General features: G+C 37.7%; 3 protein-coding genes and 1 long non-coding RNA gene across 4 annotated transcripts in view; 1 reads left to right on the forward strand and 3 right to left on the reverse strand.

The window, feature by feature from the left end:
- Positions 1–621: 621 nt before the first annotated feature.
- On the forward strand, positions 622–8,245 carry LOC130234619 (UDP-glucuronic acid decarboxylase 1-like). Its single transcript, XM_056464861.1, has 4 exons — positions 622–702; positions 2,913–2,970; positions 3,056–3,159; positions 8,114–8,245. Exons 1-4 carry the CDS (start codon positions 670–672, stop codon positions 8,243–8,245), a joined length of 327 nt encoding a protein of 108 aa, XP_056320836.1. The 5' UTR covers positions 622–669.
- An 8,355-nt stretch (positions 8,246–16,600) lies between these two features.
- ecrg4a (ECRG4 augurin precursor a) lies at positions 16,601–23,993 on the reverse strand. The gene is made up of 4 exons (XM_056464908.1): positions 23,835–23,993; positions 20,974–21,018; positions 20,599–20,762; positions 16,601–17,000 (listed from the first exon to the last, which is right to left on the reverse strand). Exons 1-4 carry the CDS (start codon positions 23,902–23,904, stop codon positions 16,851–16,853), a joined length of 429 nt encoding a protein of 142 aa, XP_056320883.1. The 5' UTR covers positions 23,905–23,993; the 3' UTR covers positions 16,601–16,850.
- Positions 23,994–38,106: 14,113 nt separating this feature from the next.
- On the reverse strand, positions 38,107–43,589 carry LOC130234688 (uncharacterized). The gene is made up of 3 exons (XR_008838330.1): positions 43,414–43,589; positions 41,478–41,551; positions 38,107–38,637 (listed from the first exon to the last, which is right to left on the reverse strand). It is a non-coding gene; the product is annotated as an uncharacterized LOC130234688 (long non-coding RNA).
- Positions 43,590–50,170: 6,581 nt separating this feature from the next.
- Positions 50,171–72,089, reverse strand: part of nck2a (NCK adaptor protein 2a) — a 114,063-nt gene continuing 92,144 nt past the window's right edge. The window contains exons 3-4 of the mRNA XM_056465333.1: positions 56,401–57,191; positions 50,171–51,631 (exon numbers count right to left, since the gene is read on the reverse strand). Coding sequence (XP_056321308.1) covers positions 51,437–51,631; positions 56,401–57,191 — 986 coding nt within the window. The 3' untranslated portion in view covers positions 50,171–51,436. The remainder of the gene's footprint in view (positions 51,632–56,400; positions 57,192–72,089) is intronic.

Consider the following 72,089-nt stretch of genomic DNA (forward strand, 5'->3'; position numbering starts at 1 on the left):
TTATTAACTCCATAATTCAGTATTATTTGATTAAATTAAGTTTGAACAACAAAAAGATGGGGAAAAACTACACCTTTTGAATAAAACCAATTCCCCATGAGGCTTCTGCAGAATAATTAGCTTTTAAATAGAAGCGTTAATAATGTAAATCTTATTCTTTAGTGTAGATGACAGCATTCAAGACAGTTTTTAATGGTTTTTATCTTTGCTTAACTGCCAAGTCTGCAAATGTATGAACTGGATCTGTGCTGAAAATAATGCACTGATTGGAAAGTGTAATTCTGAACCTGATCGTGCTGGTGTGTTATTGAGATCTCGCTGCCCCACTGTGTTTGTGATCGCACGCGCACACACACACACACACACACACACACACACACACACACACACACAAACATACACTGAAGGAATTCACGTACCCTTGTCTGAAGATGAAATCAACTGTGACTGTGATTCATACCACCGTATCTGCATATTGCCAAAGGCCTTGTGTGTTTTTATGCAGTTTATTATTTTATTTTATGTTTGCTCATTTACACGTCTCTTCGGATTAAGTCATCATTTCTGCATCATTCCACTTCACTGTGCTGTTGTGATGCCACAAACACCAATTTAGCTGTCTGTTTGTTTTATCCCTGCAGTGACCTGGTGAATGGACTGGTGTCGCTGATGAACAGTAACATCAGTAGCCCTGTCAACCTGGTGAGTCATTTTTGAACTGTACTATAACATGATAAGTTGCATACTAGTGAGTAGTAGTGACAAATGTATTAATTTCTCAGTGAATATAGAAAATGTTTTGGTGCAGTTAAACAAAATCGCTTTATTAAACAGTTATATTCATTAAAATAAGAGTGTGGTCATATTTAGAAATAGAATGATAACTTCTCATAAACTTTCATTTCCTTTGCATTTGATGCGTTTGATCTCAACCACTCTCAGTGGCAGAGCAGATAAAAAACAAGACACTATAGTCCTTTTTTTTAATGGGAGGAGCTACTCTATGTCCCCCCTGTCTTCATGTTTCAGTTGAAATTGCGTCAAATATCAAATAAAAACTGCACACAGTAACCTGTTGGGTTTTATTATGTACACCTACCACAACCCTAACCCCTCACAGTAACCTGTTCGGTTTTATTAACATCTACACCTACCACAATCCTGACCCAACCTCACAGTAGCCTGTTGTGTTTTATTAACGTCTACACCTACACCAGCCCTAAACCCAACCTCACAGTAACCTGTTGTGTTTTATTAACATCTACACCTACGCCAGCCCCAAACCCAACCTCACAGTAACCTGATATGTTTTAATAGCGTCTACACCTACACCAGCCCTAAACCCAACCTCACAGTAACCTGATATGTTTTAATAGCGTCTACACCTACACCAGCCCTAAACCCAACCTCACAGTAACCTGTTGTGTTTTATTAACATCTACATCTACACCAGCCCTAAACCCAACCTCACAGTAACCTGTGTTTTTTAACATCTACATCTACACCAGCCCTAAACCCAACCTCACAGTAACCTGTTGTGTTTTATTAACATCTACACCTACGCCAGCCCTAAACCCAACCTCACAGTAACCTGATATGTTTTAATAGCGTCTACACCTACACCAGCCCTAAACCCAACCTCACAGTAACCTGTTGTGTTTTTTAACATCTACATCTACACCAGCCCTAAACCCAACCTCACAGTAACCTGTGTTTTTTAACATCTACATCTACACCAGCCCTAAACCCAACCTCACAGTAACCTGTTGTGTTTTATTAACATCTACACCTACACCAGCCCTAAACCCAACCTCACAGTAACCTGTTGTGTTTTATTAACATCTACACCTACACCAGCCCTAAACCCAACCTCACAGTAACCTGTTTTTTTTATTAACATCTACATCTACACCAGCCCTAAACCCAACCTCACAGTAACCTGTTATGTTTTATTAACATCTACACTTACACCAGCCCTGAACCCAACCTCACAGTAACCTGTTGTGTTTTTTTAACATCTACATCTACACCAGCCCTAAACCCAACCTCACAGTAACCTGTTGTGTATTACTAACGTCTACACCTACACCAGCCCTAAACCCAACCTCACAGTAACCTGTTGTGTTTTATTAACATCTACACCAACCCTAAACCCTGTTGTGTATTATTAACATCTACACCTACACCAGCCCTAAACCCAACCTCACAGTAACCTGATGTGTTTTAATAGCGTCTACACCTACCACAACCCTAATCCTAACCTCACAGTAACTTGTTGGGTTTTTTAACATCTACACCTACACCAGCCCTAAACCCAACCTCACAGTAACCTGTTGTGTTTTATTAGCATCCACATCAACACTAAACCCAACCTCACAGTAGCCTGTTGGGTTTTATTAACGTCTACACCATACCTGCCAACACTTGTTTTTCCTGGGACTCTCCCATATTTCAGACCCATCTCCCGCCCACCTCCCTTATTGCTCTGTCTCCCGGAACTTTGAAGCAGGTATGAAGATGGTTGTGCACCAAACCCACCGCACAACCATCTTCATACCTGCTTCCCAGTTTGCGCACACCTTCACCCTCGCTCTTCTGTTCGCGCGTTTTATTGTAGATGTGTTATTAACATCTACAACTACCACAATGCTAACCCAACCTCACAGTAATCTGTTGGTTTTTTTAACATCTACACTTACCACAACCCTAACCCCAACCTACTTGTTGTGTAACTCTCCCACTTGGAGGTCTCTTGTCTGCAGTGATACCTACTTTATTCCTGTGTGTTGCCTTAGTCTTGCATTTAATTAAACCATCAGCACTTCTCACTGGGCTGAACTACTTGGCCCAGTGTGCCCACTCTGTGTGCATCCCCTATGAATGTGGCAGTAAGACCTGCTGATCTCTTCCAGGGAAATCCAGAGGAACACACCATCTTGGAGTTTGCGCAGCTCATCAAGAGTCTAGTTGGTCAGTAGAAATATAATAAAATCAATGTGGTGGAGTCTTATAATGAATGATTAAATGAACACCACACTACTGCCTGTCTCCTCAGCGAGCCGCAGTCATATTCAGTTCCTTCCAGAAGCGCAGGATGATCCACAGAGGAGACGGCCAGACATCCGCAAGGCCAAACTGCTGCTGGGCTGGGAACCTGTGGTGGGTGATGATGATTATTATTGATGACTACTGAGCACAGTTTACTTATTTAACACATATGTGAGCTGTGGGAAAAAAAATAAAAGAACACTTGGAAATTCTGTTTTTGTGGATGTACAATTGACCCTTCGCTAAACCTCGCCCTCCTTAGTTACTGTTATTACACCTGTCAAGCTTTCGTGCCTGGCACGTCCATTAAATATGTATGCGCCAGGACACTGCCAGGGATATAATTAGTCATTTTTGGTGAAACAGGTGAGATATCAGAGAAAGCCAGATAAAAAAAACTGCAGTATGCATTTTCAGCGGTGTATTCAGGACATAATAGGCAACCGATTAGAAAATATTTTATCAAAATTGAAGCTAGCTTAGCCTAGCCACCTGATTCGCTGACCATTCAACAGCTTAGTTCATACACAGCAGGAGAGGAGAAATTTAAAAATAATCTAATAATAACTAATTAACTGTGATTTCTCTTTTTTTAGCCAAAAATAGCATTACTAACCACCGAGGAACACGCATGGACAGTGCCTCTATATAATTAATTCATAGAAAGAACAGCCAAAAGGGGAAATTGATGGATTTGTGCCAAAAATTAGCATCAATGACCCATAACAATCTACAGCAGGGGTGTCCAAACTCGGTCCTGGAGGGCCGGTGTCCTGCATAGTTTAGCTCCAACTTCCTTCAACACACCTGCCTGAAGTTTCTAGTATACCTAAAAACAGCTTGATTAGCTGGTCCAGGTGGTGTTCAATCGAGGTTGGAACTAAAATATGCAGGACACTGACCCTCCAGGACCGAGTTTGGACACCCCTGCTCTACAGTATCTGTTGACATGTAATCCAAATATTCGTAGCTTGAAACAGATGGAAATATAATTACTATTAGTATGACTACTATGGCGAGGGCTTAAATGGTGCAGTGCCCATAATATCGAGCAAAAAAAAAACAGCTGGGAAACATAACCTGCTTTGTATTTTTGCGGGAAACACCGTTAAAATCTTTTTACGGTAAGAGTGTGTGAGTATTTGCCGTCTATCACTGAATGTGTCAGGAATATCAAAACAAAAACCAACTAACCACGCTCTTTTAGCGCCCCTCACCAGAGCTTGATCCACGCTGGTGTTTCTCCCCTTGGGTTTTAGGTTTTGGAAAGGGAAAAAAATTCCCACCACCTGTCCAAACTTTTAGAATGCCGGGTATCAGATTTACACAGTCCAATAGGCACTATCCTTTGGCTTGTTTCCCTTGCTCGAAAGCTTGACAGAGCTCCTGCGCTTAGCTACGGTTGCTAAGCCACGATTGGTGTGTGGCGGTTTTTCGGGTGTGGCTTAGCGAAGGGTCAATTTAAAGTTATGCGTCTAAGTAAAATGTAACAAAAAGGTGCCATGTTTTAACTTCAGAAAAGTTCATTTTTAATGTTAAATGAAAGCATTTGTTATTCTGGGTCCATGCACAAAGCATATAATTGGTTTCCTCTTTTTTGCTTTCAAGACTAAATCTAACAAACGGTTCATCTGTATCAAATTTAAACCTTCTCACGAACAAAATTTTATTTTTTCCCATTGTTTATTTTTGTTTAGTCACATTTTGTTTTTACACACAATGAAATGCGATAAAAACCAAAAGGATAAACAGCTTTAAAATTTGTTTTCTGTTTTGACTGGAATTATACACGCTCCCTCTCAGCTGATTGGTCGACCAAACCGCTGTGCCATCATCAGCTGTTCCTCCATTTGTGCAGCAGAATAACATCTCAATTTATGGGCTTCTCATAACTTCGCCAACATGTGCTTGCATTAAAAATATTATTTTATATCATACTAAGCATCTTAGCATGTCATCTCTTTTATTTTGCGGGCAGCTCTCATAATCTGTGGTAAAACTGTGTCACATTGCACAGCATGGAGCGAATAAATTTGTAATGACCAGCAGACTCGACTTTAGTGTAGGCCTAATATATATGCAACAGCCATAAATTAAATAAGATGAGTAATGTTACATATCCGTAACATTTAGTATGATGATGTTATGTCATTCGCAATCTCAGTAGCAAATCTTAATGAATGAGTGATTGATTCAAACGAATCGGTTAAATAAACGAATCGTTTAGTAATACAATCACTTGCTGCCACCTGCTGCCATTTTCAGAATCCAACTATCATGTTGTCGATCACCTCTGTGATCAGAATATTATGTTTGAATTGAATTTTATTAAGTTTAATTTTGCGTTTATTATCTAGTTTAACTTTAGATGCAGATACTTTACCACTTACGCAGCACAATAATGCTATAGAAGTCACTTTTTTATTTGTTTTCAGCTTATATTATTCTGATTAAATGACTAACAAGAACATTATATTTAAAGCGAAATTTAGATTCATTGGAAAAAATCCAAACCTCATCAAAAACAAATTGACATTTGATACTATAAATACTGTAAAAATACTGTAAAAATACTAAAAATAATCTTTCTGACTCTATTATTCCAAGTGTTATTTCACATATTTTATCTGTTCTTAGCAACACTCTTCCTATTTTATGTTATAATGGCTATTAAAATTTACCCATTGGTTGGGCATGCTGTTGTTATCACTATTGTGAGTCATTTGGAGAGTACAAATGAGGTATCCAGTTTTTTACATCATGCCCATTTCATGTGACAATGTTTTTTTAATGGCATCACAAATGAGTACTTCTAATCACTAAAACAACAGCACTTTTAGCTTGGCGGTATATCTTGCATTTAAGAATAATAACCAAACGATACACACTATTGTATTAATAAAGTACATACAGTGCATCTAGAAAGTATTTATAGCGATTCACTTTTTTCCACATTTTTTTATGTTACAGCCTTATTCCAAAATAGAATAAATTCATTTATTTCCTCAAACTTCTACACACAATACCCCATAATGACAATGTGAAAAAAGATTTTAAAAATCAAAAACCTGAAAAATCACATGTACATTAGTATTCACAGCCTTTGCTCAATACTTTGTTGATGCACCTTTGGCAGCAATTACAGCTTCAAGTCTTTTTGAATATGATGCCACAACCTTGGCACAACTGTCTTTGGGAATTTGTGCCCAGTCCTCTTTGCAGTACCTCTCAAACTCTATCAGGTTGGATGGGAAGTGACAGTGCACAGCCATTTTTTTAGATCTCGCCAGCTGCTATTCAATAGGATTTAGGTCTGTGCTCTGGCTGGGCCGTTCAAGGACATTCACCAAGTTGTTGTGAAGCCACTCCATTGATATTTTGATGGTGTGCTTTGGGTCATTGTCCCTCTGGAAGATGAACCGTTGCCTCAGTCTGAGGTTAAGAGCACTCTGAAGCAGATTTTCATTCAGGATGTCTCTGTACATTACTGCATTCATGTTTCCCTCTATCCTGACTAGTCTTCCAGTTCCTGCTGCTGAAAAACATCTCCACAGCATGATGCTGCCACCACCATGCTTCATTGTAGGTATGGTATTTGCCTGGTGATGAGCGGTGCTTGGTTTTCTCCTAACGTAACGCCTGGCATTCACTCCATAGAGTTCAATTTTAGTCTCATCAGACCAGAGAAGTTTGTTTCTTATGGTCTGAGAGTCCTCCAGATGCCTTTTGATAAATTCCAGGAGAGGAGTGGCTTCTGTCTGGTTACTCTACCATACAGGCCTGATTAGTGGATGGATCGTTGATTGCTGCACAGATAGTTGTTCTTCTGTAAGGTTTTCTTCTCTCCACAGAAAAATGCTGGAGCTCAGACATAGTAACCATCGAGTTATTGATCACCACCCTGACTAAGGTCCTTCTCCCCCGGGCACTTAAATGGCCGGCCAGCTCTAGGAAGAGTCCTGGTGGTTCCAAACATCTTCCACTTACGGATGATGGAGGCCACTGTGCTCATTGGAACTTTCAGATCAGCAGAATTTTTTCTGTAACCTTCCCCAGCCTTGTGCCTCGAGACAATCCTGTCTCGGAGGTCTACAGACAATTCCTTTTTCTTCATGCTTGGTTTGTGCTTTGACATGCACCATCAACCCTGGGACCTTATATAGACAGGTGTATGCCTTTTTAAATAATGTCCAATGAACTGAATTTACTACAGGTGAACTCCAATTAAGCTGCTGAAACATCTCAAGAATGATCAGTGCAAACAGAATGTATCTGAGCTCAATTTAGCGCTTCACAGCAAGGCTGTGAATACTTGTTACATGTGATTTTTCAGGGTTTTTTTATTTTTAATAAATTTGCAACAATTTCAAAAAATCTTTTTTTCACATTTTCATTATGGGGTATTGTGTGTAGAATTTTGAGGAAATAAATAAATTTAATCCATTTTGCAATAAGGCTGTAAAATAAAAAAAAATGTGGAAAAAGTGAAGCGCTATGAATACTTTCCAGATGCACTGTAAGATGAACAACTACAGAAGAAAGACTTGTGCATCAGTGTCAGTTCCTTAATACTCCAAAAATTGATCACTTTTCTAGTTGTTAAAAGGTAACCTTGCAAAACTGAGGAACAGCTGATGATGGCACGGTTTGATGTTTCGTCAACCAATCAGCGGAGAGGGGACGTGTATAATTCCCGCCCACACAGAGAACAAATTTTGAAGCTGTTTATTCCTTTTGGTTTAATTGCATTTCCATTTTGTGTGTAAAAACAAAATGTGATGAAAATAAAAATAAATTATTGGAAAAACTAAATATTTTTGTTCGTGAGAAGGTTTAAATTTGGCATAAACAAGACGTTTATTTGTTTTTCCGTATTTAGTCAAGTAATCAAATTACTTATTAATAAGTTACTTTTTTATAAAAAGTAATTGGAACTTAATTTGTAATGATGTAAATTATGTAATTGGTAATTAATTACATTTTGAAGTAACTTACCCAACACTGGTGCTTGGATATAATATAACGATACAAACAATTCACTACGATGTCTTTTGTGTGTCTGGAGGTCCCACTGGAGGAAGGCTTGAACAAAACCATCCAGTACTTCAGCCGAGAGCTGGAGCATCAAGCCAACAATCAGTACATCCCCAAACCCCAAGCTGCCCGCATGAAGAAAGGAAGACCCAGACACAACTGAAGACACAGCTTCATCTCAGGGATGCTGGATACGGAGGACTTTAGACATCCGGCAGCCACTTTACCAACTCCCACTAACAGATACGTCTTTTTGGCAGAGGGGGGATAAGAGAAGTTTTTCTGATGTTTTTCAGTCGTATGTGCCTCAAAATTATCCAATTTACAGACTTTGCCTTGCACTTTGGTTTGTCAGTCGTCTGTCTGTCTGTGTGTGTGTCTGTTATTTAAAGCAAGCTTAGGTCTTCATGTGCGTTTTTTGTTATGTTTACATTCTCTGCTGTTTTAATTGATGTGATCAGTTTTTTTTTTCTAGGATCATCATCGAAGCTAAAGATGTTTTCGTTTTTTTTTTTAAAGGACACCTGTTGAAAATCTTGGAAGTCAGAGATTGAGAATTATTTAAAGTGTGTTTTGATGCCAGGAAACCTCAGTTCTGAGGACACGGATGAAAGAAAAGCTTTGGAAAATATTTCTTTCTGCTTTAATCTTTGTGACAACTTTGAGCAAAAATCTGTTGTTACCTTGTGAAACTTCATACTGAACTTTGATCTTATAATGGATTTCAGGTGAAAAGAATATTTTAATAAAATATTTACTGTGAGTTTTTACTGTATTCCCCTTTTAATCTTGTTTTTCTTAGCTTTTCCTTTGTAAAACTAAGAACACTTGGAAATTATGTTTTGAGTTTAAAAAAAAATACATTGTGTGTGTGTGTGTGTGTGTGCGTGTGTGTGTGTGTGTGTGTGTATATACAGTATATATATATATACACGGATGAAAGAGGAGGCATTAAAGATGAAGCCAAATTTTTTGATGATTTTTGGCATTCCTGCAAGAACGCTTTCTTTGCCATTCCAGATGACTTTATTAATAAGTTATTTGAGTCAGTGCACCGATGGATTGGATGCAGTCCTCCAAACTCATTGGAGTCATACACAATATTAATTCTGTTTCCACTGCACAATGACTTTATATTCTATACTGGACATTATTTCTGTTAAATGACAAGACTTTTGTCTAAGCATAGTCAGACCTTACTGTCCTAATTAAATAATTAAAAATCAAGGCATGATCATATTTTATTTTGATAAAATAATAGTAATTTAGAGGCCTTTGCCTTTCATATAAGCCACTTCTAATACCAAATGATCTACTAGAAGTCAAGTTATTATTTGTTGTTCCTAATACTTGAAGGCGACAAAACTTTTGTCAGGTATATGTATATATATGTAATGAACCTTATTGACATTTATGTCCGTCAGAAAAACACCACACACGCAATAATGTACAAAAGAAAAATACTTTATTTACTTTAAGAACAAGGGCCATTTAGATGCGGGTACCAGGGCGAGAAATACAGACGTCATAGACTACACGCGATTATCACGCCCCTTTCTTTACACACAGTGAGTTCACCACATCACTACAACAGTGTTTCAAATAGCACCCAACACCTCAATCTACACTGCACACAAAATTAAGGCGCATCCCCTATAATCATGTATCCCCCTCACCCGCCTCCCGCACTAATCGCCTTTCACGCACACAAACACAGTCCACGTACAACAGGAATAAACACAAATAAAGGTTTAAAACTACTTCCCTTCACACAGCCTTTGAGAACCAGCTAAGGAGAAAGGAACCAGCGTTATCCCACGGAGCAGGACAGGGCGCACGTCCACGATCACACAGGCCCGTTGTAAGATTCGTCCGTCCGCTGCTAGGAGGCGTGGCCAGGATGCTCAGTCGGTTCATTCATAAAATGTGGAGAAGGCGGGGCTAGACTCCACGGTTTACCCACCAACATAGGACTGGGTCAAAAGAGAGGCTTAAACCGAGGTAGTGGGCAGCTAAACATTTATTATCCCCCCCTAACTCAACTATCTCACATAGGAAGCCCTGTCTAGCTAACTATCTTCATCTTCGGAGGGCATATTGCCCCCTAGAGACAGCTCAGCAGAACCCACAACTCACCACCTCGGAGCTCGAGTCTTTTTCCCGCACACCTTTTTAAAGAGTCTCATCATAAGCGGTCCACAGGTGAATCCACTCAGTAAAGTCACATGGTCCTGCGATCTCAACATTCCACACTATTCCCTCCTTCTTCAGAAGAACTCGTCCTCGAGTGAAGATGATAATCTTTAGCCCATGCTGGTAATTTCTTCAGTCGCACAGGGCGAGCATTCTCTGCACTCGGCACTGCAGCCGCTCTCCCATCATCTCCACTATCATTTACTGGTACGCTTGTCAATTCCAACGAGGACTCAGTCTGTGACACCAACTGAAATGGTGAATTTGGTTGATGACCCACGTCAGCATTCCTCACAGAGATGCACTGTCCCTCTGTATTCGGTCCCCCCTCAGATACCTCCAGGGAGGGGTTAAGAAGGGTGGCTTGATCAACCAATGTTTGTAGTGGTGATTGTCCAGAGCCGTTAGCCTCCCCCAACCGCTCTGAAATAAATTGAGACACACATGGTTTTAAACGATTGTAATGAACCACTACCGTCGCACCCCCCTTTATTGGCTGAATTTGATACAACACATCAGACAGTCGCTCTATCACTTTAAAAGGGCCCTTATAATTACGCTGTAACTTAAAACACACACCCTTTTTCTTAGCCCTGTTCCGGACCCAAACAAGCTCCCCCACTGAATAATATTGTACTTGAGCCCTGAAATCAAACAGCTTTTTCTGCTGAGAAGAAGCCTGTAACTGATGTTGCTGTACTGCTTCTACAACTGTAGACAAAGTCTCTGCCATTCGTTGTACAAACTCATTAGGAGAATCAAACGCCTCTTCAAAATTCATGTTCAACATAATGTCAACAGGCAGTACCATTTCCCTCCCAAACACCACTTTATAAGGTGTAAATGCAGTGGTTGCATGAACACTGCTACGATAAGCCATCATGACATACGGCAGCAACAAATCCCAATTTTGTTGATTATTATCCACAAAAAGTGATAACATGGATAGCAAAGTCCTATTAAAACGCTCAATAAGTCCATCTGACTGAGGATGGTAAGGGGTCGTACGGGTTTTATTGATCTCCAATAACCTACAAACTTCCTGAAAAAGAAAAGACTCAAATTTCGCCCCTGGTCAGAATGAAGACTTCGAGGGACACCATAACGGCACACCCACTCCTCAACTAAGACTTTAGCTATAGACTGTGCTTCTTGATTTGGTAGAGGAAATTCTTCAGTCCATTTTGAAAAGTAATCGCCTACCACCAAAATATACCGATTTTTGTCCCTCGTTTCAGGGAGTGGTCCCAATATATCCAAAGCAATACGTTCATAAGGGCGAGAAGCAAATGAAGGACACAGTGGCGCTCGAGGACTACGAGATGGAAGCTTTCGTGAGGCACACTCTAAACACCCACTACGCCATCTTCTTACATCTGCAAACCAACCTGGCCAGTAAAAACGATCTTTAACTTTTCCTTGCAGTTTTTGTACTCCTAAATGGCCCCCAGTAGCTGTATTATGCAACATTGTAAGAACTTTTGGTACCAAACACTTCCGAAGCACCACCTGCACTTTACCAGCTGCATCTGAATTTTGTGGAGGAATACGAACCAATAATTGGTCCTGTACCTGAAGCTGATCCCACACTACTGCAAATTTTTGCACCTCTGCATGGTTTCTAAGTTGCCCACGATCTTCCAAAGTCGTTAGTAATTGCAACACCTGACTTAGCTCCTGGTCCTCCTTTTGTAACTTAATCAGGTCATCTTCCACACTTTCTGTAGACAGTGTTTCTGGAGTCAAACCAGTCACATGCACAATTCTAACAGGGCAAGACTCTGAACCCACCTTATCACCCTGATCCACCATCTCATCTGAAACAAAGTTCAAGGCTGGCAGCCTCGATAAGGCATCGGCATTTGCATGCTGCTTACCTGGATTATGAACAATCTTATATTGAAAATTTGCTAGCTGTTCCAACCACCGAGCAAGCTGTCCTTCGATTCCTTGAAAATTATGTAGCCATCTCAAAGAATTATGATCCGTACGCAACACAAACTCTGCACCTAAAAGATAATGTTTGAAATGTTTTGTAAATGTTACCATACTCAATAACTCCTTTTTTGTTGTTGCATATTTACGTTCTTGCTTTGTAAGGGACCGGCTTGCATAAGCTACTACTCGCTCTACCCCTCCGTCTGCTTGGGACAACACAGCCCCAATTCCCACCTCAGAAGCATCTGTATCCAATATAAATTGTTTTGCAGGATCTGGGTATGCTAAAACTGGTGCTGATATAAGGCATGACTTAAGGGCCACAAATGCTCGTTGACAGTCATCTCCCCAATGAAATTTTCGCCCTTTTTCGGTCAATTGATGGAGTGGACGAGCAATTTCAGCAAAACTCTTTATAAAGCGACGGTAGTATGAGGCTAAGCCCAAAAACGCACGCACCTCAGTCTGATTTCTTGGGACTGGCCACCCCCTAACTGCTTCAATCTTTGAAGGGTCCGCCTTAACCCCTTCAGATGAAATTATGTGCCCTAAATAAGACACCTGCTTTGCAAATAAATTGCATTTAGATGGTTTCACCTTTAAATTCGCCTCATGTAACTTCCTAAAACTTGTTCCAAACGCCCTAGATGTTCTTGGAATGTTTTTCCAAAGACAATAATATCATCCAGATATACCAAACAAGTGGTCCACTGAAGATCTGCTAAAACAAGATCCATTAATCTTTGGAAAGTAGAAGGAGAGTTACATAAGCCATAACTTAAAACATTAAATTCAAATAGGCCTTGTCGTGTTATAAAAGCTGTTTTTGGTTTATCCTTTGAATCGATCTCCACCTGCCAATAACCACTTGCTAAATCAAGTGTGGAAAACCATCTAGCCTTGGCTAGACTATCTAGGGCATCATCTATCCTAGGAAGGGGGTAAGCATCTTTCTGGGTTACCTCATTAAGCTTCCTATAGTCGATACAAAAACGTAGACTACCGTCTTTTTTTCTAACTGGTACCACTGGGGCAGCCCAGGGGCTACAGGAAGGCTGAATGATCCCATTATCTAACATCTGCGTTATATGGTCTGTCACTTCCTGCTGCAAATGAAGGGGAACACGACGGGGAGCAATCTTAATTGGTGGGGCAGCCCCTGTATCAATTTGGTGATTGACTAATTTTGTTCTACCCAAATCAGTATCCCCAGTGCTAAAAAGTTCTTTATAGCACTCTAATACCTCTCGAATTACATGCATCTGAACCGCACTGAACCCCCTTGTGTCCAATCCAAAATGGGAGATCAGGGCGCCCGCCGACCACGAAGCCCCAACATACTTTTCCTGCTCTACTTCTTCTGCCCCTTCCCCCACCTCAATATTTGTAGACAGGATCCCAATTTTCATACAGTCATGAAGAGTGTGGGCCTCTTCAGTTACGTTAATCACTCGAACTGGCATAATTGCAGCAGTCACTGAGCATACTACACATGCTACCAACACATCACAATGACGGGATAAAGAATGGCCGGGCTCCAACATACCTATTATTTTTCCTGATGGTGCTCCCTCAACTGAACCCTGAATTAATACTTCACTGCGTGGGGGTATCCGGGTATCTCCACGAACTACCACTGGCAGTGATGAGACTGCAAAATCCGCTTGTAACTGTAAAGAAATTTTTTTTCCCATCAAATAACAGCATAATTCATTCAGGTCTATTTTAGCCCCAAATTTTAATAAAAAATCACTCCCCAATAACACCTCTCCAGAACTAATATCTGCCACTACAAAATCAGTTACTACAGCCAAAGAGTCAAATTGACAGGTTGTTGTCCATCTGCCCACTACATCTTATCCCCATTGGCCACTGACAAACTGCCATTATACTGCTTTAAATCAGTTCCTCCACCTGTCGCTTCCACCCAGAACTGTTTGGGTACAATTGATACTTGTGCTCCTGTATCAATTAAAAGGCGTGTATGCACCCCCCCAACCTTGCCAACCAAATAAACCCCTGTTGTTCCCGACTGTGGCTCCTTTACCTCTCCCATCATAGACGCAGTACGAAGAGGGGCGGGCACTTGGTCTACCGCGCCCGCCCCTTCCCGTTTCCCGACACGTATGGACAATCTTTCTTAAAGTGACGAGTACAACCACACTCCCAGCAAGCCTCAGTCTTCTGCTGATCCCCTCGGGCATTGTCAGTTTTAAAGGTTCTCGTATCACGCCGATTAAATACGCTGTCACTCTGTGAAACTGGCCTAGAGGACTCAGTCAGTGTCAGATCTTGTAGCATTTTAACTGTGCTCTGCAGATTTTTAACTTCTTGTCGCAGCCCTTCTACCATAGTTACTAACGCTTGCATTTGCCCATCTCTTACAGTTCCCATACTTTCATTTATAACGCCACAAACTTTCGCATTCGGGGGGGCTGCGTTTCTTTCAAGGTCTCTAATTAACTCCAATTCGGACACCAGGTTAATTGCGCCCTCTAAAGTGGCTGGCTTAACACTGCGCAAATGAATTCGTGTATCAGCGCTGTCTATGTTGGCGATAAAATGATCTCGAGCCAATAAATCTCTCGTAGTGCTATCTACAGAGGGGTATGCTTTCATAATTAGGCGTCTTAGGGAGTTACCAAACTCCCGTGCCGTTTCAGTCGGCTGCCTCTTACGAGAAGAAAAGCTTACTCGATTCCAATCAGCACTTTCACACGGCTCTAAGCATTTGCTCATTGCTGACTTTAATTGTGAAAAATTTCGCCGAGCTTCATCAGGCAACCCACAATAAAGATCTCGCGCACGACCGGAAAGCAACAGGGACATAAACTTTAATTTAAGTTCATCATCCCACCCATTTATCCCCGCAGCCATCTCAAACTGATCTGCCCAATCTGACCATTCGCGCCCTGTCCCTGTGAATGTCTCGGGCATAAAAACAGGACGGGGTGCAGCATTCATCTGCACGGGAATGTCACCATTTAATACAGGCACGGTGTTACTGCCGCTCGCACCTTCCGACTGTGGTTCTGACATCCTGACGGACACTGAACAAAAATGTCAATAAGTTTTCAAATAATCAATTTACTGCTTATCCCCACCGCTGCCGCCAGTGTAATGAACCTTATTGACATTTATGTCCGTCAGAAAAACACCACACACGCAATAATGTACAAAAGAGAAATACTTTATTTACTTTAAGAACAAGGGCCATTTAGATGCGGGTACCAGGGCGAGAAATACAGACGTCATAGACTACACGCGATTATCACGCCCCTTTCTTTACACACAGTGAGTTCACCACATCACTACAACAGTGTTTCAAATAGCACCCAACACCTCAATCTACACTGCACACAAAATTAAGGCGCATCCCCTATAATCATGTATCCCCCTCACCCGCCTCCCGCACTAATCGCCTTTCATGCACACAAACACAGTCCACGTACAACAGGAATAAACACAAATAAAGGTTTAAAACTACTTCCCTTCACACAGCCTTTGAGACCCAGCCAAGGAGAAAGGAACCAGCGTTATCCCACGGAGCAGGACAGGGCGCACGTCCACGATCACACAGGCCCGTTGTAAGATTCGTCCGTCCGCTGCTAGGAGGCGTGGCCAGGATACTCAGTCGGTTCATTCATAAAATGTGGAGAAGGCGGGGCTAGACTCCACGGTTTACCCACCAACATAGGACTGGGTCAAAAGAGAGGCTTAAACCGAGGTAGTGGGCAGCTAAACATTTATTATCCCCCCCTAACTCAACTATCTCACATAGGAAGCCCTGTCTAGCTAACTATCTTCATCTCCGGAGGGCATATTGCCCCCTAGAGACAGCTCAGCAGAACCCACAACTCACCACCTCGGAGCTCGAGTCTTTTTCCCGCACACCTTTTTTAAAGAGTCTCATCATAAGCGGTCCACAGGTGAATCCACTCAGTAAAGTCACATGGTCCTGCGATCTCAACATTCCACATATATATAACTATATGTATATAATTATATTAATTTTATTTATTTAAAGTATTATAAAGGCTGCATTTTTTTTTTATCAAAATACAGTATTTATTTAATAAGCTGACTTGGCCCTCAAGAAACATTTCTACTTTTACAGTCATTTTAGTTTGTAGTTTAAAAAAAAAAGATTAATTTACTTTAAAAACAATCTGTTTTTTACACGTTATTATAAAACAGGTAGCACTTAAAGTTAAACATATTTAAACTTGAAGTTATAAAACAAGGTACAGAATTGTTTCATCATCCTGCCATTCTTTCAGTATAAAGAAAGTCTATGAATACCAAAGCTGTTGAGCTCTTAAATCTATAGCGGAGAACCAGATTAACTATAATGACTGATAATTTCATGCTTTTCATCACACAAAGGTATGAATGAGTCACGTTTATTACATTTTTTTTCTAGGAATTGCAATTTATTTTATTACGTAAATGATGAAGATGTGAATCCTTAACTGTTCCATTAAAAATACATGTCCCCCTTTTATTTCCATTTACAAAAGGAAGCACAAACTAAAGAGGAAGAAAGAAAGAAGCAAGCTGAGATCACTGTGCAGTAAATCAGAGCAGAGAATCATCTTGTTGGCATCAGTGACGTGTTTCTGGTTGAATGGACCGTTCTAGTAGTAGTCATAGTTGACATTTGCCCCGTGTCTGTATGAAGCAGCTCCCCGAGGCCCCAGTGCAGCGTTTTCATCATAGTGATGCTGGCGACCCTGATCACTGGAGCGGTGCTGATCCATCCAGTACGCCAGATCTGTCTCCAGTCTCTGAGGGAAATGGAGAAAAGGAGCTTCATGCATTAAAGGTACTGTGTGTAAGAATTTTCATGTATTAGTCAGCTTTTTTCATTTCAATAGCCACAGTGACGGAAGTAAGTATTGAACACGTCACCATTGATGAGAAAACACATTTCTAAAGGTGCTATTGACTTGATATTTTCACTAGATGTTGGTAACAACCAAATAAATCCACATATGCAAGGAAAACAAAGCTAATTAGTTTACAAATGAAGTTATGTGTATAAAAATAAAATTATGCAGGGAAAAGTATTGAACACATGAAGAAAGAGAGGTGTAGAAAGGCAGTGAAAGCCCAGACAGCAGCTCAAATCTCTCAGTAGTTATTCAGCAACCCTCTACCCTTCGTCATTAAATACATTTCAGTACATTATCCTTGTGTCATTCCATTATTACACATAACTAATTTTTCATTTTTTTTTTATCTTTGTTTATGTTTGTATTGTTTGGGTTATGACCAAAATCTGTTTCAACTCCCTGTCAACAGATCCTTTAGAAATATTATTCAAGAGAAAATCATGACGTGTTCAATACTTATTTCCCCCACTGTATAGGTTATCCACATATTTTTATGCAAATTCTGGAATATCACATTAAACTGCTTAATGGAAACGCCAAGATGAACCTGAGTTTTGAAATTGTGCATAAAAATTGTATGAGTAGGATAAACTTTTTATCTTATAAGAAAAAATGTGCATAAACTACAATAGAAACACATTAAAATCAAGCATGCGCATCAACAAAAGTCATGTGATTTGTGTTCTAACAGATCACATGATAACGAAAAGTGGCTCAGCGCGACGACATTAATGGACAAAACAGCAGGTCGACTACATTGTAAAACATCTAAAATGTTGTTTAGGTCATTCTAAAATTCTTTAGCCAAAAAGTCCGTCATTCAAATGGTTCGGTTTTATTACCTCCAGAGATGAATACTGACACATTATAAATAACCAGAGCTTTTCACTCCAGTCATCTTCATCTTGAAGAATCCTCCCTTCCACCCCTACTCCTCTTCTCTGATAGGGCGGCCCAGTGGTAAGCACTGTTGCCTCACAGCAAGAACGCCGCTGGTTCGGCCCCTTACCGAGCCGGTGGGCGGTTCAGTTTGCATGTTCTTCCCATGTTCACGTGGGTTTTTCCTGGGTTTCCCGGTTTCATCCCACCGTCTAAAGACATACACCATAAGTAAATTGACTACTCCAAAATAGCATCTTAAGACAACTCTTAGCCAGATATATCTCAGCATGTTCACAAGCAGGGGAGTTCTCGAGACCTACCTGAGCTCAAACTCTCTTCTCGCCTTCAAACGGGAGGGAGCCCCAGGCTCAAGGATATTCTGAGCTCAGGGCTCTCTCCCGGGACTTCATTATATCACAAAAAATGCCCACATTTGCTTCTCCTACCGCAACAAATAGCATTTTAATTTTTGGTTCCAGTGAACCTGAAAGTCTAGATTTTGTTCTCTTTGACTCATTGGATGCGCAACGGTGCTTTATTCACAAATGTTTTATGTGATATTCCAGTTTCTTTTGATGGAAACATAGCTAATGCGTGAACAAAAATGAAAATTAAACAAGGATAACACAACTTGGTGGCAAAGTTTGAAGACAAACTTTGATGTTGGCTTTAGAAAGCCTAGCATAAAAGTTTGAAGTAGCTTTAAGAAAAGCTTGACCTTCGAAATAAGTCTGCATATATGAATATATCTTGGTTGTTGCTAAAATGAGTAGATTCTAGGGGGTTTCTAGGGTACTTCAAGTCAGGGGTTCTCAACTTCTTTCACTTCGAGGCCCACCTCCTTCCAAAACATCAAACCCTCCAGACAGAGGACTGAAAAATCAAAGCTTACAGCAATTTTCACAAACACTATTTCAAAAACAAACCGAGAAACAAACAGAAACAACATTGCATAAAGCATCCAATCATTGTCCCCTTATGGAAATTGACACAATTTAAAATTATTATAATTAACATTATAGTATTATGGCGCAGTGGGTAGCACGTTCGCCTCACAGCATGAAGGTCACTGGTTCGAGTCTTAGCTGGGTCAGTTGGCATTTCTGTGTGGAGTTTGCATGTTCTCCCTATCTTGGCGTGGGTTTCTTCCGGGTGCTCCGGTTTCCCCCACAAGTCCAAATACATGCGGTACAGGTGAATTGGGTATGCTAAATTGTTCGTAGTGTAAATGTGTGGATGAGTGTCTGTATGGATGTTTCCCAGTGATGGGTTGCAGCTGGAAGGGCATCCGCTGCGTAAAACATGTGCTTGATAAGTTGGCGGTTCATTCCGCTGATTAATTAAGGCACTAAGCCGAAAAAGAAAATTAATGAATGAATGAATTTTAGTAATACAGTATATAATAATTATTAGTACTCGAGTTATATATTTATCGAGTTATATATTTATTATACATTATATAATAGTATAGTCCATCTGATTGCATTGATTGTTAAACCATCTATAAAATATGGTTTACTCATGCATATTACCACTGATAAACAAAGTGTGAACATCATACTAAAATACTGATATTTCATAAACATTGCTGAAAGAATGACTTATATTAAGCACTATCCAAAACAAATCTGGGCATTACTATTCTATTTTAACTATTTGTGAAAATGAATGATTCAAACTGCTTTGACAGACTTTAAAGAACCATAATGAACCATTTGCAAACTGGATATTGCTATGACCAATCAGCTCTTCCTCAAACAGATTTTTCTTTTGGTAATTTTTGTAAACATTGTTGTTTGATTGATGGATTCATTGTTTGTTTGTTTGTATTTTGGAATTTCTTTAATAACGAAAAGAAGTGAGTTTTTGAAAGTTATTTTCATATTTTTTCCAGGGAGGTTATTTTAAAACCCCCTGAAAGTAATGTATACAGAAAACATAAATCAATGCTTCCTAAACACTGCAAGGTGGTTATCTTTGTATAAGCTAAAGTCAACAAATTTCAAAACTGTACTTATGTAGCAACATATCTGTATGTTCTTTAACACCTCTAGGTTTATTCATTCATTTTCTTTTCGGCTTAGTCCCTTTATTAATCTGGGGTCGCCACAGCGGAATGAACCGCCAACTTATCCAGCACATGTTTTATGCAGCGGATGCCCTTCCAGCCGCAATCCATCTCTGGGAAACATCCATACACACTCACTCATACAGTACATACACTACGGACACTCATACACTACGAACAATTTAGCCTACCCAATTCACCTGTACTGTCTTTGGACTGTGGGGGAAACCGGAGCACCCGGAGGAAACCCACACGAACGCAGGGAGAACATGCAAACTCCACACAGAAACACCAACTGACCCAGCCGAGTCTCGAACCAGCGACCTTCTTGCTGTAAGGCGACAGCACTACCTACTGCGCCACTGCGTCACCCACTTCTAGGTTTACGATTCTGCAATATGTTTCCCTTATCTTTTTTTTTATTAAAGTGTTGTTAGTAGCTTTCTGATCCTCAAATTATTTGGAACCCTTTAGTATCTTATGTTCAGAACAGACTGGTTTCTTTCAGTTCAGTTTTCAAGAGCTGACACAAACACTTACAGCTTCATCAAAGCCCATGTACATGAACTGCTGGATCCACTGCTGGACGTCCGGCCGGCTGCGGTCCCAAAGGTTTCTTTTAGGCCTTTTCAGGGAGGTCAGGAACTGTTTGGCTTTGGAGGGAGAAACGGCCACCACTGCAGCCGGCTTTACATCCCTGTCCACTAGTGGAAGACAGAGTCAATGTACACAGCACGTCTATTAACATCAGAAGCACAGTAAGTAATCTTCAAAAATAAACATATGTTAACCTTTTTTTTCTATTGAATTGAGATGTTGTCAGATGATTTGTGGAAAATTTAAGTGTATTTTAACTGTGAATTCTTGTGATAAAAACAGACACGCACTTCAAAAGTTAATGGAAAAGAAAGTTACCTCGTTTCATCAAAAGTTTTTCCAGCTTGCTCTCACTTGCGACATCTAAAAAAATGTTTGAAAAATAATAATTAGACCCACTCACTGGCCACTTTTCTGTTCAACGTACTTATCTTTGTGACTAATCAAATGGATATATGGAAATAGATTAGGGCCAAGCGATAATTGAAGAAAAAAATATATTACAGCTAAGCAATAGTACAAAAATAAATAAATAAACGTTGAGAATAGGCATTCAATTCATAAAAAAAATTATGAATATTTTGAGAATAAAGTCTGTATGTTTTGAGAAAAAAAAACAGATTAAATTTTGAGAATCGAGTCATTATTTATCAAGGATTTTTTTTCAAGATTTTAAAGGTCCAATTAAATTAAATCTACAAGATAATATGCTCTAAAACAGTGACAAAATTCATGTTTAGAAGATATAAAACTGATACCAACATCTGAAGCTTGTAGTTTGCTTCTTCCGCCTAAATGGATCAACGGTTTTATTCACGTCACCTCACACTACAATTTCTCATCAAATCATAACCAATCAAATGCTCTCTAGTATCTGACATGCCCCGCCCCCTTCAAGATATTTCTCATTTGCTTTTCATTTGATGCACTTGAGCTCTCATTTGCAGAACAGTGATAAAACACGACACTATTGGCTGTTATAAAAAAGGAGGAGGAGCTACACTATGTCCCACCCTCTCTTCGTGTTTTCATTGAGATTCAAACATGACAGTCAAACATCAAATAAAACTCACATTTCAAAGCACTTCACGGGACCTTTAAGATACATCAAACGACTGGAAGCTTGCGTTCAATATACTCATCTAGGTTGTGGGTGAGGCAGTTAAAATTGGATCCAATTTTATAAAAGTGGTTATCAATACATTTTATAAAAGCACACTGTACAACAGTTTTCTGTATTCTGTGATGTATGTTTTTATTTTATTTTCCCCCCATTTATTTATGCTTTTAAATTGCATTATGGGACCTTGATCTTTCTTCCAACAACTTTTAACCTTGTTAAAAGTGACTTTTATAACAATTTTAAAATGTTTAAAGTAATATAATATTCTGAGTTGGAATTGTATATTATGGAACAATAACCTTGTATAAACTGCCAGTACATTTTCTGTTATTTAACAAACTTAAACAATACATTAAAATAGTACATTATATTATTTCAAACAGCTAAAAAGTCAACAAAAGTCACTTTGTTAAACTGTTGAGTTGATTTCTCAACATCAAAAGTCGACAATGCACAGATCAACATCACATAGTGCATATACAACCAGATATAAACAGAAAACACTTGTGAATAACAGAATACAGAAACGGTTAATTAGTTAGCTTTCTGCAACTCTCACATGGTCGCCCAATGCCCAAGTACCCTAACCTGCCTAGTTAACCTAATTAACCTAGTTAGGCCTTTAAATGTCACTTTAAGCTGTATAGAAGTGTCTTGAAAAATATCTAGTCAAATATTATTTACTGTCATCATTTGATGCCCTTGAGCTCTCATTAGCAGAACAGTGATAAAACACGATACTATTGGCTGTTATTAAAAAGGAGGAGGAGCTACACTATGTCCCACCTTCTCTTCGTGTTTCCGTTGAGATTCAAACATGACAGTCAAACATCAAATAAAAACTCAAATTTCAAAGCACTTCACGGGACCTTTAAGATACATCAAGCGACTGGAAGCTTGCGTTCAATATACTCATCTAGGTTGTGGGTGAGGCAGTTAAAATTGGAACCAATTTTATAAAAGGGGTTATCAATACATTTTATAAAAGCACACTGTACAACAGTTTTCTGTATTCTGTGATGTATGTTTTTATTTTATTTTCCCCCCATTTATTTATGCTTTTAAATTGCATTATGGGACCTTGATCTTTCTTCTTACAACTTTTAACCTTGTTAAAAGTGACTTTTATTACAATTTTAAAAGGTTTAAAGTAATATAATATTCTGAGTTGGAATTGTATATTATGGAACAAAAACCTTGTATAAACTGCCAGTACATTTTCTGTTATTTAACAAACTTAAACAATACATTAAAATAGTACATTATATTATTTCAAACAGCTAAAAAGTCAACAAAAGTCACTTTGTTAAACTGTTGAGTTGATTTCTCAACATCAAAAGTCGACAATGCACAGATCAACATCACATAGTGCAATTCACAACCAGATATAAACAGAAAACACTTGTGAATAACAAAATATAGAAACGGTTAATTAGTTAGCTTAATTAGTTAGCTTTCTGCAACTCTCACATGGTCGCCTAATGCCTAAGTACACTAACCTGCCTAGTTGACCTAATTAACCTAGTTAAGCCTTTAAATGTCACTTTAAGCTGTATAGAAGTGTCTTGAAAAATATCTAGTAAAATATTATTTACTGTCATCATGGCAAAGATCAAATAAATCAGTTATTAGAGATGAGTTACTAAAACTATTATGTTTAGAAAAAAATCTTCTCTCCGTTAAACAGAAATTGGGGGAAAAATAAAAAGGGGGCTAATAATTCAGGGGGGCTAATAATTCTCACTTCAACTGTATATTAAGGAAACGTACTTTAATCACGTTATGGTATTTTTACTGTAGCGTTTTTGCAATTTAAAATCACAGCCATTTTTACAGTGTATACAAAGGTGATAAACAAAGGGTTGTAGGCGTCTCTTTCAGGAGGCGTTGTTTGCAATGATTCCATAACTAATTTCTGCTGATGTTACAATTACTGTCTTCTCCCACCTTTAATTCTTGCCCATTCATACTTCAGACAGCTGGAGCACAAGTTATCCAAATACCTTTGAAAGAAAAACAGAGCAAAAGAAGAATGAGAAAAAGAAAGACAAATTACCTGTGAAAGCCAGTGCTGTCAGTAAGGTCAAAAGTGTGAGCAGACGCAGGTAAAACTTCTCAGAAAGCATGATTTCTGCTCTTCTACTTCTTCTCTGTCGATTTGCACAAAGCCGTTGATCTGCAAGCAGACGTGCAGAGAGGAGGAGAGAGCCCGAGGGAAGCCCACGCAAACATTCTCAACGGAAACTGCAGCTGGCAAATTACTGTAAACCAAGTCGGCTAACAGAAAGAGTCTGTCTGCTTGTATATTTAAGCGAACGCACATGTGCGACGAGAGTACTTTTCCACATTCAGCAGACTTGCATTTCTTAATACTGAAACTGGATTCATTTTATCCTCCAAAAAAAGTTTGAAAAGAAAAGTGAAAATGAACTGCTAGAAAGAACTTTAAATGACCACACTTGAGCTTTCTCTAGCTTTTAGGATTAGAAGATAAGCTGCAGTGAGAAAATAATTGGTGGTTAAGAGATCTCTTTGAAAACAGTCCTCAAAGGGAGATGGAAAAATCAGAAAAGGAAGAAAGTAATAGATTGTATTACTTTTACATATGCATTCTCCCAACAAATGTCTTTTTTTCCAGCCTGATCTCGTGAGGAAACATAACTATTTTAATTTTTGTTAGTTCAGTCATACAAAAATGTAAGATTTTTAACAGGAGGCACCCAACCCTGCCCCTAAACCCCTAAACCCCAACCCTGCCCCTAAAGCCCCTAAACCCAACCGTCATTGGGTGATAAGCATTGTACAAATTCATACAGATTAGCCACTAAATCAAAAAAGTTACGAATTGCTGTGAGATTTTGTTGTTGTTTCCCATGGTATAACCCAGGGGTGTCCAAACTTGCTCCTGGAGGTCCGGTGTCCTGCAGATTTTAGCTCCAACTTGCCTCAACACACCAGCAAGGATGTTTCTAGAAAGCCTAGTAAAAGCTTGATTAGCTAGCCCAGGTGTGTCTGATTGGGGTTGGAACTAAACTTTGCCGGACACCGACCCTCCAGGACCGAGATTGGACACCTCTGGTATAACCATTTGTTTACTAGATATACATTGTCTTTAAATAATCATTAAAATGTCAAGCTTTAAAGCTTCTGCACAATGTCTTCAGTCTTCTGTAGCTTTAAATAGTGCAAATCCTTTATATTTCAATGGGTTTTTACAGGCTGTCAAAGTTTTATCACTTATTAGATAAAAAATACAGTTTTTCTCAGTGGCTTTGGTGCATTTCTCACAATACTACAATGCATTTCTCAAAACAATTAGTACAAACTGCAAAACCTAGTTGATAACCTGCAAAAGTGTGTCAATTGCTCAAAATGGATAGCTCATTCTTCAAAACCAAGTATTCATATCAATGAAAGTGTCAAGATGAAAAGTCCTGACACCATTGTTTATGAACAAGATAGTCAAATGGTTTTGTCAAGTTTTCATTATGACAGTTTACTCTATAAATGTTTTTCAATGCAAAAAAGTCAGATTTTGTTGACACTTCCTGAAAGTGCTCAAGACAGCACTATATACTATTTGCACAGCCATTTGAAAACTACAGTAAAGATAGACATCACTGCATTTAGTGAGGTATCTGGAGTACAAGACACTGAATATGTATGTTTCACATTATTACTGCATTTGCTCTTTGCAATGCTAATTTATTCACAGCATTGTGCAAAAGAATAAATACACCCTTATTTACAACAAACATACACTTCCTTTGGGTAGAGCTGTGCACAACTGTAAACAATAGTGCAGTACATATTGGAACTGAACCTACAACATACATAGGTCTGTAAATCATTCATGAAACTGTTCAATTTAGAAGACATTTTCAGGGGGAAAAAAGGATTTAAATAGTTTTTATAAAATTAGCTTGACGGATTTTGACAACTAGTTCAACATTTTTGTATGTAATGACTCAAGTAATGAAATGAAGACTATTAGTTTTATATGGAATGACTATTCAGCATTCACAAGTTCAGTTAATTTTGACATATTACATAAGCGAATGACAATGTTCTAACCCTAACAGCAGAGAGTTGTATGAAAGCAGGTGATGCATGTCCAAAAGCATTTACAATTTGTTAGAAAGAATGAGAAACTGCTACTATCATGTGCACAAATGACTAATTGTTTTGAGAAATGCATTAACTGTTGTGCAAATGTAAATCGTGTTGTGAGAAATGCACCAAAGCCACTGAGAAAAACTAAATCATTCTAAAAGTGAACCTGGCTGTATAATTTCTCAACACCTTTACAGTTAGCACCTACTCACACTATGCTATCCGAACCATGCCCAGGCCCATTTCCCGGATCATTTGATAAGTGTGAGTGCTCTGAATCTGGCTTAGGCACGGTTCAATTGGCCGGCCCTGGCCCGGTTGGAAGAGGTGTGCCAGAGCCCGGTTCACTGAAAGCGAGACGTGACTTTTAAGGAACTGTTTCATATGCATTTATAAATCGTTCTTACTGTTCAATGAATGCAAACTGTCGTAGTTTATTGAAGACGCAAACTCCTCACTGCACGTAAGCTCCTAATACCTGCAGCACGAGTACTTTATGATTGTTTATGAGCGTCAAAAGTGGCTGATCTGTTCTGTGAAATATTTGACTTTGTGTCACTGCATATAAAATGGCTTAAACAACGATATAACTAAAGAAATCTCCACTGTGCTAAGTGAGAGCGCTTCTGACCAGTGCATCATCGATGACGTAAGCGTGCCCAGGCCCGAATGTAATGTGAGTGCGGGCCGTCGGGGGAGACGGGAGGGAGGACAAGCATGCTTTGGCCCGGTTCAAGGCAACTGTACATAGTGTGAGTACACCCTTACAGCTGTGGTTTGATCTCTGCTGTTGTTTTACATTCAGAACGATTATTAGACCTTTAGTGTTATCTTTAGTTCTCTTCAAAATCTTTCATTTACAACTTCGGAAAACATTTCTAACACATTGAAAACATTATTGGTTATTACTGTTGGTTATTTCTGCAACAGCTCATGCATACTGATGTATGCTCCATGTGTTGCTGGAGCTTTTTGTTTTTCAATGTGAAAGTGAAGTTGGCCCTTCTCGACAAGTGGACCCCATGGGGCAAGAAGCCTGGAAACAGGCAATGGCAATTTGTGGTCAGGAGGCTACGTTTACAGGCCCAGAGGGTGAAGGAGGAGAAGTACAAGCCCAGAGTAATTTGCTGGCCAACAAATTAGTTGGTTGTTAGCCATGTCTGAGGTATTGCAGGAGATCTTGCTGGGGCTTGTTAGAGTCTTTTCCTGACAACAGTATTACATCGGTTTGTTCGAGCAGTGGTAACAACTGAGGAAAGTTCCAACTCATGACTCATCCCATCTAAGAAACTCACTATTACAGTGGTCCCCAACCCCCTGGATCAATTGATACTGGGTCGCACAAGAAATAATAAATGATTTATTTGAGTCTGAACTATCTTTTATTTTAAAAAATGATTGTATTCTCTCAGTTACATCTCGATCACTTGAGCGGCAAAATTTAACGCACAAGCTAGCAAAATGAGTAAAGAAACAGACATCTTTGAAAAGTTTCATTGCAAAGGCAAAAAGGCGGAGTGAAGGACTCTCAAACTGCCAAGGAATGGATCTGCAACCCATTTCATAACAAATCAGATGAGTCCAGGTGATGTCTATGCAAGAAGAAAATCAACTGTAGATCGCAAATGACGGCGGTCTTTCATATATCGCGTTTTTTCCAAGTTTGTTATTTCCAATGGTGGCAAGTGGCTTGGGTCCCAAATTGGGACCATCAAAATAAAGTGATACCAATATTTGGTCACACTTCATTTTAATTTTTAATGTGCAATTCGCACTATTTACAAACCTAGACTTTTTGCTTAATAAGCTGCTAATTAGCTGCTTATTGATAGTTAGTACGGTGGTAGTTGGGTTTAGGTATTGGGAATGTATAATAAGGTTATACTTTGTAAGTGCTTATAAACAGTTGATATCTTAATGACAGTCAGGTAGTAGTTAATAGGCCAGTAGTAAATGGTGTGAACTATTACTTAAACTAAAGTTTTACACAATAGTTTTGTTTCAACAAGTTGAATTTTAATTCAACTAAATCAAATTGCAATGAAGTTTTACAGCTCTAACTATTCGACATAAGCTACTGTACTATACTACTGTACTTTATGTAGCTTATAAAATCTCACATATCTTGAGTTCCAGAAAGTGTTATTACACTAATTAATTTTTAGACCTGACCTGTTTAGAACCTATTTATAATTAATACTTTTTTTGTTTAATGCAAATAACCTTTTATATGACGTTTTCAAGCATAGAGGTTCTTAGAGGAACAGTTGATCGCAACACAACCTTTATTTTTACATTTGTCTTTGATTTGCTCTACTGGAGTTTTTCATGAACCCTCTGCAGCTTCATCTATTGTTTTAGTGGGGAGAAAGAATTGGACTGTTTAAGTTATTGTATCTAATCTTGGACACTGGTAAACAATGTAAAAGATGAGCTGAATTTTGTGAAAAGTGATATATTTATTCAGCTCTGATTCCTAGTGATTTTGTTGCAGTGAAGTGTTTTTGTTCATATTTGCATGAGACTAAATGGGAATTGATGCTTCGCTTGCTTTAAATGTGTTCAGATTAATGATACGCGTGGATTTGTAGAGTTTATTGTCTATTTGATGAAGCGTGGTTACTAATTTCCTCACAACGTTCCTTTAATTAAAGATACAAACGACTGAGTTTTAGATTGTGATAATTGTCTGGAGTATTTTACATCTCAAATCAAATGATCGCCTAAACTTTTTATTTTTTGGACTTTGCACTGATGTTTGTATAATATCGCAGGATTAATACTTTTAGAAGTACAACTTTGTGCATTGTATTGTACTTTTTTGTTTGAGAAACTGAAAAAAGATATTGTGTAAAGTTCTGTAAATGAGCAGAGTATTCGATTTAGACTGACTGGCAGATGCTACTTATTATTCCGGTCGGAAAGATTTGAACTTTGCATAAGAGAATGTTTGGCTCACAGTCAGTTATCCTCAAAATGTAAATAGTTTAAATCCTCTTGTTTATTCATTTCTTAGTTACTTCAAGAACTGCGTAAAAACAGTGAAAGACCATTCACATGTAGGATTTGCTGTTATTTGAATCTGGACAGAGTAGCATTTTAGGCAGAAGGAAAAGTAATGACTTTTATATCACAGATTGAATTTCCTGACGTTCACAGAGTGGATCATGTTCCTGGAGATTTTCATTCCTCTCTGGTGCGCTAGGTTGACTTATTTCACATCAACGTTTGAAGAAAATTGCTTTAGTGCCGACATTTCTGTAAAAATCCTTTTTGTCAGTATTTACCAAAGGTTGGATTTGGCTGTTACATGATTGAATGCTGGAAAAGAGTCACTCAGAAGTGGAGGAAAAAATAAACTGTAAAAGCGCCACACCGTCTATGTTTACATTGTTCCAGGACTGCATAATAAATAGGGAAACGGGAAAGTATTTTAATACAAAGTATAAAAATACAGCCAAGGAGGCATTTTTATAGATTAATCTATAAAGTGTCCAACATGCCATACTCTCAAGCTCAATTCCTGGAGGGCTGCAGCTCTGCATAGTTTAGCTCCACCCACCTTCAACTCACACCTGCTTAATAGTCACTAGTAGTCTTGAACACCTTGATTAGCTGGATCAGCTGTGTTTGATTAGGGTTGGAACAAAACCGTGCAGAGTTGTGGCCCTCCAGGAATTGAGTTTGAGACCTATGCTTTAAGGGGTGTTCATAAGACTGTTGTGAAACCTATATAATCGTGACATGATGCATGAGATTGTAGTCATGCTTACGACAACTGTCGTTAGGTGTCATTTTCTCAGTTGTCATTTTAAATGACAATCAGATTTACGACAAATGATGTTTTCTTGATAATGTCAAGTCGTGACAAAGACAGGTTGTAATGTATTTGTTTGTCAAGTTGTCATAATAAAGACATCTCAAACAATGTCATGTTTGCATTTTAAAATGAAATAACTGAGCTAACGGCATTTAATGACAGTTGTCATAAGCATGCATAAAATGTAATTAATATTGATTGGCATGTTCCACGTCATCGTGATTATAACGGTTTCATGATGGTCATATGATTGTATCCTTCATGTAAATTGTTACTCTTTTTCATTCCAGTTAATTAAGCGCTCTATCTTGATATGGTGACAATGATAGATACTATGTTTTACATCAAGGGGATGATGTCACTGATGATCATGCATATGCGTATTATGTATTGCTAATATTAGCCACACTGCTCCACTTTATAAACTGGTAGAGCTTTTATTCCAGCCACTAATGACTGATTGACACATACCCTCAGTACAGTATATCTTACTTAAACATTATCCTATACTCAAAAATCACTGGTGTAAAGTAACTAATTACAAATACTCAAACTACTGTGAGCAGCTTTTCTCAGGAATTGTAATTTACTAAGCAAGTTTAAAAATGTGTACTTTTACTTTCCCTTGAGGACATTTTTAGTGCAGTATTGGTACTCTTCACCACCCTTACCTTTAACTTTCAATCACTACTTTACTTTTTCTTGTCTATGGGGATTAGAAAAATCAGTCCTGTGATCCCTGTCTAATCAAATCGCACACAGAAGGTAAATGGCATCATAATGAATTACCTCAAGACATGGGTGATTTACAATTGCAGCAAACTGTCTGGAAGCATTAAAAGTGTCCAAAATTTTTACACTCATTAACCCAGAGACTGTTTAGATGCATGTCACTGTACCCCAAAGTTACCCAAACGTTGTCGGGACATTGTACTTTGTTTGGAAATGAAAATCAAGTCAACCAAATATCAACGTCTTGTGATGTTACAGCTTGACATTGTGTGGATGTTACCACTATGACGTCTATCAGATGTTGGATTTTGGTTGCCATACCTGATGAATAAATGTCAGTATTTGACATCAATATGATGCTGGTTTAAGATGTTGGCTCAACATTTGATTCTGGTCACTTTCCACACCTAAAATCAACCAAATATTAACGTCATTTGATGTTGTTATTGGACATCAAAATAACGTTGTCCTTTGATGCTGGATAGACATTGAGGGCCCTATCATACACCCGACACAATAAGGCGCAAGACGTGTTTCCCCGATGTGTTGCTATTTTCAGATCAACGCAACCTTAATTTTCCCTTTTTCCGCCACGTTGTTTAAATAGCAAATCCATTATCTCCGCTTTGTAGACTCATGGGTGTTTCGGCCTGGAAAAGAGGTGTGTTAAGGCGCACTGTTAGCACGTTGCTATTTTGAGGATCTAAAATTGATTTTGCAATAGACCAGCTGAAAGCAGGTCTAAAGTCAGTTGTGCGCCTCGCTTACACGTTGCTGAAAGCAGGATGTACAGCAATACGCAAATATCTTTACAAATGAAAAAGAATTAAAGGATTAAAATGATACAAAAATGATTATTTTCTATATAAATATAAAAACCACTGCCTCCATGCCTTCATCTCGGGGGCTTTTTTAGTTTGTTCGTGACAATTTGCTTTTGTATAATGTTATTATTATTAGCAGTATTATTTATTATATGCATATTTATATTTGTTTTAATAAAAACAAGCTTAGATTTGTCCACCTGTCAGGCTTTGGACCATATGGGGCATAGCATATTTGGATATAACTCCATATAACTTGAATATAACTAATTTTGACCACACTTTGTTATTATTGTTCAAGAACTGAATTTAGAAATAGTTTTGAAAAAAATCTTTGTGATTAACAAATGAAATAAATTATCTATAGGCTACAGGATGTCTGTGCGTACAACACATTTCCTTATCCACGAAAGAGAGAAGTGAAAGTAAAGGCCGATTGGAGGAGGCTCATTCTCGCGCTGCAGATGCTCTGTTTAACTGTTTTATCACTAGTGAAGGGTTCAGTTTTTCCACTTACAAAGTCCACCATGTAAATAGCTAATGCACCATGGCACGACGCAACTGACTCTTAAAGGGAATGTGAGATGAGAGTCTGATTGGTTTATTCTCAAAACACACCTATAACTTATTAAGTGAATAAGCTCAACCCTGTTAGACCTTGAGCTGCAGCACAGAATGTATTTTCCCATCCTTAAATTAGCAAAAGTGGATTCGGACATGCCCTTAATGCTTTTGCACCCTGCGCTTTGGACTTTGCACCTAGATCATTAAAATAGAGCCTTGAATTTTGGTCACCTGACATCACATCCTAAATCTAACCTAATATTAACATCTTATGACGTTATGTGCCTGCTGGGCAATGACTAAATGCACTATGAATTTTACGCAGAATGTTACGTTTACACACATCCACAAATTACATGTAAATGCATCAGCTTTTTACAATGCAATGCTCACTTCTCACTTCTCTTGAGTGCTTTTGAAAGGTCTACTTTTTACTCATACTTTGAGTAATATTTACAACAGATAATTTTACTTGCACTACATTTTCAGGCAAGTGATGGTACTTTTACTTAAGTATGATTTTTCAGTACTCTTTCTACCACTGTCACACATAAACATGGTTGAGAAAATGACTATTAGTCAGGGGGTAGTATTCTGTAGCACATTAGAAACTTTATCTGAACAGATTGGAAAAAAAGATAACATGGAAAAGTACTGTAAAACGGTAAAACTCATGCTCTCAAGAGAAACCTTAAGTACAAACGGAAAAAAAACTGACTTTTAGGTAAGACATATGAGTGTATCGCTGCGCACTCAGAGAAAAACCTAAACAAATGAAGGTTTTTATATCGTAGAGATGAACAAATAATTAGACACCACCTTATTTAATATTAATAACTTTATTAACTTTTTCATTTAAATAATTTGAAATAAATTTATAAAGAAAAAGTCACTTTGGTTGTGTCTTAAGATCTATTCCCAATAATGTCCTCCAAAAATAATTTGCACGACTTTAGGACAAGAACTAAATATACTTGCCTCTAAATCTTAACGTTCATTAGATATATTTCCTAAAATTATTTATCCAGCCCATGGTACTGTCACGATCCGGTTGTTTACCTGTCATGTGGTCCACGTGCTCTCTTATTGTCATGTGATTCCTTTGTTCCGTTTTCCCGCCATTCATTAGTTTCATTAGTTCCACCTGTGTAATACCCCTGTATGTATTCAGTTTAGTAATTTCTTGTCTATTTATACGCACAAGTTTCATTAGTTATTTGTCCAGTATTATATTGCCATCCTGTTTCTTCTTGTGTTCCTGGCCTGTGAGTGTTTTTGTAAATAAATATACGTTTTTGATCATTTCTGGTGTCATGGTGGTGCAGTGGGTAGCACGACTGCCTCACTGCAAGAAGGTCGTTGGTTCAGTTGGCATTTCTGTGTGGAATTTGCATGTTCGCGTGGGTTTCCTTTGGGTGCTCCTGTTTCCCCCACAGTCCAAAGATATGCACTATAGGTGAATTGAATAAACTAAATTGGCCGTAGTGTATGGGTGTTTACCAGTGTTGGGTTGCAGCTGGAAGAATATCCGCTTTTTAAAACATATGTTGGATAAGTTAGTTGTTCACAATGAATAAATGATAATTCCTGTGACCTGTGCCAAATCGTGACAGCTACAAAAAAAAAAGCAGTTTATTGTGAAGTGCCACAAAGATCTGACTTCTGCCCTCTTCTGTTTTCAATATATATACTGTACTGCCCCACTGAGTTACAGCTGATGGTGCTCCGCTATATATTTCAGACCAGAAGAGTAAAGAAAATTTTAAAAAAGAATTATGTAACTTTAGGTCATGTATTTCACCAGTTTTCGTTTCTACAAACAATCACGCTATTTATGGTCACAAAACCCAGGACTTCGGGTACCTAGAGTAGCAAAGTCCTCCAAAGCAGGTAAAGTATTTCCACGCTCAGCTCCAAAGCTTGCAATAGTTTTAATAAAGATGTTCAAAGTCTAAATCTAGATTAAAGATGTTTCTTTCTAGCCAAGCTTGCAAACTATATCTCATGACTTTTTAATTAATCTAAAAAAAAATTAAGAAGCCTACATGAAGGCAAACCTTTGAGGAATGGTTCACTCGAAAGGGAGAACATTGTCATCATTTCCACACCCTCAGACCTTTGAAACCACAGGAAAATTTGATTAAGATGATGACATTTTGCTGTTGATAATTGAATTATTTTTGGTGAGAAAGATATCGGATGCTGACTCAGTGAATGCTCAAAGCCTTTGAACCGTGTGTTCAAAACAGATAACGGAGCCTGATGAGAACCTGAAGACAGCTGTACTGGAGGCCATAAAATAAGATGACACATAACTCAGTCAGCAAAACAGCACCAATGCCATTCTCTGCAGCTGAGCTCTTCCCTGTGAGTAAATCACAATTTCAGACTAAAGGCTTGTGAAAGACAATTTAGTAGCACAGCCGTGTTGGCAAATCATCGAAAGAAGTCTTGCCCAAATCTTGCCCTTGAAGTGCAACATCCTTGTCATTTAAATAGCTATAGAACAAAACAACAACAAAAAAAGCAGGGAATACAATTTTCAAAAAGAAATTGTCGGAAAAGGAAATGGCAAGTGACACTAAATCATTCCTCAAAGTACTAAATTCCATATTGAGTGTAAACAGACCTATTAATGTGCGCGTGAACTACCGTAGATGGGCGTGTTCAGAACAATGCCGGCAGTCTAGTTTGCTTTCTCCTGGTTTAGGTAAGTGGTAAACGTGCGTGCACGACTGTAAGTTGATTTATGTTCCCTTATAATGTTACAGTAATCCTGTTTATCCTGTTAAAGTAATCATGTTGCGGCTATAGAACGTGAAGGGGTGACTCACGGCTGTTTCCCACGTCTATATTTAGCGCCTATCGCGTCATAATTTATATTCACGTCATTTTAAAATGTATGCTGAAATGAATATTTGTGTTACTGTATACAGCTAGAGCTTGATAGTGTATTTGTTTATTTCAGATTAAAACACACCTATTACCAACTCTGTTAATTTGAGAACTGTGAAATACTATGTAAATGTTATGTAAATGAGGATGTAAAGTGCCACATTCTGAAGAGATAAAACATAAAACAATCATCTGTCTCCTTTCACGCATGGGGCTCCATGGTGGACTTGCACTCTACGCAGATAAAAAGAGTATTACGATCCTTTACACTCAAATTTGAAGTAGAAAGACTGAAAGACCTGTTTTATCAACATCTTAGTTTTTTTTGTTAGAAACATACTAACATAAATGCTAAAACATGTCAGAATTGATAGCAATCTATGCTATGACATTGTTTCCCAACCCTGTTCCTGGAAGCACACCAACAGTACATATTTTGTCTCCCTTATCTGACCCATTAACTTCAGGTTTTAGAGTCGCTTCTAATGTTCTGATGAGTTGATTCAGGTGTGTTTGATTGGGAAGAGGTTGAAAATGTGTACTGCTGGTGTGCCTTCAGGAACAGGGTTGGGAAACACTGGTTTATGCTAGCAAGATGATACATTAGAAAAATATAACAGCATGTTAAAATATGCTAGAAATGTGCTTGCAACCTGTAGGTAGTCAAAGTATAAAACATGCTAGATACCTTCTTAAAATAGAGATGTTAAAAGCAACACAACCTATGCTACTTCTAAAAACAAACCCTGTGTGGTAAATTAAGGATAACACACTTTGATACTTTTAACTCAACCAGTGTGTTAGTTTTAACACAGACGGTGTGTTGAATATTTTAATTTATTAAGTGGAACTGAAAATTGATGAGCATGTGCAATGATGTAGAAGTAGTGAAATGATTTATAATGCACAGAATGAGGTGTCTTTTTCATTTTTACTACTGGATAAACATAAGCAATGCAGCACAAAGCTTTACATGCCAGTTAAAATAGATCAATACTTATATACTTAATAATCAGCATATGGATCTTAACAACGGTGAGGTATTTTTGCTCCAGTGCCATTGTTGAGATTCATACACTAATTTGTAATGTCTGTGTTTAATTAAGAGGTTGAGATGTTGTAAGTGCTTAAAATACTTTAAACGTACAGACATCAAGAACTACTATGTGGATCTCAACAATGGTGAGGTTTTTTTCGCTACAGTGTTAAAATACCTCACCATTGTTGAGATTCATACACTAATTTGTAATGTCTGTGTTTTCTTAAGAGAATTTGATGTGATTCTTCTGATTAATAGACTTATAAGCGAAAGAACTAATATATTTAACAGTTTGGGGAAAAAAAAACATCACCATCATAGACTATATACACATGCAGGATCAGGATATTAAAATTATGTAATAATTTTTTTTATCTGATTCTATTTCTCTTATCACAACACATAATTGCAAAAGCTAAAGAGTAACTAACATGGAAAATTAAGTCAAAAAGACCAAGTAATGCAAACCCTGCTCACATCATGGTAATGTTTAACACAATTAATATTTTCAGGATATCCCACAATGGACTTTTTTTGTATGTAAGGGAGAAATAAAGTTAAACAGTTTAGTAATAGCTGAAGCTGCTGATGCTGTTTTTCCAAATCCTCTGCTTAGGGATGGCTGACGTGAAACTGACGTTTCGACACAGTTTCGAGATCCCGAAGCGCAAGTGTCTGAAACACTGCATCGAAGCATGATCCGAAACACCCAGGTCACATAACTAAAGTGTTTCAAAACACCTGGTCACATGACTAAAGCGATTCAATGCATTGATTAGTTCAGAAGCGTTTCGAGACCTGGAGAATCTGCATTTGACTGACAGGGTTAAAAGAACCTTCTGTCTCATATAGTGGACCGTGCGTGTACACGTTGTTTCTGTGCTTCTGGGCATTTGGATTCAAATCCAGACTAGTACAAATACTCCGAAATCATGATTTTATGTATTTTAATAATGTTACTGTTTTATGGTGTAGTCTAGATAGGATACAGCTGCGGATACGGCATCAATTTAGCATCATTTTTGTAACACTGTATAACAATAATTAATATTTTTACAGTACTGTGATGGTTGGGTTTAGGTTTTGGGTAAAATACAAAAAATGGGAAAGGTAATGAATAATATAAATAACTCTTGTTAACTTCCAACCATAACCGTGTCTGATCTAGCAACAACCCTGTTTTATGACCAAAACAAGACATATTTATACACAAAGTGTTTATTCAGATGTCAGACCAATGTTGAAACAAAACGATACAAGAACAAAGCATTTCAAACTGATGTTAAGCATTTCAAAATAGCTGTGCCAGCGTGGATTCCAACCCACTATCACTGCATGGAGGTCAAGAACCCTAATCGCTTCACAAAACTACTTGAAGATTCAAGTCTACAAAGCACGTTTTTGCTGAACTGTTTCTGCGCAGAAGTTGTTCCAGTGCAATACATAAAAAAAATGACCACTAGGTGTCACTTTAGAGTGGGGTTTTGAAACGGTTCGAAGCTTCGACACATTTGCTTCGACTGTTTCAGTGTTTCATTAAGCCTCACTTTGCCTCTGCTGAGATTTTGAGAGATTTGACTTGTTTTAGTTTAGTTACGTGAAGTCAGTCAGTAGTTTTGTGTTTCTCTTTAGCGTTTCAGGTTGTTAACAGCAAGTGTTCATCACTAATGGTCAATCCACATTTTTACATTTGACCTGAAGAGTTGACATACACTGTAAAGTTATTTGTTAAGTAGAATATCTGGTAGGGAGCCATCAAAATAAAATATAGGCAAAAATTTGTATGAGTGTTCATGTTTGGTTATATTTGGTTAAACGATAATCTGAAGGTTTAAACCAGCTTGTTTGAAGTTATTTACCGCCATTTTCAGATCAGTGATGTCATGCATGACTAATTTCTCTTGTTAAACAATCATAACACTTTCATTCATTCATTTTCCTTCAGCTTAATCCCTTTATTCATCAGGGGTCGCCACAGCGGAATGAACCGCCAACTTATCCAGCATATGTTTTACACAGAGGATGCCCTTCCAGCTGCAATCCAGTACTGGGAAACATCCATACACACTCATTCACACTCACATACACTACGCCCAATTTAGCTTATTCAATTCACCTATAGCGCATGTCTTTGGACTTGTGGGGGAAACCGGAGCACCCGGAGGAAACCCACACGAACACAGGTAGAACATGCAAACTCCACACAGAAATGCCAACTAACCCAGCCGAGGCTTGAACCGGTGACCTTCTTGCTGTGAGGCAATCGTGCTACCCACTGCACCACCGTGCTGCCCCCACAAGACATTAATAATGTAATTATGAAACAGCTTGAGCTCTAAAAGTCTTTCATAGAATGCATTTATTGTTGCACTTACATTTCGAAAATTGGTAACAAAACTGGTTTGCTTAATGTTGCACTGACAACAAACATTTCTGAATTACACGGATCATTTGCGCGGACAGTTATTTTGCAAGAATAAAAAGCTGAGTGAAACTAAACCTGTGGAAAGGATTCCCAGATGGCAAAAAACCCACAAGAGAATGCACCATAAGGAAAAGACATGCGCAGTATTAGATAAAATCCAGACAGCTAGCGAAGGGGTACATAGAGGAAGCCCAGTGGGAAGGACATTGCGATGTTATTTTAAATCTTCAACTTCCAGTTCTGGACCGTCTGTTTGGCCTGGGGTGCTTCCGTAACCTAGAAAACCTGCAACGGGATAGTGAGCCCAGTAGTTCCTTGCCAAGTCCAGAAGTGTGTCGTATCCGCTCTGAGAACGCAGCACGTCCACCCAACCATAGAAGTCAGATGACCACAGGTTCCAGTATGGGACGCTCCTCTTCGCCCTGATCTCCCTGTGAGCTGGAACACCTGACAGACAAAGCACAGTGGGTAACAATGGAATTTCTCCAACTACAGGTATTAGTAAGCAGGGTGCAATGGAATTTCTTCTATTACAGGTATCTGTCTCAGACATTTAATCTGACGTGGACTGCATTTCCCAAAACCTTCTTAAGGCTATGCCATTCTTAGTTGTACCTTAGGTGTACCTTATCATTAATATGTGTTTTTGGCAATGTTCTTAATTAAGTATAATGGTTGGTCTGGACCAGTCTTAGATAAACCCTATCACTGCTTCTTTTCATTTCAATAAGTAGACGTACATATGAAGAGTTCAGATGCAAAACCCTCTAAATCCATCAGACCTCTTTTCTTGTAAATGAACATTTTCTATCAGACTCGTAATTAGGCTCAGGGGTTTTAGTTAATAGATAATGATAAGGTTATTAGCTAGTGAATAAAATAACTTTTTTCAAAAATGTAAAAATGTTAGACAATTCTTTGGTTTTTAACAGAGTAGATTTTTTGTTTGCGTTAAAATCGGCTAAATCCACTTGTGCTTTTTTTGCACACCTCTAAACCCCACATATGGGGACAAGACAGTGCATTTAAAAAGCACTAAAGATGCTATTAGAAATTATTTTACCAAACATAAAACACATTACACAAACCACCTGAAATTAAAAATACATCTGTCAAGTAAGTCCATAAATCAATAACATTAATTAAATCTTAACAATCTGTTGCCATTTCTGATATTTGGGATTTGGATTTAAAATGTAAACATTGCAAACATTATAAACTGAGCTTATTAGATTCAAATAATGTGGTGTAAAAACATTGTGAAACATCAATATCTGTGCCTTAATATAAATAAATATAAATATATTGTAATATAAAAAGCTTATCAGATGTATAGGTATTGTGAAGTAATATAAATAATGTATAGTTTTATACATTTTATTTATCTTTTAAAAATAGCTTAAATTAGCAAATAAAACACAAGGTAGAAATACTGGGCAAAAGGGGATGTCTCTCAGACACCTTTAGAAGCTGTCATTCGTTCATTCATTCATTCATTCATTCATTCATTTTCACTATACTCAAGGTCTCTTTTTCGTCTCTTGTTTATCCTCATAGCATCCATGTAGGACAAAAGAAAGGCATCTTAACTTCGTCTTTCGTAAAATGGAGTTGCTGTTTAATGTATATCGTAAATCGGACTCATTCAAAGTAGCGCCACTGCGCTAAAAAAAATTATGGGTGCATGGTACACTTTCGACTGTACAGTGTGTTTCTCAAAGTTTTGAGGTACGGGACGTTTTCAGTTGCTATTCACTGACAGTCGGACAGGCTCATCCAGTTCATCAAACTCTTTAAAATTTAAATCGGAAGCGGAATGAAATGCTCTCATAAAAGTTAGCGTACCAGCGCGCCGTTACATTGAAAAAATGATTCTATTTGCACCTTCTGATTGGTTCTCGGGTTATAGCCAAAGGCAAGAGGCGTTTAGTGGCGTTTGCCAACAAACTGTTTCTGAATAGGCCGACACAGTGATTTAGATGATTTGAAGCAAATCTATTTGTTGGACATGTACTAGGTGCCTAAAGCATTAGCTCAATGTCATTAGCTCATTTTTGACGGAAGTGTGGCCTTAAACTCATATTTTACAATGTTATGTACATTTTATTTTACATGTTCCTTGTCCTTAACATTTAAAGCAGCTTTACCACAAACAGAATGCAAAATATTAAAACTTTAAGAAATTAAATCAAATTAAATGTGCATGATGTTAAAATCCCTTCATTCACTATGACGACTTAAGAAAGCAAGATTTTTAAAGAAGCTGGGAGGGAGTCTGATTTCACTGATGACATTGTTAAAACTATTTAGAATAAAAACCAACACTTCAACTCTCCTTTTCGACTGATTGGCTCTCTTTCGAGCAGTTGCGGACTAGCGGACCATTGATGCTCTATTGGCAACTTTGGAAATTGCAAGCACAGAATGAGGAAATGAGAGTGGATAGAGAAAAGATCAAAAAAAAAAAAAACCCCACACACACACAAAATGTAAACAAGTGAGAAAACTAATTGTGTTTGTAGTTAATAAAACTTTGAATTAAGCTTTTAGTTTTATGCAATATATTTTCAAATATTTTCACTTTTTTAAGTCACGTTTATTATTGTCGTGATCAGTGACTGCATTGGATCTAATTCTGGATAGCTGTGTATTTAATTTAAATATTTTTATGTTACAATTTTTGTATTTTATTTACACTTATTGTGGTTATCTGTGACCATCAGTACTTTTGGTGGATATTTGATCCCAATGCAACCCTTACCCTCCTTAATGAATAATACATTTAGATAAATAAATAAATAAATATTAAATATTTAATACTCTTCTTTTATTAGCTCTCAGGAACACACACAAAATATGAGAGGAGACGTTTGAGAATTTCAAATATTTAAGACCCTTGGAAAGCAGATCAATAAAATCCACAGGAATAACCTTCATCTGAAGAAAGATATGTTCCCTATTTCTATACCAAGTAGACAACAAGAAGACTGCAAGACAAAGAACACATTCATACAGCCTTTTTACATAACATTTAATAAGTTTCTCAATTCATTTTGAATATCTTTATTGACGAAAGACCGGTGTAATTACCTCCCATAATGCTATGCTGAGCCAGACTCGCTGGACAAATGTTTGGACAGTTTAGTCCGATGGGGTTTATGAATGTTTTTGTCAGTGTCCGGTGGTGCTAAAGCTGAAACATACCAGCACACAGGCCAGAAACAATAATAGAGTAAATACTTGAGTAGATCTAATCAGCTGACGGGTGAATGGAGATGTTAGAGTACCTGCTGCACAGAAGAAGATCAGCAGGAACGTGCAGAGAAGCAGAAACACACGGATATGAGACATCATCTGCACCCTGTAAGAGGAACAAAGGAGAGAATCATAGATTTTTTTTTTTTTTGTCTCGCAAGTAATATATTGAAAGCATGACGTAAAATAAGCGAATATTTATTTATAAAAATAGCATTTAATACAGCTTTGCAAGCATATGCTGTGTTTTGTCAATATATGGTATACACACTTTCATTCAAAATCCATTTATACAGTTGACAAAGGTATCAGACCAGTTGTGAAATTTTAATTTACAGAACAAACCACTGTTGGCAAATACATTGCCTAATTAAGCTAACTTGGCTAGTTAAACTAATTAACCTAGTTAAGTTTTTAAATTGCACTTTAAGCTGAATAATAGTGTCCTGTAAAATATTATGTTGTGTCATCATAGCAAAGATAAAGCAAACTAGTTATTAGAAACTGGTTATTAAAACAGCTAAAATGTTCTCTATTAAACAGCACTTGTAATATACTTAATATTCTAAAAAATAATTGTAATTTCACAGGAAGGCTTCTGATTTACTTCAAATGTATATTGTGTTAAATAATCAAATGCTAATTTTGTCATTGCAAAATACAGGTATCTGGAAAAGAGGGCGGTACTCTGTGATGAATTTAATAAGAAAAAATGCTCACCGTTTTAACACTTTTATAATAAGAATATGTTTAACAAAGATATCCAAGTCACATTAAGCTCCTTCAACAGAAAACAAAGTGTAAGCAAAATGATATGATTTCTGTCGTTATAAATTATATGTACTAATAAATCACTTATGAACAATTAATGTGACTAACCCCTTACAAAAATCGAATTCTAACATAACGCTAAAATAAACAACCATAAACTACTAGCTATTAAGTTTACTGTGATGAATTAATTTGAAGTTTAGCAGAAACTGTCACAACTGATTTCTCAAACATCTTGAAGGACCTTTCCAGCATTTATTTGAAAGGATTTATGTTATAAACATCAATTCAGTAAATATTCACTGCCTTGAAATGACTTTGCTAAAGGTTTGTTAATTTTCATGTTTTCTTATTCCATGGTGTGTTGAAATTGTTGATTCCGATTGTCTGATTGCTCCATTTTGATTACAGTTTCAAATAAATGCGGTACAGAAAACCGTTGATTATAACTTATTTAAAGGTTAAATGTAGTCAACAATAAATCTGACAGGGTCTTAAAGGGCTAGCTCACCCCAAATTAAAATGTATTCCCTATTTACTCACCCTCAAGTGGTTATAAACTTTTATGAGTTCATTTCTTCTGCTGAACACACACAAAGACATTTTGAAAAAAACAGAAATCCTGGAACCATTGACATCCATAGGAAAAACAAACACTATGGAAGTCAGGTTGCCAGCTTTCTTCAAAATATCTTCTTCTGTGTTCAACAGAAGAAAGAAACTCTACAGGTTTTGAACAAGTGACTGATGAGTAAATGTTTACAGCCTTTTCGTTTTAGGGTGAATAAGTCAGCATTTAAAGTGGATCAAATGTTCTTTTTTTTTTGTTTTTTTTTGTTATAACATGTCCTAAGACAAGAATAGGTGTTGTTGAATAGATTTAGGAAAACTTTGAATAAACTTTATAATCCACTTTGTCTGTTGACTGCTGTATCACTTTAATTACAATAATGGATGTTGACATGTCAGCCTTGTCTCAATTTGACCTTGTTCTAAAATCAAGCTTGAAAATATTTTAATACTGAACATTTCTTAGGGTCTTATGTCATGAAAGATACTTGCTCTCCATATCATTACACTTCAAATCTGCAAAGAATGCAGAAATGACTTTACAATTTAAAATGTGAATCAATAATGAATCAAAGTAGCCTACTAATGTCTAAAATAATGCTGTTAGTTCAAAGAGAAGCAACTTACCTAGAAGCTTAGAAGCAGAGGAAAACTCTGAAGTCTGGGCTTGTGTGTGTCCTCTTCAGTCTGAACAGCAAATAACAACAAGAGTACTTCACTTTTTACCAGAAAAGGTGCAGATAGATTGTCTCTTCAAGCCAGACTTGACACGTCCATGTTACTTCAGAGGGTTTTTTGATTACAGACAGGTAGAAAAGCAGAAGAAAAGGGCCCTGTTGAACATTTGCTGGTCACAATGTCATTGGAGTTTATATAAGTTTGTATTGACATGGCAGATTTCAGGAGTGGGAGTGAAAATGGTCAGAGACAGACACCTTTGCAATCATCAGCATAATGTTCATTCTGTCTGACAAATGGACCAAAGAGAACATCACACTTCTGTACAAGCATTATTGGGGAGAACCTTGATCAACCACAAACACTCAGAGGAACACAAGAGACCTTTCAGAAATGGTGGATGACAAGCTGGCCTCAAAACGGGGTTGCCAGACCTGCTGTATTGGCAGACATTCGCATTTTTGCACAAAATGTTTATTCTTAGGACAGAACATCTGCTGTCCTCTAGGTCAGGGGTGTTCAGCCTCTTATATTGGAAAACCAGCCTGATCTCACGAGAAAACGTAAGTATTTTACGTTTTGTCAGTTTAGTGGATAACCTAATTAGATCGTACAAATTCATACGAATTAGCCACTAAATCAAAAAGTTACGAATTGCCATGAGATTGTGTTGTGGAAAACACACAATTTGTATAGTGCAATTTTTAAAAAAATAAATAAATGAATAAAAATCAAACACACGCACACATATGTATTGTATATAGTTGAAGTCAGAATTATTAGCCCGTTTTTTTTGTCCCCAATTTCTGTTTAACAGAGAGAAGATTTTTTTCAACACATTTCTACATATAATAGCTATAATAACTCATTTCTAATAACTGATTTATTTTATCTTTGCCAGCCGACAGTAAAAAATATTTGACTAGATATTTTTCAAGACACTTCTATACAGCTTAAAGTGACATTTAAAGGCTTAACTAGGTTAATTAGGTTAACTAGGCAGGTTATTGAATAACGATGGTTTGTTCTGTAGACTATCAAAAAAAGCATAGCTTAAAATGTAAAAAAAAAAAATTTAAAAATTAAAAACTGCTTTTATTCTAGCTGAAATAAAACAAATAAGACGTTTTCCAGAGGAAAAAATATTATCAGACATACTGTGGAAAATTTCCTTGCTCTGTTAAACATCATCTGGGAAATATAAAAAGAAAAAAAGAAAAAGAAAATCAAAGGGGGGTTAATTCTGACTTCAACTGTATATATAAATACAAATAAATAAAAAGTAATCTAAATAAATAAAAGACAGACAGACAGACAGACAGACAGACAGACAGACAGACAGACAGACAGACAGACAGATAGATAGATAGATAGATAGATAGATAGATAGATAGATAGATAGATAGATAGATAGACAGACAATTTTAATCTGAATGTATTTGAATTGGTGTTTTTCTACTAAGTGTTTTATTAGTTATTAAATCATTAATTGAAATATTTATCCATTTGTAATTTATTATTATTGCATGTTTATCCCGTGTTCATGTGGGTTTCCTCCGGGTGCTCCAGTTTTACTCACAAGACCAAAGACATGCGGTACAGGTGAATTAGGTAGGCTAAATTGGCCATAGTATATGTGCGTGAATGAGAGTCTTTTTTATTTTTACAATACTTTTACATTTCTACATTACATGGTTACTTATTTTAATATTGTTATTTTTTTGCTGAATTACATTAACGATTATGATAAATTTGACATAATGCTTAAATTGATAATGATGGTAATAATTGTACTGGTTGTAGTGGAAACATTAATGGTATACCTACTGGTATGTGGCCTTCTATTGGTGGCATATGAAAACCACCAATTCCTAATGGAGGTCCAAAAACAAACTAAAAACCATGGTGAATAGTTATTGGTTTGTAGTGTTTTCTTCTTTTCAAAAATGTCCCTAAAATAAGATATAATAATATGTATCTGAAGTCTCTCTCTGAACTATCTAGAATAGATAAATGCTGCCATCTTGAGTTTCAAAAAGGTTACTGAAAATGTAATTGCAGGACGTTTTGAAGAGAAAATCTTGCAGGCTGGAAAACTACTGAATTTACAAAGCTTGAAAACTGAAAGACCAATGTGTTGTTTACTCAGTTAAAATCGTTAAAAATACCCCAACATATAACCCAACTATAGGTTACTAGCACCTTCCCATTGGGTTATTTTGACTAAATGATAATTTATCCATTCTGGTATTACTATTACTACTAATACTAGTAATTCATCCATCCTGTAAACAAACCTACATAGTACACACACTGTAACATTGCAAATAGATGGGTGATTTTATAATTGCAGGTTGGCTACATTTGGCATTTCAAAAGGAAAAAAAAAAACGTTTTATATACAATAACTTAAGTACAGGACTTGATTGAAAGTGGCTATGTGATTGAAACAGAATGTTTTAATAATCCAGTGCTTGCCAAACACTTTTTTTTGTTTACTTTTAGGGAAAAACTGAAAACTTTTTTATAGGCGATTATTTGTCAAGTCTTATGGACAAATACTTCAAAGACAGATAACACTAAGGAAATCAGTGTTACAATATTTTTAAACCGACCAATATATGATCGTTGAAATTGTTGTAACACAGTGTTGACAGTTAACAAAATAACTGTAAAATATTTCCTCAGAGAGAGAGAGAGAGAGAGAGAGAGAGAGAGAGAGAGAGAGAGAGAGAGAGAGAGAGAGAGAGAGAGAGAGAGAGAGAGAGAGAGAGAGAGAGAGAGAGAGAGAGAGAGAGAGAGAGAGAGAGAGAGAGAGAGAGAGACCACACCTTTCAATGCTTCACATCTTATCACGGAGGGATATTATCCATGTTTTACACAGCTGTGAGAGTGAATTCTACCAACTTAAAGGCAAAGTATTATATGGTAACAGAAATTACAATTTACGGACACAATTTTTGTTAGATAAGAGTTATTTTTTAAAGAATTAGAAATAAAAAAAGAATATTTAAAGGTTTTTTAAATGCAAAATAAATATTGCCAAAAGAATCAAACATTTTGATTGCATGGTGGAAGAAACACACAGACTACAAGAAATCAGGATTTTGGTAATATGAAGTGAAGTGAGTATTAATATGATTTTTTTTATTTACAGAAACTAGTTTATAGTTATGACATGTAACATCATGTGATTTATAAAAATAAGTGACACATTTTTATAAATGATTAAAAATGTAACCACTGAATATTGTTATTAAGAAGAGGTGCAAAGAAATTTCCATCAATAAAGACCATACCATAAAAGCCAGCATTATGCTGTTTTAAAATCCACTAGTCAATAACAACATAAGCCACAGGACCACCAACAATCGCTATGATAATTAGCAGCCTTTTTAATTATTTCTCTGTATTTCAATATATCTGACACAAAATGTTAAAGGTGCAGTAGGTAAATTTGACACCCAGTGGTTGAACCCAGTGGTCATTCCTGGATCAAAACACATGCACAAGTGGGTTGCCAGAATGACGACCAACAGGAGCAAGCCTGACTATCCAGCCTAAAGATTGATTTAAATTGTGTTCTAAAGCGACAGCATGCGATAGAGGGAATATTTTGAACATTTTAAGGAGTTTTTGTCCTACCCCAGATCTGAAATTGATATTTTAGAAACGGCTTCTACATCCTGCAGCAGAACAACAGAAAACTTGACAACATGATCACCTCAGGAAGGGGCGTAGATTTAGCATAGACAAAGGGGAGCCAGGTTTTTAAAAGGGGTGCTTACTTGTTTTCTGAAAAACTGATCCTTTTTGCAGTTATTCGTCTGATTTTCTATTTAATTATGAGGCATAAATATTGCATTTTAGTGACATTTTAAGAACAATTTTTTGCTGGATTATCTTGTTGGATGGTTATCATAACCAAAGTTTTTGATGTACCAAAAAATATTTCCAACCAGTTTGTCATATTGCATGTGAATTTAATATGTTTTATATTAAAGTATTATAAAATAATACACATTTATAATAAAGAAATATACAAATATGCTTAATTTTAAAATGCAAATTTATTATCATAGATCATCAACATTTTCTTTTAGAAATCTGTTAAAACTTGTTTTAAATTAAAAACCAAATCCTACAGGCAAATAACAAAGCGGCCAGCACATTCAACTTTCCTCAGTCAGAATTTGGCCATTTGAGTAAATAGAAAATTTCAAACATAATATTAATAATAATCCAATTTTTGGTCTTTAGAACCACACGAACACCTCTTGATTAATTAATTTAACTTAATAAATTGTATGAAGAGAGAATTCATTAATTAATAATATATTTAACTAGCAGTTAAATAATTAGCAGAAACACATAAATAGCAGCTATATATATATATATATATATATATATATATATATATATATATATATATATATATATATATATATATATATATATATATATATATATATGTACATATACGATATTCATTCTTGGGGGGTGGGGGCTGGGAGTTGTTTGATTCACCCGTTCTCACCAATGTCAAGTGCAAACCTACGCCGTCCTTGACCCCAGGTACACCTCATGTGCTTTATTCAGTGTTAAAGAGCCCATATTATGGGTTTTTGAAAATGCCCTTCCATGTAGTGTGTAACACAGCTCTAAGTGAAGTGAAATATCCAGCTAAGGCTTAAATCTGTAAGTGTACAGTGTTTAAAATGATTGATTCATCTATAAAAGAGTCGACTCATAGTGCTTCAAACGAGTCGTCTTCATAACGAGTCATTAGGTGTTTCGCGATGACGCGGCTACGAAACACAAGCCTCGCCAGTAGTTATGCGCGCAAACCCGGGAGATTTGAAACCTGCGGCCCCGCCCACTAACACAGAAAAAAGGCTAGACACACACACACAGACGCCGCCGGTCCAATGAAGTCACGCTGTGCTCAGATGGATAATATTGACAGTCTCTACCCAAAGATGAGTTGTGAACTGTGAAGAGTCAGTGGTTGAGGTTTATTCACTAGTGTAAGTAAGTGCGATTAAAATTGTTGCCTCGTTTACTCTAGCTTGCAAATTATGTATTTATTGTGTTTTGTTACTTGTTAACCTGGTACAGTTATATTCTCTTATCGCATGTAAGCCACTTTGAAAACGCGACGCGTGCCGCTTTGTTTACGGATTTAACGTTAAATGCTTTTGTGAGCTCGCGTTCCACTGCCGTTCGTTGTTGCTATGGCCATCGTAAGCTAGGAGACGGGAGAGGTGTCGATCTCCCTAGTTCTGAGGAGGAGCGTGATGTGCGTGTGTTTGTGTTTGTGTGTGTGTGACGGCTAGGAGACAGGAGACTCGCGTCGCTCTCCCTAGTTCTTCTGAGGAGCGTTGTGTGTGTGTGTGTGTGTGTGAGAGAGAGAGATAGAGAGAAAAAGAGCAGGTAGAGTGTGTGACGGTTCACTCTGTCTCACGCTGAAGCCTGTCACTGTCGACCAATCGCAGCAGGCTGTCATTGGTCCAATCAGCGCAGATTAGCTTCGCACTGAGGAAGGGTTTGGGAACAAATGAATCGCTGAACGATTCATATGGGAGTCGCTGGGATAATTAGGTATAAATAAATGCAGATTATAAGACCATCAAAGTGTTTTTTGACCTTGCATGCATATTAGACTGTTGTTGGAGACCCTTACAACCTAAATATGACCCTATTTCATGGATAATATGGGCTCTTTAAATGCTAATAATGTGAGCTTAATTATCATTTTAAGTGACATTTATTGCCATACTACTGAAAGCAGCAGCAGATAGTTCACCTCAGATCTTGAAAACAAAATAAACCGTTTGAAATTTTAAACCTTACCATTTAGTGAGTTAGTGCATATCCTGTACTTCTGAATTTCTGTTGTGTTTTGTCTGGTGCAAACAGCCAAATTGCTTATCACTGAAAATCTTGTCATGTAGCATGTTGTTAGGACACATGGTTACAATGTAACCTGCTCAACTAATGTTTATGTTTGTAATATTTATTTTATTTGCTAATTAATAATCACCTCATGTGGAACTTTGAATCTGCGTCTCATTTTGGGGCTGTTGCTGTCCACCGGAGGTCGCATTTCGGTCACGGAAGCACACTTTGAGATGCTTTCTGACTGAATGAATGGAATGCGCGGTTTTCCAACAACTAACCTGTCTTGCTGAAATATAATTAGCTGAAGTGGCAGTGGGCAGGTTAAAAAACAAACAACGACAGACAGGCAAGATAAACAAGAATGTTCACTTGTCATGTTTCTTAAATATCTGCAAACATATTAAGGTATTTTTATGCTTCAGCAGAGTCAAAAGCCGACATACAGCACCTTTAATTGCCTTTGCTTATTACAGTTGGTAAATATCAGAGGTAATTTAGGAAAACAAATGGTGGTTGACGTTAGCATAGAATGAAAGATACATTCAAATGGGTCTAAAGGTTAAAAAGAAAGAAAGAAAACGCGTTTGGTAAGGTTTACTTCACTTGTAATTTCTTCTTTCTCCAGAGCTGTCCGTTAGCGACATCTATTGGTTAACGGCACACATGACAGATAAAAATGTGATACTTTTTTTAAACATCTCTCAGCAGGTTTTGTGATGTAAGTATACATACATTCTTTCTCCGCACAACAGAAATCTGGTCTGCTAAAAAAACAATAAGAAAAGACAGGCCACAACACAGAAGGTCCTTTTAACTTATTCTGCAAAACTTTTATTGAACAAAAGTATTTCAATTCTCACCACACTGTCCTCAATACAGTACCATAATGCTGGATCTAAACGATTCATATATATGCACCATATCTTTTATCTTTAATATAATATATATATGTACATACAGTGGAAAGAGGAATTAAATAACATTGCTCAATAACATTCAGACAAATAGACTTAAAAAAAATCTGAAGACCCCTTGACCAACACGCTTATTGGTAAACAGAGTAACTAACATAACGTAAAGAAATAAAATCATTTGTTTTTATTACTCGTGAATTAGTGTTCACAATCAACGATGTGTTACTGAGAGCAGAGTTGGTGAGGTGCAATAAGACATCAATAGTAGCAGAACTGGAAGTGGGGTGGCACATTTGGTTGAAAGGACACACATTCAAAACTCTGAAACTGCTCTCTCTCTCTCTCTTTCTCTCTCTCTTTTACAAGCTACAGTCTCTCTCTTTATCCCCGTCTCTGCAGCATTGATCTCCCTTTATGAAGTACCCTGATTCTGAAGAAACCCTGAAGTGACTCGGATCCAAGAGAAATACCTGGAAAGTTGTGAAGGTAAGTCCAAACACTTACTTCATTAATGCTGGACGGACTGTAGATGCAAAAAACAGTCTAAAGGCTCAGAGAATGGGACAGCACCGATTTAATACAGGATGAAATCTGACTGTTATCCTACATATTACTTTGGGTTCGGATTAAGACAGTGTAAACACACTGAAATGTTTGGGTGATCTTCAGACGAACTCCTCTGTGAATGGAAACGACCAATCCGTTGGGAACCAAATCACTCCTTGTTCTTTTCCAGGCCGTCAGTTTCATGAATCAAGACACGCAGATGAATCCATTCAGAACAGGAGCTACAAATGTACATACTGCGATTCTCTTTGGGGCAGAAGAATGTAAACTAATGTAATGTGGCTTGAGGTTGCGGATTAACCAGCAAGAAAGCAGGAAGAGCTGAAGAACAGCTTTGAAAACGGCATTGTCTTTACATTATTTACCTATAAACCTTCAAATTTGGACACAGTTATCAAGGACGGACATCTTTGTTTAAAGTTGCTACTGCTCCCTACAAGAGTGGAGGCAATGTAGGGATCTGAAATGTCAATGCTTGGGAAAGCATCCTATGTTCGTGTAAAGTCCGAGGAGTGTGCAGGAAGAGAAAAAAAAAAAAAACAGGAAACAGGAAAAGAGGTAATGTCTGTTGAAGAAAAAAAAGGTCAGATTCAGCCAAGGGCCTTGACAAGGTAGAGTTTGTCTCCTTGCTCACTGGTAAAGATGGGCGCTTTCTTGTAGTGCTCTACAAGCTCATCCATACTGCTAAAACGCCGCTGACCGATGCAGTACACCCCATCCTGATGCTGCACCTTGAAGTGCTTGTTCTTTCCCACAGCTTTCAGAGAAATGGAGAAATCACTGGGCTGATGAGAGAGAGAGAGAGAGAGAGAGAGAGAGAGAGAGAGAGAGAGAGAGAGAGAGGGAGAGGGAGAGAGAGACATGGGAAAATAAATCAATGGGACATTGTAGCTTCTGCTGTTTCATGTTCAAACACCAGATGGCAGTACTGACTAAAATGAAACAATGCCTGACAGATACTAAGGTAAGATAATAGGCAAGAATTTAGGACTGTAGCCTTCTTGGCCAGTAGAGTTAAATCAAAATCAGGGTATCTTCCATCTATTTCATATACATTTTCAAACAAACAAAAAAAAAGGCAAAACGGACGTTTTTTGATTTTTCATTTGCTCACAAAAAAAAAAAAAAAAAAAAAAAAAGAAAAAAAGATTTTGGCTCGATTTTCATTTTTTGGTCTAGGGTAGGAAAACGGACAAATGACTATAATTCATTATACACATGTGGGCGGTGCTGAAACACCCATTTTCCTGTGATTGGTAAACCAAATCTGAGCTCGTGACGAAGCTTTGCTTAGCACCTGATGCTGAGCAAAGATAGCTGTTTCCGAGCAGCATTATTGCTTACGATCAAGGCCTATATAATAATAATAATAATAATAATAATAATAATAATAATAATAATAATAATAATAATAATAATAATATGCCTATAGTTCGCCGCCAAACTTCTTGCTGCTGTGAACCTGATGCTGAGCAAAAATACTATTTCTGAGCAGCACCTGGTTTGCATGATTATTTCAGAGCTACTGTAGGCCTAAATAATAATAATAATAATAATAATAATAATAATAATAATAATAATAATAATAATAATAATAATAATAATTTATATTGTTCACTTAGTGGTTTTTTATTGTTTAGTTTTTTAATAGTTATTTGCAGGACCAGACCACATTGGACCCTGGGGCTATAACAAAGGGTACCATTTGTTTTTATTTAATTTCCTCCTATTATATATATCATGGCGACCAATCAGAGGAAAAAGGGGCATTTCAGTACTGCCTACATGTGTATAATGAATTATAAAGTCGTTTGTCTGTTTTCCTACTCTAAACCTAAAATCAAAAATCAAGCCAAAATCTCATTTTTTTGCTTTTTTTGTGGGCAAATGAAAAACCAAAAAACAGCTGTTTTCTTAGTTTTCCTTGTTTTGTTTGAAAACAGATATGGAATGGATGGGAGATACTCTGATTAATCAAAGTGTCAAGCCCACTCACTCACTCCATAAATGCATGTTTTTTGTTTTGTTTTTTTATATAGAGTGATTGTAAGAATGTGTTTGGTGCAAATGTGCAAAACTGGTCAGTTAATATCAGTTAAAGTGTCAGAGAGACGAAAGACTGTCTCCTACAGGTGGTTTGTCAAGCCCAATCACCTGTGTGAGGCTCATTATTATTCTAGATCCCTAATCAGCCTCTTGTTCCCTAATTATATTAATTTGAGTTAAAATTTTGTACATTAGTATTATTATTATTATAGATCCCTGATCAGCCCTTGTTCCCATACTTTATGGAGATCTGTAATTTATTTTTATAAATAAAATGCAATGTTAATCTTTTTAGGGGTTACGGTGGCGCAGTGAGTAGCATGATCGTCTAACAGCACAAAGGTAGCTGGTTCAAGCCTCGGCTGGGCTTTTTCTGTGTGGAGTTTGCATGTTCTCCCCATGTTCATGAAGGTTTCCTCCGGGTGCTCCGGTTTCCCCCACAAGTCCAAAGACATGCAGTATAGGTGAATTGCGTAGGCTAAATTGTCCGTACAAGATCACTAGAAATCTATAAGCAGGTGTGTTTGATTAGAGTTGGAGCTAAACTGTGCAGGACACCGGCCCTCCAGGACCGAGTTTGCCCACCCCTGGTATAGTGTATGTGTGTGAATGAGAGTGTATGGATGTTTCCCAGTGATGGGTTGCAGCTGGAAGGGCATCCGCTGCGTAAAACATATGCTGGATAAGTTGACGGTTCATTCTGCTGTGGAGACCCCAAATTAATAAAGGGGCTAAGCCGAAAATGAATGAATGAAAAATCTTTCTTTTTAATAACTGTGCTATAGTAGATTTGATTAGATTGTTTCTATATTTAGCTTTGAATTATATTATAGTATCTTCCCTGATGTATTGTTAATTAGCCTTTTTAACATTTTGAAAACACATAATATTTTGGCACTGTTTGCCTAAAATGTACTTATTCATTTAACAAAGTAAATCAAAAACTCCACCCTCAATAGAAATTTAGCATAGGTACTTTCGAGGTTCGTTACTTCTAAAAAATATATAATAAATAAACAAATAAATAAAAAAATAAATACATAGATAAGCGAGCCTTCGTTTGTTGTTTAGATAAGCCACATTCTGCACTATCAATTAATATTTAAACTGTCACCAAAATTGTGTGTGTGTGCTATATCTGTGCAAATTACATATACTTCATCAGCAAACTACACAAAACATTTGTGAAACACTTGGTTGTGGGATGATCAATGATTTGACATTCTTAACCTTTTACCCACAGCTGGTAATTTAAAGCTGCGTTTAACATTGTGTGCGGGTAAAAACAAACAGTTTATTTGTGTTCTATTTAAAACAGTATCATATATCACAGCTTAACTGAAATATTCATGGGCAAAATGGAAATATTAGTAGCGTTTTACAATATAATAAGATTTACCTACAATTGTGAGTATGCTATCTTACGTTAGATTAGATAGAAATAGCACTAGCAACGTCAGGAGAATTGTAAATGTAAAACCAGGAGGAGAGTTTTTATTGGACAACTAAGATGTACTGTAATTCCTTTGAAAATTTTTTTCATAGTCATCAGATCTAAAATAACGACACAGTAATTAGGCCTGTCACAATAATCAATATATAGACTTATCGCACAACACATGGACATGACTTCAGTCATTTTTGGTGATGCAATATACAATTGAAGTCAGAATTATTAGCCCCCCTTTGAATATTCTTTTTTAAATATTTCCCAAATGATGTTTAACAGAGCAAGGAAATTTTCACAGTATGTCTGATAATATTGTTTCTTCTGAAAAAAGTCTTAATTGTTTTATTTCGGCTAGAATAAAAGCAGTTTTTAATATTTTAAAAAACATTTTAAGGTCAAAATGATTAGCCCATTTGAGCTTTTTTTTCTCTCTATAGTCTACAGAACAAACCATCGTTATACAATTACTTGCTTAATTACCCTAACCTGCCTAGTTAACCTTATTAACCTAGTTAAGCCTTTAAATGTCACTTTAAGCTGTATAGAAGTGTCTTGAAAAATATCTAGTCAAATATTATTTACTGTCATCATGGCAAAGATAAAATAAATCTGTTATTATAAATGAGTTATTAAAATTATTATGTTTAAAAATGTGTTGAGAAAATTTTCTCACTGTTACACAGAATTCAAGACTTCAGACTTCAACTGTATATCGCTCATACATAAAAAACTATTCTAGCAACATTTTAGCTGATCGTGCAACATCACTATCTCTATTGGAGGTTTCAGTGTCAGTATAGTTAAAAAAAACACTAAAGTATTTACTATAAATTACTTTAGTATATTTTCATGTGGGTGCCTGAAGAATGAAAATAGATCTAGTAGCAGATATCGCAGCCTCTGTTACTTTTTACCTTGCACTCTTTTGTTAACATTTATTACTATATATTAAGGATATGCGTTTTCACATTCTGACTCCAATGCCTAATTATTAAATAGTTAAAATGACTTTAATTAAATAAAATATTCTTAAGATTAAAATATTGTGTTCTTTAGAAGAGTGTACTAACACTGTAAAAAAAAAAAAAACCTGTAATTTTACGGTTTTACAGAAATTCACTGTAAAATAACAGACATTAAATCACAGAAATTTCCTTAAGTTTCAATTTTTGTAATTGATCCTCGGTTATTTTACAGTAAATTTCTGTAATTTAACGGCCGTTATTGTACGGTTTATTTCCGGCACCCTAGCTGCCGGAAATAAACCGTAAAATTAGGTATTTTTTTAACAGTGTAGCATTGTGATGACATTATATTGTCATTCTGGCATTACACAATAAGTGGCATAAAATGACAATAATATCGTTTATCACAATATATTTTGGTGCAATATATCGTACAACAAAACAGATATCGTGACAGGCCTAACAGTAATGCTGTATTTTTGTTCTACAACAGCAAATTTGCTTTAAAAAATATAATTCCAGTATATGCATTCAATACATAATCTACATTTTCTTTAATGTAAGATTTTGATCATACTGGACTCTATGAGAACTCAAAGTCTCGAATAAATTCACATAAGCTGTCCATGTTTCATAGTTTATTCAGCACCGTCCAAATTGGTCTCTGCCACACAATCCATTCAGTGTGCCGTGCGAGTAAACTGATCCACTGTCCAGTGGGCCGCACAAATAATTGGCTCACACTGTGTGGTTCAGATGTCTAGTGCAGTTTCTTCCCACTTTGGTTTCATACCATACATTATATAACTAAATAAGGCTTGATAGCTACGTGTAACAAGGGCGGCACGGTGGCTCAGTGGTTAGCACTGTTGCCTCACAGCAAGAAGTATCATTAAGTCGAGTCCCGGCTGGGCTAGGCTAGCACTGGTTACAGCTGGAAAGGCGTCTGCTGTCTATAACATATGCTGGAATAGTTGGTGGTTCATCCTGCTGTGGCAACCCCTGATAAATAAGGGACTAAGCCGAAGGATATTAAATGAATCTATGTGTAACTGTTTGGAAAGTGAGTGTGAAGGAAATCAGTTGGACTTACCGACGACTCACTGTCTCGTATGAGAAAGTCTCCTTCCACTCCTCTCTCATTAAGCGCACACTCTGCATGCTGCCGTGTCACATTACCATAGTACCAGTCCTTTCCAGCAAATTTGCCTATACGTGAGGGCACCGTGTGACTGATGTGAGGGGAGCCATGACTTGACCCTAAGCCCTTCGCTACCGGCCCGTCGTTGAGCACTACCACATAGTTCTTAGGCACAAGGCCTACTATTCCGCGGCTGTTTTTACACCTCCACCACTCCGGGTCATTTTCGGGCTTTTCCAAAACCTCCATAGTCTCACCCTTCTCAAAGTTTAGTTCCTCCTCTGTGACTGAGCTGAAGGGGTACAGAGTCTGGACCATATGCAGAACGTAGCTCCCGGATCCCCCCGGCCGGCCGTTGGCCATCGCTGCACCTTGCCCCACCTTCAAAGACCGGAACCCCCCCACAGTGTCCCCGAAGACTCCATCGTTGTCTGCGTATCCCACCTCCTCTTGGACATAGTTAGACGGGAACCAGCCAACGCGGCCAGCATGACTACCCCTCCACCAGCCATCACTGCACTTCTCCATGACGACCACCCGCTCCCCTTTGACGAGGTTGAGTTCATCGTCCCGCTCGGCGGCGTAAGAGAACTTCACCAATGCTGGAATGTTAAGGTCATAGATTCGCTCAGCTCCGCCCCCTCCACCACCTCCTGCGCTGCCATTGGATGGATATTCTGCCTCTGTGCTGGGTGTGGGAGATGGATCACGAGCACTGGTCTTCCTTTTTGTTTTGCCCAGTCCTGAGAGGAACAGAGAGAGGCACATCAGTAAGTAGAAATCTAGCAAATCAAACTTGAAATGATTAATGATTCATTAGAGGATTAAAAGGTCTTTAAATCAAGCCGAGACACACCAAGCCGATGGCAAACAACTAGCACCAATGAAACCCAACTGTGTTGTTGCCTTGTGTTGGCTCACATCTGGACCAAAAAGCTGTATGTGAATGCACCAAATAGCCAACTGAAGTGAGCAACCCAGGCTCATTCTGAAAACGTACCTCTACAGACGTTTCTAAAGACCGTGAAATACATCCCGGCGGCACGTTCTTCTGCAGTTTTTGTTTTTGTGAATCCACGAGAGGCCGCAGAGTACGCTCTTTGAGATCTCAAATTTCCCTCGCGAGTTATCACAGTTTTGACCTATTTTATTATCACAGTATTGACCTATGATTATGGTAAAAATTAAGTTGAAGTAACAATTCACACTATTTACTACTAGCTTATTACCTGTCCGTTATGATACTGACTGTTCTTATTTTACATGCCTAACCCTAGGTCCCTAAACACAACTACTACCTTACTAACTATTAATAAACAGCTACTTAGTTGTTTATTGAGCTAAATGTCTTAATGGTTAATGGATTGTTAATAGCGTGAATTGTACAGTTCATTTAAAACTGGATCTTCCGATGCGCACGTCCAAAGCATAAACAAAGCAGCGTTCATTATCACAATAATAATTTTCACTCACCTTGAAGGAATTCCCTCCTGCAAATAAGTCTGATAATCTAATAATCCATATTGTTTGCAAATATTTGAGAAATGTAGCGAAATTATAGCTGGCTGCTTTGTGTTCCTTCTTGATTTGAACTATTTACTTGCTACTTCACTACGTCACACTCGTACTCTGATTTGTTGCTAAATAACCAGTCTGAGCAATCTCTTCAGGCAATGGCCGATGCCGATTCTACACACTGAACCGGGTCAATGCAATATGTTAAAATGAGAGCTGACATTTATTAGCCAGATCGACGCTGACTGACGAAGCCGTTCGTCGGCTTGGTGTATCACGGCCCTAATATTTCCAAACAAGATCTTTTACTGGGCTTCTGCTGGTATACACTTTTGGTATCAAATAAACTGATGATGGTATACAGTATTATCACGGACCTATGCTTCAAAAAACATTACGGTAACACTTTAGTTGAAATAACAATTCATTTATTAGTAGCTTAATACTTTTCTATTATTAAGATATTGACTGTTTATTAGCACTTTTACAAGTATAATCTTATTATATATGCCTAATCCTTGGTCCCTAAACCCAACTATTACCTTACTATTATTAAACAGCTACTTAGTAGTTTATTGAGCTAAAAGTCTTAGTTAGTTGTTTGTTAATAGCGTGAACTGTACAGTAGATTTAAATAAAAATGTGAACAAATTACTTTAACAGGTATAATAACCAAAGAATACTGCTTTATTGTGTATACATGTTCAGAGTAAATGTGTTAAACTAATTAAATTGCAAAAATATGATCAAGTACAATAGGTATCACTGTAGATCCATGTCGAATCTGCACCCACAGTTTTGAGCAGATTCGTTTAGCCTATTATTTGTTTTACATATGTAAATATATATTTATTCAGGTTTTCATATTGTTATTCTGTTATATTACTGAATAATATGCAAATGTTTATATGATTTTTGAATACAGTTTGTCATTTTTTTTTTATATAGATATACTATATAAAAGAGATTCTGTTTACCAAACAAGTGTTTCTAATCGGATCTGCATTATAAACCTTAAAAAAAAGTTTAAAAGTGTTTTATTTTAATTACATTTTAGTTACTATACTCTCAAATTTTTTCTGCATTAATCCAGATTTTATTTGTACAAAATTCTGTGCAGAAATAGCAAATAATGTCTGGATCTTAATGTTAGTTAATGCATTAAACATCAACAGTTAAAAATAGCCATATTATAGTTATATGCTAAAGTTAATAAAACATTTTAACTATTTTACTGGTCATTAACTCATTTGATTTTAATGTGTTATCAGGCATTAACTAAGAAATTAACATTGGCTAAGATTAATAAACCATTTTTGTAGTTGTCATCACAATGACTTTAGTTATTGGTAACACTTTATTTTGATGGTCCATTTGAGTATTAGTAGACTGTCTGCTTAATATCTGTTGATAGAAGACATTCAACAGACATTTATCTGACTATATGAAATTGTGCAAGTACATGTCAACTTACATTAACCCTAACCCCAACCTAACAGTCTACTTAAAATCTAATGAGAATAAGTTGGTATGTAGATGCAATGTAACTTAAATACAACAAACGGACCATCAAAATAAAGTGTGACCGAATTATCTGATGTTAACAAATGGAACCTTAAGTTAACGAACAAAAGGCCTGTAACTAGTCGCAGAATTTTAAATGTTGTAGACTAGAATGACGTGTGAAATTGTTCATGTTATAATAAATTCAAATAAATAAGTCTTCAAGAATTTGGTGCTGTTATGAATAAAACAATATGAAAAGTCTTAATAGACGCTCTAACAGTTTAAATAATAAATAATGATTCACTTTATTTAATATTGTCAATTATATTAGTAAGCTTTGAATGTGTGCATGTGCACGCTCAGTTTGAGTCACTATGAATAGAATACATTGAAAGTGTAGTGATGTGTGGAAATTGAGATGAGGCCTAGTAACTCCTTGTAGACTCCGAACCCCAACTAAAAAGCGCAAGAGCAATGGGCCTCCCAGGTAACAGGTGGAGTTTTGTTCTTGTCTTGTTCTTTATCACGGTATATTGAATATTGGCGCATATCTAGCTTTTACCATCACTGTGTTCATTGCTTTATTAATGCATCCCTGTGTTTGGTTGATAATCTTAAATCCTGTGAGTTTGCATCCTGAATTTAACGTGAGGAAAGAAAGTCCCACAAAACAAAATGAGATACTACTCAGTTTGCTGATGCGAGTAGCACAGAACTCAAACGCTTCTTTAAATTCTGTACAACTCCCATTCCTACTCTCTAATGAACCAGAGACTGCAAAGTACCCTTAAGTTCCCTGATGCCTTAAAGCATTATTGTACTATAGAAGATTGCTGCTGCTTCTGTGTAAAGCGAAGCTGATCTACTCAAGACTAGTGATCTGACTGTGTTAGAAAGAGAAAAAGAAATAAACACTTGAGTCCTGGGGCTGCATTGGGAACCGTGGAAGAAAAGGAGAGATTAAGGATTGAAGAGTTTCAAATTCAGCTTTAAAGAAAAATGGGATTACTCTAATCTGGTTATCTAACAAAGAAATACGTAACCTTAGAAACAGAAATTGGCTACAAAATTCAGTCTCATAAATGCACAGAAGTTGGAAACATGAGAACGCAGTCCAGGAGACTCATTTCAAGCTGAATTTATTTATTTAGAGGTGTTGGTTGTTCTGCAGTCAAACAGCATCTTCATAAAGTAAATGTGTTTGCAAGAGCCTACAGGAGTCTCTTACCATGTCAAGAGTAGTCTAAAATGAGTCTGTCACAAATCTACAAGTCTGCAAGTTTAACAAGTCAGATTTGAGACAGAGCTGTCCTGTCTATATATATGTTTTTAGGAGGAGGGCAGTGACTAGGTGGAGATGGCTAAACTAAGCATGCAAATTAGGTAGGTGCAGTAGGCCGGTACTGTAGGTAAAGAACCCTGCCAAGCCATTGACCACACAAATTTATCAACAAAAGAGCTTCTTCGGCCTGTATAGATCCACAAAGGCACAGTCGTTGAGAGCCAAACATTTCTTGTCTCTTATGTCTCATAATAAAATAAACAGAAGTGATAAGTAAAATGTTACAAAGTGTATGCAATGATGAAGTGTAAACGCTGAACAATCAAAGCAAACTTTAAGGTTGATCAACATCTGTAAGGTGTCTATAATGACACAGTAAACCTCAGACTCTGTCAGCAACCATAGACTGTAAAATATATGGACGGAGTATCCGTGACGTCACCCATAGGTTTCTGAAGAGCGCAAAAGAAGCCACAAGTAGGCGCGGCCAACCGTCGCCATTTTGTTCGCGCGTCATCGCACCCACGGCGGGATACCAAACAAGGGCAAAGAGGCGGAGAGTGGGCGGAGCTACAGACACCTGCTGGCACTTTGCTTAGACCCCTATGCTTAGACCTGGCAGACAGACTTTACTTTGGGAGAAACGCTTGATACTTTATTACCTGCGACTCGTTTGTGTTCTGACCACATGTGCTTGGCTGTACACTATGTCAATAAAGTGTTTAGACTTTCAAAAACACTGTAGTAATACATTGACCCACTAAACATTGCTCTTATGACGTTTTTCTACAGGAGGAAAACGCGAATTACTTCCAAACACTTCAGATATGTGTGTGTGTTAGTAAATGCAAGACTATTGATAAAATCCAGCACAACACAGTATGATAACGCTTCAGATGACTGTTCTAGAGCCTACAGCTAATCAATCTGTCACATTCTGGAGTGCTTTACGGGTCTAAAGAAAAATATTAATGATAAATGATCTTAAATAAAACAAATACATTTATAGAGATGGTATACAAGTATATAACTTTACTCACATGGGAAACGGAGGCCACGTAAACGGTTTGTGAGCACAATTAAGTGCACACAGCATCCCATATCATCTGATAATTGTAAGAAATATGTCCAAAAGGCAGCTGACTGTGTAAAGCCACATAAACAAAACAAAAATACGATGAATATGCCGAGATCAGTGGCTAATCTGCCGGATTCAGCTGAGGTGAAGTGACGGCGACCAGCGAGACCTAGCTGTCACTCAAGTGGCCACGCCCTTAATTATGCAAACTTAATATAACCTAATATAAAGGAAATGGATGAGTTATAAAAAAATTCACCCCCCTCACAGTTGTCATGGAGGGTAATAATAGCTATATGAACCAAAATCGTTCTTTGTACCAGGCTGTAAACACCTTTTTTTCTGCTGTAAAGTTGACCATTCTAACAGTGGGCTCAATTACAACTTGCTCTATTATGGAGCCAGGACTAGTGGAATTTTGATGAATTGCAGTTTCTGTTACTTCCGTATTGGCCTCCCGAGGGAGAGCGGGAGGTTGCCGCTTGTCAGCAACACAAATTATGTTAATCAAATCTGAGCTTTCAAGTAAAAAAAAAAAACAACCATCATTATTCAATACATACTGCAACATTACAAATTGTGAAGCTGAATGACTACATTAGCCCCCATGCTAAAAAAATCTTTCAGATGGGGTGCTAGTGGCTGGGATGCACCAGAAAAGAAACCAAAAAGCCACTCTCTGGTGACATCTGTACATCCTTTTTTATTTTCAATCTCTTCACTGTTGCTTGTCACGGCACTCATTTTCGCGTGTGTTGTTATTCTGACCTGAGGTGGGGAAACCCAACTGGAATCCATTCACATGTTGCATAGTTAAAAGCACGAGCAAGTGGATTCGGTTTCCTACACTATTTTTTAATGTGCTTCATGCTTGTGCTCCTCCGGCGTCTTTCATAACTAGGCGTCCATCAACGGTTTTCTCAGAAGACGACAAATGAATAAACCATTGTTGTGGTTGTGATACTAGTTCAATAATTCAATATTGACAAATAGGCTTGCACATGATTTATTAGAGAGCACTGCTTTTTACATTTTATCACCTTCAAAACACTTAGCAATTTCAAATGGTAACACTTTTCAACAAAACATCCCTTAACGTTGATGTACTTCCAACCCAAATAGAATATTAAGTAGGGGCGGGGCTTTTTGTGCACGATTCTATCATAGCAAACTAACGGTAAGAGGAACATGGTTAATGTTATTGATATAGTTGCCATGGAAGCCCTCAGTGTGACATCAACAACAGGATCACCACTCCAAACATGTAAGCAGGTGGCCAGAATTTGACTGAAGAATACCAAAACAAACCATTTTTTTTTTTGTGAATTAATATTCATGGATTAAATATTCACTTCAAGAGTAACAATGAGAGTTAGCAAAATAAACATTGTACATTGATTTCACATGGGCTATAATGTTTAGGAAATAGGCCAGTTGGCATTATATTTGTGCCTGTTCAAATTATTTTGACCCCATGAACCTTTACTCTTTGTAAGGCCTTCAGTTGAATACATTTTCCACTGAAATAATGTATGTTGACAAGTGTGTGGATGTCACAAACCACATCAGTGCACACTGGTTGTTTCCTATTACTTAATTGTGGTTCTGCATGTAGTGTAAGCTTCTTTAACCACCAAGCATTGTATTGGCTTATTTAATGTGTGTATGTCTTGTGTACACTTTGACAGCAAAACACTTGGGTTTTTATAATAAGCTGAATTTTTGACAGTTATCTGTGTACAAGTAAACATTCATTCTCTAAATGCCATTGAAACAGACAGGTACCCTGCCATATTCTTAGCAGGACCCCAGTATTGAACTCAATGCCTTGACAGGTAGCCAAAAATAAGCCCTCTCACTTGTTCCCAGGTAACAGAGGAAATCTGCCACCTCCAATACTCCTGTCTCCTCTGCGGATCCCATGTGGCCACACAAAGCACACAACCAGAAGCTTCATGTGTGTGCATGTGCACGCTCTGTTTGCGTCACCATGAATAGAATACATCGAAAGTGTAGTGAGGTGTGGAAATTGAGATGAGGCCTAGTAACTCCTTGCAGACTCCGAACCCCAACTGTCTATGAGAAACACAAGAGCAATGGGCCTCCTAGGTAACAGGAGAGTATATTGAAGCTGCCTCATCCTGATAAAACATGGGGAGGTACAGCAGGATGAGAAGTTTGAAATAAACTCAATCTGATGTGATCTGACAGGAGAAAGAGTAGTCAAATTGGTAAGAAATCATGCGGTGAATAATGGAGTCATGGGGGTGCGAGGGAACATTTGACGTCTGTCAGAATACTCTAGAAGTCTATCAAATAAAGCTTTCAAACATTCATTCATGCATGCCTACACTCACACACATTGATATTGGTGGTTTACGAGGACTCTTATTATGTGGCCCTACCCTCACAGTAAACCTGTGGCAAACTTTGAATGTCATATGATGCCATTTACAAAGATTTGTAAGCATTTTGAATTAGAAGGACATAAGGCATGTCCTCATGATCCATATTTATGTAATACCCATGTTATTATACACATTTCAGTCCTTGTAAACTACTAAAAGCAGCGTGCACGCACACGCACACACACATACGTACGCATATATGGTTTACAAGGACTTTTCATAGGCATAATGTATTTTATAATGTAAAAAAAAAACATTTATTCTATGACCTTACCCTATCTCTATAACAAAAACCCATAGAAAACCTGTTGCAAAATGTGTATGTAAAAGGCCTTAAGAATGATTTTTAGTGTTTTTGAATTATGAGGACACAAGGCATGTCCTCATAAACCACCTTAATAGAGTACAACTAGGTCATTCTTGTGTCATTATCAAAGTCCCTTTAAGGGAAGTCATTTCAGTAGGCGGCCATCTTTGAAACGCCTCTCGGGAAGTATGCTCGGGCATTCTGTTAAAATGGGAAAACATCAAATTCTTCAGAACTGATTGCTAAGCTTACATTACATTAGATTACATTACACCATTACATAGATTACATTACAACAACATTGCAACAACTGTCTTATAAGTTCCGTTTCTAAACATTTGAACTGCCCAAGCTAATGCGCATGCACACTCGAAAGGAACAAGATCACGACACCAACCTCATTTATGGCAGTGGCATTTGTAGCCAGATCACACTGGTCTTCCGAAGAAATTCAGACCTTGGTCTTGATGGTTAATCTCCTCCAGAAATGACTGTGACTATTTGTTCACTAGTTTGTGGGGCGTTTGACAGAACAGACTGTACCTCATGTTAAAAAAAAACTTTGTTTTTCAAATGCAGTTTGTTCATTTAAGTGTAGAGATTTCAAGCTTTATTTGGATATATTTCTTTTGTCTGTGAAGCAAGTATTCGCTGAGATTCCAGTGGGTTTGTGAACCACAAAAAACTGTTGTAAATGCACACATCTGGTCTGAGCTTTTCCCCTGGAGAAACATCAGTCTATAGCGATCGATGATTGGCTCATGTACTACTGTAGTAGGTAGTGCTTCATTTGCCAAATTGACTGTTACTCTTTTCCCAAATATAAACTATATAAGTGACATGTCTTGTGTATTCTATAGTCTTGGGTCATTATACAATATTGTGTCCTCATAAACCACATAACCTGCACATACACACACACTACAAGCGAATTACATGTCTAGGCTATAACTGAAATGTGTGAAGGCAAAAAAAGTAAGTTTCCATCAGCCCTCAATTCCTGGGTTTCTGACCACTCAAGTACTCTTAACAGGTACTTCCCCTAGGGATGCCAGTCTCACACTACACTGCACATGAGGCTGAAAATACCTCTGCCGATGGCTTTCTGACATGAGAATTAACCTGAAATCATTCTTCATCTCAAGCTAACATAGTTACCCTGTGCAGTAAGGAAAGTGGGATGGACTACTCAGAAAAATGACAAGCAATGATTAATTATGATACCAGTTTATTAAATTAACCTTTAAACAAATGTAGGTGTCTGTACTGATGCTATAATGATTACACAGAGCTATAAGACTAGTATGCAATTAACATATTTTAAGATAATGTCAGGAAAAGTTTGGTTAAACCAGGGCTGGGCAAGAAGAGAAATATTCTTTCCTACAGGGTTTAGCTGTAACCCTAATCAAACAGGCCTGCATAGGTTAATTTAAATTTTAGGATAAAAAGATACAGATACTAAAAGATACAGTACTAAAAAAGATAAAGATACAGGTGGGCAAATTTGATCAGGACTAAAGGTAAACTCTGCAGTACAGGTGGTTTCGAGGTTGTGGGTTTCCAAGTTCTGGTTTCAACTATGTTTGTTTGATACTGTCTAATGTTTAATGGAAATACGAAGGTAAGGTAAGACTGGACATTAAGGGCATACTCACACTAGGCTATCTGAAGCATGTTTGGGAGCATTTGACCCCCATTTTCTAGTTCGTTTGACAAGTGTGATTGCACAGTTCAGTTGGCTGGCCCTGGCCCAATTGGAAGAGGTGTGCCAGAGCACGGTTCAGTTGGGCTCCTGAGCCCGAACCTGAAACTGAGGATGTGACGTAATTTTTAAGGGACAGTTTCATATAGATTTATTAATCATTCATAATAATAATAATAATAATAATTCCTTACATTTATATAGCACTTATCTGGACACTTAAAGCGCTTTACACATTGGGTGAGAATCTCCTCATCCACCACCAATGTGCAGCATCCACCTGGAAGACGCGACGGCAGCCATATTGTGCCAGACCACACACCAGCTGATTGGGGGAGAGGAGACAAAGTGATGAAGCCAATTATGATATGGGGATGGTTAGGAGGCCATGATGGCCAGAGGCCAATGGGCAAATTTGGCCAGGATGCCGGGGTTAAACCCCTACTCTTTTCGAAGGACATCCTGGGATTTTTAACAACCACAGACAGTCAGGACCTCGGTTTAATGTCTCATCCAAAAGATGGCACTCACTGAGCAGTATAGAGTCCCCTTCACTATACTGGGGCGTTAGGACCCACACAGACCGCAAGCTGAGCACCCCCTTCTGGCCTCTAACACCTCTAAGTAGCACCACTTCCGGCAGCAACCTACTGTGCTTTCCCATTTGGTCTCCCATTCAGGTACTGACTGGGCGCAGCCCTGCTTAGCTTCAGTGGGCGACCATGTGAGAGTTGCAGAGAGCTAGCTTTAAATGAATGCGAACTGTCAGTTTATTAAAGATGCAAACCCCTCGCTGCACGTCAGCTGATGCAGTCAATAAATGGACAAGCTTTGGCTTAGATCAATGAAACTGTGGCTAGTGGGCCCTTATGGCTGGTTTATATTTCTGCTTCGAGTGATCACCGTGACTCGACGCATCTTGATTACATGCTTTGCACGTAGCTGAGCATTTATACTTCTGCGTGCTGCTTGTGTTGCTCTGCAGTAACACTTCAGAAATGCAAGCTGGCAGTAGGATTAAACGTTCCTCTGTGTCCAATTTCTTGGCTGGTATGTCGTTTTTTCTGAATGCTACCTTACCGTACAAGTAGCTCAAACTCGCTTATTCTGGGGCAGAAACCGGCAGACGTGCAACAACTTTAATCATAATGTAAACACAAAACAAAATTTTGTCTGGAGCTCCTTCAGAGGATTTGACACTTGTAAACACTCGCTCCACCGTGCTCGTGGCTCTCAGCACCACCCACACTAATCAGCGCTACCAAGCTGACCAATCGTAGAGCTTGCACTACGCATCGTTGCGACATGTAGTTAAATTTTTTGAGAGGTGCGCGTCAGCCACGGGGAGGGCTATGCGACCGCATGAAGGCTACACCGGACCACACACGTGCACTTGACGCAGAAGCATAAATCAGTCATTGATTTCAACTTGAGGCCTAGGTAATTGTCAAAACATTACAATAGAGGAGTGACCTGGATGGCAAAAAAGACTTTAACAGTCAATCTTCCAGTCAAAATTAACAAAAACTTTCTCCTCATTCTAGAACTGAGAGAGTGTTGGCTGGAAGTGGTGTGTAGTTCTGAGGCTGAGGCTGACAGGGAATGAAAACTACAACACAAACAGAACAAAGACCTTCTGGGAAATCTAGAAATAGAAGCACGTCCCACCACCAGTGACATATACGTGATAGGAATGCCTAAGAAGGTTTTAAAAAGGAGGAGAATGAAGATAGAAAAATCTATAAAAACAGCGTGCAAGTAGTCTTTGTGATGACACAATGCGAAACCTCTTTTCAAAAGTCCCAGAGAGGGATGAAGCTGTTGACTTGACCAGAAGAGATTTGAAGAGCTGCTCTAGATCATCTCAAGTGACAAAAACGCAGCACACAAACCGACTACATGTTATACAATAACGAAAACTCCCTTATGGCCATTCCAACACAGTCATACATGAATATTCATACACCATTCCACAAAGGCACTTTCAAAACTGCATACCTACAAGTTCTCATTTGTCTTTCCCTTAATTAATTTACAAGATGGTAAAATAACTGCACATTAACTCACATTTTCTGAAAACAATCACGCCTTTCTCCTTAACCTTTCCACCTACAGTTTACCTATGTCTTCTATCCAATATTAAACTTGACTTGTTAACAGGCAAAATCATCCAACCATCAACGCTGCAATAATGGTGCCACCATTATTCTGCCCATTAAACTCCACACTACATTATTACCCATATATCCCTTCATTCAATTAACTCCCTATATATGTGAATAGCTTGGATCCCACAGTAAACCTGCAGGCTCCATTTGGCTTTAATGTAGCCCTGCCTCTATTAAGCAAAAACAATGTTGTGCATGAAGAATATTCACTGCAATTCTCCACAGATTGCACTGCAGTGAAAAAAATCCCCAAAAGAATGTCAAAAACTATAACAAGAAGCAAGACCCACATCAAATGTACTGGATCTTTAGTTCCAAATCAAAGATAAAGGTACAATTTTATTTGTAAGACGTTCTGTGAAGAGTTCATGCTGTGTGTTAATGTACTGTATTGGAAAAAAATGTCTGTCTTAATGTGGTTTTAACATCCACACAGTTGGTGGCTCAAATGTTAAACTTTACACTTTGAAGTCCATGAGGCTCCAGGGTGTCCCATTTTTTATTTCATGAATCATAAACCTACTAATGAGCCTGTTTGTGGTCATCATGTACTCTTGAAGCGAACTTTTGCGAACTCCAAAGTGGAAAGAGTAAAAGTCAATAAAAAAGACAAAAGTCTTGTTGCCTATCCAAGTTTTAGGAACAACAAGTCTTAGCTTGACTTTTAATTAATAATTTGGTATCAGAGGTGGCTCATATGAAAGGCAAAGGCCTTTAGATTACGCTTATTTTACCAATATAAAATATGATTATGGCTTTATTTTGATGCAGGCTTGCAGGCTTGGAGGATTGCATCCATACATTTCTGCAATGGTTCAAATAACTTATTAATAATGTAATCTTGAATGGAAAAGAAAGCGTTCTGGCAGGACTCCCAGAGTTCAACAAGATTATTTGGATTCATCTTCAATGCCTCCTCCTTCATCTTATCCCAGACATGTTCAATAATGTTCATGTCTGGTGACTGGGCTGGCCAATCCTCAAGCACCCTGACCTTTTTGCTTTCAGGAACTTTGATGTGGAGGCTGAAGTAGGAGCTGAAGGAGTGCTATCCCTGAAGAATTTGCCCTCTCCTGTGGTTTGTAATTTAATAGACAGCACAAATGTCTTGATACCTCAGGCTGTTGATGTTGATCATCCACTCTGCAGACCTCTCGCATGCCCCCATACTAAATGTAACCCTAAACCATGATTTTTCCTTCACCAAACTTGACTGACTTATGTGAGAATCTTGGATCCATGTGGGTTCCAATAGGTCTTCTGCAGTATTTGTGATGATTGGGATGCAGTTCAACAAATTGTTTATCTGAAAAATCTACCTTCTGCCACTTTTCCAAAGGATCAACTAGAAGTTATTATTTATTCCTCTTACAACTGGGATCAACGACAAGACTTTTGTCAGGTGGTGTAGCTTGCAAAACTACATGTTATTGTGGACCCATGGGGTCAAGCCAGCTGCACCGTCACCAATATCGACAAAAGTGCATCTTTCAAAAGCACATTTCTCCATTGAAATCAATTCAAAGTTGGCAATGTGCAGCAGCTACAGTAGGCAACTACCCTGGAAAATGGCTGTTGCTAATGTTGCAGAGCTGGACTCTGACTCTCTTGATGGAGTGTTTTATTAGAGAACGCCAATTCACAGCAATCTTCACTCTCGTGAGATTGAAGTGGAATGATGGTAAGCGTGTGTGAGCTCCACAACTCAAAGGTGCCAAGAGGAAGTGGGTATGTGTGAGTGTACGCTGGCAGTTCTTTAGCGAGATCCTCTGATCTTCAAAGAGTGACAGGTTTGGAGCTTAACAGGATGGAGGGAGGGTTTGAGTGCAGGTATCCGTGACAACCACCAATCAGAGATCCCCGGTGGCCCCTCAGTGGGAATTAATTCCCAATGCAGAATTAACTTAGAAGGTCACTGTCGCATATTCATGACCTTCCTTCAGGTATACAAGTACTGGTTCACTGTTATCCATGTTTCAAAGACTATGGGGGAATACTAATGTAACAAGAACTCGAAATAATTTCACAATCAGCCTCACTGAGGTGATCCATCCAGTCTGTTTTGTTGTGGACAGACAGATTAAATCAGAGCGAGGAGTCTAATTTCAACACTTGCTTAACCTGCTTTCATTTTCCAATGAAACTGTTTGGAATTCACACAAATACAATGAAACACAAAGGAAATGAAGCAGGTAAAATGCAAGACCGTTTTTATGAAAGTTGAATGATGGCCTACTCCAGTTTCATTGGGTGTCTGCATGGGGAAAATGCAATGTGTTTAACAACTTCAGTAGCTATTAAAGCTCTCTGAGTCTCACCCCCCGCAGCAGAGGAGGCATTATCGATTCACTGCTTCCTGCAGTTCAGAGCTCATTAACAAAATAGCAAAATGTTATTCAGAGCTTGTTAGCTCATGGTAATCACATATGGGATGAACAAAAGCGCAGACAGGGATGAGCACATTCTCATGTAGACCTATTAATCATTTGGAAAGATTTTTAAAAAATCATATATACATACACTGTTCAGTGCAGTGTGGATTTAACCTTAAGTAAAAGAAAACCCAAAGAAATTCTAGTGTGATCATAGCTGAGTTTAAGTTTTCCACATTCTCTTTCCAAGTTACATTTTCAACTAGTATCCGTGAATTCCTTTTCTCCATCTGCAGTGCATGCAATTGGAAACATTACGACCTAGACACTTGGATGCTGTGGAGCTAGAATTCCATTAATTCTCAAAAACCTGTAGTGTCTCATGTAGGTCCTGAGACAGACGACTCAGGGGGAAACTGATGGATAACTTGCCTGTTTTGTTCCTCATATATGGTAGTGTAAGACCCATAATTATAAAATAACTATGTAATGGCCCTTTTCCACTGAGTGGTATGGTCTGGTATTGTTCGATATGATTTTATGGCCGTTTCCACTGTCAATAGGTACCATAAAGTGAACCATACTGTGCCACTTTTTGGGTAACCTTTTCTAAAGGGTACCTAGCATGAAAAAAAGGGTACCAAAAGGCAGAGCTAGACGTGCAGCTGAACGCTATTGGGTTACAGAGAAGTGTCACTAGCACGTGCACAAGCAGGAGAATGAAAACAAAGTAAGTGCCATTTTTAAATACACAGCCGAGACATTACATCGTAATACTATATACTTATAATAACGAGCCATAGTCGAGCCGAGCTCAAACACACCTTGTCGTCTTTTTTATTAACAGCGACAAAGCCAAAAAGAACAAAATCCGCCATGTCCTGTTGTTGTTTTACGAGCACGTCTATAAGCGCGAGCGGTTTCACTTTCTCCAGAGAGCTCGTGGTCGATTGCCGTGCGTCTATATTTGAAATGACGAACTTCTTGTGCTGATGATAATAGCTTGCGCCTAATTGTTGAAATGCTTCTGACATCCAATCCTTTCAGGAATGGACAAATGCGAAAGTGACGAGCAAAAAAAAAAAAGGAGAAGCCCGAACAAACAAAGGAGCAAATGATTATTTCAGCAACCTAAAACATGAACAAACTGCCATGTCTAACTATTATCATAACCTTTTGGACTATTATGAACTCGGAATGACGAAATTACTTTCTAACAGAGGTTACATGTGCTGGTGAAGATTAAAGATAGAGATGTGAGGTTTGCACTGACTGTGGGCTATGTGTGTGTTGCGTGTTG

The sequence above is a fragment of the Danio aesculapii genome, chromosome 9, assembly GCF_903798145.1.
Source record: "Danio aesculapii chromosome 9, fDanAes4.1, whole genome shotgun sequence".
Classification (NCBI taxonomy): Eukaryota; Metazoa; Chordata; class Actinopteri; order Cypriniformes; family Danionidae; genus Danio; species Danio aesculapii.

What these genes read in the sequence shown, in the direction of transcription:
- LOC130234619 (XM_056464861.1), top strand. Translation starts at nt 670, where the DNA reads ATGAACAGTAACATCAGTAGCCCTGTCAACCTG. An exon ending in TCAGTAGCCCTGTCAACCTG is followed by an intron (nt 703 to 2,912) that starts GTGAGTCATTTT and finishes GATCTCTTCCAG; the next exon opens with GGAAATCCAGAGGAACACAC. An exon ending in TGCTGGGCTGGGAACCTGTG is followed by an intron (nt 3,160 to 8,113) that starts GTGGGTGATGAT and finishes GTGTGTCTGGAG; the next exon opens with GTCCCACTGGAGGAAGGCTT.
- ecrg4a (XM_056464908.1), bottom strand. Translation starts at nt 23,904, where the DNA reads ATGCTTTCTGAGAAGTTTTACCTGCGTCTGCTCACACTTTTGACCTTA. An exon ending in AAAACTTTTGATGAAACGAG is followed by an intron (nt 20,763 to 20,973) that starts GTAACTTTCTTT and finishes GTCTTCCACTAG; the next exon opens with TGGACAGGGATGTAAAGCCG. An exon ending in ACATGGGCTTTGATGAAGCT is followed by an intron (nt 17,001 to 20,598) that starts GTAAGTGTTTGT and finishes CATTTCCCTCAG; the next exon opens with AGACTGGAGACAGATCTGGC.